The sequence below is a fragment of the Mangifera indica genome, chromosome 3, assembly GCF_011075055.1.
Source record: "Mangifera indica cultivar Alphonso chromosome 3, CATAS_Mindica_2.1, whole genome shotgun sequence".
In the NCBI taxonomy this organism is placed as follows: Eukaryota; Viridiplantae; Streptophyta; class Magnoliopsida; order Sapindales; family Anacardiaceae; genus Mangifera; species Mangifera indica.
The window spans coordinates 19,411,652-19,483,740 of record NC_058139.1 but is presented as its reverse complement, the minus strand read 5'-3'; the positions used below and the strand labels follow the sequence as shown (position 1 = coordinate 19,483,740).

Sequence of the window (72,089 nt, the reverse complement as noted above, 5' to 3'; positions counted from 1 at the left end):
GCATCTTTATCTTTTTCTCAATGACAGAGACGAAGATGCATGTCTGTCTCTTCGTCAATGGAGACGAAGATCGATCTTCGTTTGTCAGAGATGGTCACCGTCTCTTTATGTCATCTTCTTCTTTTGTTAGATGGTCGTCGTTGTCGGAGATTGTGACAAAAAAGAGAAGGAAAAAACCCTAAGGATATAGGGGGAAAGTCACTTTCAAAACTGGAAAAGTTGAGGTTGGGGTGAAATTATCAATTTTAAAAACCTAGGCGAAAAAATGAGACAAAATTATACATTTTTTTTAATATTATTGATAATATGACGGTTTTACTCTTAACCTTAACAAAAGTTGGATGACGGGTAAGTATTTAGATTTTTAAAATTTTATGGGTGCAAGTTAAGAGTTCACCAAACCATGGGTAGGAATAAGTCTTTTGACCCCTTTAAAAGGTTCGTTCATGCCATGCCAACTCCATTTTTCATGTATTCTAAATGGTAAATTCTGCATTTTCAGGATTCTATCATAAATCTTGTTGGTGAAACTAGCCATCACGTTACATCACATGAGTAATTTACGCTTTGCTTTTCTAAGATTTGGCCAAAGGACTTATTACCACCCAAAATTGTTGATTTCATAAGTTTTCATCTTCTAACTTTGAAAATCACATTTATCCACCCATGGACGATTAAAGTTAATGAAACCGTAGCCTCCTAAAATTTTCTCTCATTTTCCCTTCCTAAATCCTAAAAACTAATAGGTTTTTCCCTAGGCCAAAATTTAAAAAATCACATTTCCCCCTTAGGATTTATCTTCATATCCAACCACTCTCTTTAGTGTCATCATTGGTCATTTCTTTCTCCTGACAGTTTCTCTTTTTCTGACGATCTACCTCAACAAAACCATAACTCTTGTGGCATTGCATGACGCTCATCTAGGAAGAAGAAGACAACTCGTCTTCCCAAACAAATATGAGATAGACGATCTCATCTTCATCATTTAGGAAGACGATTTGTCTTCCTAGATGAGCATTGTATAGCGTCAAAGGGATTAGGGTTTCGTTGAGGCAAATTGTCGAAGAAAGAGAAACAATCAGAAGAGAGAGACGGTCGGTGATAGTGTTAGAGAAAATGGTCAGATATTGAAAATAAACCCTAAGGAGGAAATTTAATTTTTTAAAATTTAGCTTAAGGGGCAAATTATTAGTTTTTAAGGTTTAGGGGCAAAAAGAAGATAAAATTTTAGCTTATTTTTAATATTATATATAAAATAATAATTTTACCTTTAAAACGAATATATTTAACAATCTATAAATAGATAAATAAGATCTTTAAAGTAAAAAAGTATAAACTTAAAATATCAACAATTCTTTTGGTGGGAATAAGTCCTTTGCCCAACAATAAATTATATTTCAGTAACTCTTGGAATTCTCTCAATTTAAAATACTTTAATATCTCTTTACTTCTCTATATATCTAATCATATTCTATTTTTTATCCTTCCTAAATTTAAATCTTGAAGAGATTAAAATCTATCCAATTTAAAAAGACATCTAGAACTTTGCAAAATCTGTGCGAGATTAGTACAAAATCTTTGTTAGAGAAAAAAGAAAGAGACAGCTAATTCGCCATTTGGACCACAATTCTCATAATTGAAGCATAAAACATAGACTGGTTGATTCACAACCCATCTCCAAAAGTCCAATTCACACTTAATTTTCTAAATCTTCTTTTGGAATCGATTCATTTTTAGTATGTGGCCTCTTTGTCAATCTCATTTGAATGTCTCATTGCAAGAATAAAATAAGATTCTCCTTGTGATTTTGTAGTTTATATTAGGCTAAAAGACTTATTCCAACCAAAGGCTTAGTTTATTGTCAAAATGATATTCATTATCTTTTGAAAATTGAAATATTCGTTTGTTATCTAATTCTATTAAGATTTTTTATTAGTTAAAAAGGTAAAAATGTTATTTAACTAATAATATTAAAAAATAAAAAAATTTCTCCTTTTCTACCTTAGTTTTGAAAATTGATAATTCCTTTTCAAGCTTAATTTTAAAAACTTACCTTTTTCCCTTGAATTCTAAATCTAACCAAATCAAATAAAACAGAAAAAAATGCAATTCATTGTGATTTGGATTACGACTTGAACCTATTACAAATCATTAACTTTCAAATATTTTCTAAAATTAATAAATTATAATTGAATTATAATTACACAGGAAATAAAATGAAACATGATATACATACTGAAATTTTTCTTTACAATTAAAACAATGAATACCAAAATCTATCATTGCAAGACTATTGTAGTATGAATTTGACAAAAGAACCTTGACTGAGTCACTGATGTGAACTGTCATTTCTAATAATCAACAAATTAAATGATAAAATGATGAGTTAATGGTAAAAAATTGTAATTGAAAAGAAAAGAAAATAGAATTATAAGGTATTTTCAATTTTGGAAGAAAATGAATGCATCTCACCATTAACCGGATTTGGTTTTGTACATTTTATATAAAGTGATGTCATTTTGTGTTTTATAAAATAATGTCATTTTATCCATTGTAAAAAATAAAAAAATACGACATCGTGTAATATGATTATCTAATATAAAAAACATATAAAATACGTATTTTATATCTTTTAGAATCAAAGATATGATAAAATATGTTTAAAATAATAAAATATGATAAACATATATAATACACTAATATTAATAAAAATATTGACATCAAACAAACACCCAACTTTCATGAAGCCCGGGACTCCATGCGTTTAAGCCCACACTTTAGATGAGCCACTCATGGCCCACCCAATTTTTTTTGTCTTTTCTGTTATAAATATGATATAGGCCAGGAAAACTTATTCCTGCCCAAAGTATAATATAATTTTAAACTCATATCATCAACTTTTAAAAATTCAAAATCCCACTCATGAGCCAATTTTTATTAAATTTTTAGTTAAAATTAAGGGTAAAATTATCATTTAACAATAATATTTAAAAAATAAAAATTTATATCATTTTCTTTCTTTTGTTTAGAAAACTAATAATTTTATCCTAAAATTAAATTTTAAAAAGTGATATTTTCTCATACCTAGGGTTTTAAATTTCTCTGACGATTTTCTAATGATTGACGACCGCTTTCTCTCCCTCTTGGTGTTCTCTCTCTGTTCGAAGCTCTCTTCCTTCGACAAACAATATCTAGTTTCATTGAATCTAGACAATACATTTCATCTAGACCTTCATCATCCAAACAAATCGACTTTGTCTAGATGACAACAACACATCTAGACCAAGGCGTCATCTTCCTTCGTCTGGATGATGCCTTGGTCTGGATGCATCATTGTCGAAGCTGATTAGTCTGGACGACAAAAGTCCAAACGAAGAGTTTTGTCTAGATTCAATGAATCTAGACATTTTTCAAAGGGAGAGAAAGCGTTGAAAGGAGAAAGAGCAGTCGTCAATCACTAAAAAATTGCCGACAAAATTTGAAACCCTATGTAGGGGGAAAATGTTGGTTTCCAAAACTTAATTTTAAGGAAAAATTGTTAGATTTCCCAACTAAGGGAGAAAAATGATATAAACTTTTATTTTTTTAAATATTATTGTTAATGATGATTTTACTCATAACCTTAACTGAAAATTTTAATAGAAATTAACTTATGGGCAAAAAATTGGGTTTTTGAAAGTTAGAGGATATGAGTTTGGGATTTTACTATACCTTGTGTGGGAATAAGTCTTTTGGCCTTTCATTTATCTTTTTTTTAAGGCCAAAAGACTTATTCCCACCCAAGGGATAGTAAAATCTCAAACTCATATCTTCTAACTTTCAAAAATCTAAACATCCACCTATTGTCCAAAATCTATTAAACTTTTTTGTTTGAATCAAGGGTAAAATCATTATTTTATCAATAATATTAAAAAAATTATAATTTTCTCTCATTTTCCTCTCTAGGTTTTGAAAACTAATAAGTTCACCTCTGTTTAAACATTTCAAGTTTTAAAAAGTGACTATTTCTCCGTCACACCTAGGTTTTTTTCCTTCTCCCCTCTCTAGCCATCACTCTGTCACCTACGACTTCCTCTTCCCACCCTCACTGTCAAAATCTTTCGGCCAACCCACTACCTTGCAAGCCCATACAACGAAGAGAAGAGACTATTCGTCGTCTCTTCGTCTCGAAAGAGACAAAGATAATTCATCTTCATCTCTTCCAAGACAAAACAGATGGTCTCCCATTACGGTAGTCTAAACGATTTTGACACTGAGGGTGGGAAGAAGAAGACATTGATGACGGAGTGGTGGTTGCATAGGGGAGAAAAGAAAAACCTAGGTGTGGGGGGAAATAGTCACTTTTTAAAACTATAAATATTTAAGCAGATATGAAGTTGTTATTTTTTAAAACCTGAGAAAGGAAATAAAATAAAATAATAATTTTTTTAATATTACTGATAAAATAACAATTTTACCCTTAATTCTAATAGAAAAGTTTAACAGATTTTGAATGATAAATGAGTATTTAGATTTTTGAAAGTTAAATAATATAAATTTGAGATTTCACTATTCCTTTAGTAGGAATAAGTCTTTTGGTCTATTTTTCAATTAAAACTGAAATACAAATTCCTAGCATTGTAATGTCATCCGCTGAAATCAATGTCAGAGGTCGTTAGATAGAGTGGCCAAGCAATAAAGTGGAGCCCACCTGTTAGGTATGGTCTTGCAAGAAATCAACTTAAAAGAATAGTAGCTACCCTCTGGACCTGAGCATAGTTGACTGACTTAAAGTAGAGAAGCAACCAACTTAAGGGCTAATTTTTGAAGTCAACAGTCAAACATTTAACATTATTGATAGTTGTTTATAAGAAGATGTAAGCAGAGCGAGAGATAGTTGACTCTGAACAGACTTCCACAGCTTTTTGTTTGATTTCTGGAATGAATATGAGTTGCTTAATCCACAAGCCATTCTATTGGATTATCAATATGAATTTGGACGTGCAGGAAGTTTGTAACACATGGAACTGCCTTAGCTTCAAAAACCTACTGAAGAAATTTTCTTTTCATCATAATTTGGTTATCATATAATGCATGATTTCGGGTCAACTTTGTATGCAGCTCCATATGCAGTTTACTTCTAAAGTTTGTACTCTTAAGTGTAACTTTTTGACCATACATATACTTCCCTGAAAACAAAGTCAGACATTTCTGTTTGGGCCGAAAGATTTATTCCCACCCAAGGTTTGATTTGAAGATAAACTCACATTCGCAGAGTTTTAAAAACTCAAATACCTACTCATCTCAAAATTTTTGTTAAAATTTTCGGTTAAACATAAGAGTAAAACCATCATTTTAATAGTATTATTACGAAATGTATAATTTTATCTCATTCCCCTCCTAGATTTTAAAAACTAACAACTTCACCTACTTAAAGTTTTCAATTTTCGAAAAGTCACATTTTCCTCTCAAACCTAAGGTCTTTTTCCTTCACCTCTTCAATCACCATCTCCGTTTGTGGTGACCGCCTCTTCCCACCCTAAATCGTTGTCATCTTTCTCTTCTTCTGTCATCACTGTCAAATCCGAATGAAACGTTGTCTACAAAGGATGATGCTTCATCACCTAGACGTTGTCTTTTTGATGGAATTTTAGACAACATTCCTTTTGTCAAATCCAAGGACGTTGTCAGTTGACCGAATTAGTTTTCCAAACCCTAGGAGAAAAACAGTAACCTTTCAAAACTTAATCTTTGAGGAAAATTGTTAGTTTTTCAAACTAAAGGGGGAAAATGATTTTCTAGTGATTGACGATCGCTTTCTCTCCCTCTTGTTGTTGTCTTTCTGTTTGAAACTCTCTTCCTCTTATAGACAACGTCTAGATTCATTGAATCTAGACATAACACTTTGTCTGGACCTTAATCGTCCATACGAATTAGCTTCATCTAGATGATGACAACACATCTAGACCAAGGCGTCATCTTCCTTTGTTTGGATAATGCCTTGCTCTGGATATGTCGTTGTCGAAGCCAATTAGTTTGGACGACAAAGGTCAAGACAAAGAGTTTCATCTAGATTTGATGAATCTAGACGTTGTTTGTCAGAAGAAGAGAGCTTCAAATAGTGAGAAAGCGTTGAATGGAGAAAGAGCGATCGTCAATTACTAAAAAATTGCCGATGAAATTTGAAACCTAGGTAAGGGAAAATGTCAATTTTCAAAACTTAATTTTAAGGGGAAATTGTTAGATTTATCAACCAAGAGGGAAAACGATGTCAACTTTTATTTATTTTTAATATTATTGTTAAATAATGATTTTATCCTTAGCTCTAACTAAAACTTTTAATAGAAATTAGCTTATAGGCGGGAAATTGGGTTTTTGAAAGTTGGCGGGTGTGAGTTTGGAATTACACTACCTTGGGTGGGAATAAGTCTTTTGGTCTTTCATATATCATTTTTTTAAGGCCAAAAGACTTATTCTCACCAAAGGTATAGTAAAATCCCAAACTCATACCCTCTAACCTTCAAAAACCCAAACACTCACCCATTACCCAAAATTTGTTAAACTTTTTTGTTAGAGTTAAGGGTAAAATTGTTATTTTATATTAAAAAATTATAATTTTCTCTCATTTCTCTCACTGGGTTTTGAAAACTAACAACTTCACTTTTACCTAAACATTTGAAGTTTTAAAAAGGGACTATTTCCCTACCACACTTAGGTTTTTTTCTTCTCCCCTCTCCACCATCACTTTGTCACCTACGACTTTCTCTTTCCATTCTCACCATCGGAATCTTTCGACTGGTCGACCATGTTGCAAGCCCATGCAACGAAGAGAAGAAACTATTCATCGTCTCTTCGTCTCGAAAGAGACAAATATGATTCATCTCCATCTCCTCTGAGACAAAATAGATGGCCTCCCATCACGGTCGTCTAAACAATTTTGACAGTGAGGGTGGGAAGCGGAAGGCGTCGATGACAGAGTGGTGGTTGGAGAGGGGAGAAAAGAAAAACTTAGGTGTAGGGGGAAATAGTCACTTTTTAAAACTTAAAATGTTTAGGGAAAGGTGAAACTGTTAATTTTTAAAACTTGAGAAAGGAAATGAGATAAAATTATAATTTTTTTAATATTACTGGTAAAATAACGGTTTTACATTTGACTTTAATAGAAAAGTTTAACAGATTTTGAATGATAGATACGTGTTTGGATTTTTGAAAGTTAGATAGTATAAATTTGAAATTTCACTATACCTTTAGTAGGAATAAGTCTTTTGGTCTATTTTTCAATTAAAACTGAAATACAAATTCCTAGCATTGTAATGTAATCCGCTGAAATCAATGTCAGGGGTGGTTAGACAGAGTGGCCAAGCAATAAAGTTGAGCCCACCTGTTAGTATGGTCTTGCAAGAAATCAACTTAAAAGAATAGTAGCTACCCTCTGGACCTGAGCATAGTTGACTGACTTAAAGTAGAGAAGCAGCCAACTTAAGGGCTAATTTTTGAAGTCAACAGTCAAACATTTAACATTATTGATAATTGTTTATAAGAAGATGTAAGCAGAGCGAGAGATAGTTGACTCTGGACAGACTTCCACAGCTTTTTGTTTGACTTCTGGAATGAATATGAGTTGCTTAATCCACAAGCCATTCTATTGGATTATCATTATGAATTTGGACATGCAGGAAGTTTGTAACATATGGAACTGCCTTAGCGTCAAAAACCTACTGAAGAATTTTTCTTTTCTTCATAATTTGGTTATCATATAATGCATGATTTCGGGTCAACTTTGTATGCAGCCCCATATGCAGTTTACTTCTAAAGTTTGTAATCTTAAGTGTAACTTTTTGACCATACATATACTTCCCTGAAAACAAAGTCAGACATTTCTATTTGGGCTGAAAGATTTATTCCCTCCCAAGGTTTGATGTAAAGATAAACTCACACTCGCGGAGTTTTAGAAACTCAAACACCTATTCATCTCAAAACTTTTGTTAAAATTTTTGGTTAAACATAAAGGTAAAACCATCATTTTAATAGTATTATTACAAAATATATAATTTTATCTCATTCCCCCCTAGATTTTAAAAACTAACAACTTCACCACACTTAAAGTTTTCAATTTTTGAAAAGTCATAGTTTCCCCTCAAACCTAGGGTTTTTTCCTTCACCTCTTCAATCACCATCTCCGTTTGCAGTGATCGCCTCTTCCCACCCTAAATCGTTGTTGTCTTTCTCTTCTTTTGTCATCACTGTCAAATCTAGATGAAGCGTTGTCTGGATGACAAAGGATGATGCTTCATCACCTAGACGTTGTCTTTTCTATGGAATTTTAGACAATGTTCCTTTTGTCAAATCAAAGGACACCGTCAGTTGGCCGAATTAGTTTTCCAAACCCTAGAAGGAAAATAGTAACTTTTCAAAACTTAATTTTGGAAGAAAATTTTTGGTTTTTCAAACTAAGGGGGGGTGAATGATATAAATTTTTAAGGTTTTAAAATTAATAGTAAAATAACAGTTTTATCTTTACACTTAACTGGAAATTCTAACAGAAGTTTAGGGACATGTGAGTGTTTAGGTTTTTAAAACCCCACTGGTGTGAGTTTGTCTTTGCACCAAACCCTAGGTGGGAATAAGTCTTTTGGCCTTCTGTTTCCTTTGCGGCTTCTTTGGCTACCACTTTTGGAATTCATTTTTGTTAATATTCCCATTTTGAACATTTACTTCAAAACCGAAAACTCCAAATATATTGTGTTTTTAATAACGTAATACCATAAAATAAAAATCAAATTCCTTCATTGTATGAGAATAAGAGAGATATGGAAGAAGAAGATGTTTTGTGGCCTAATTGTATTGTAGCCTTTCATATTGGAGATAATTGGTGTCCACCGGCGCAAGAATCTCATCCAGAAAATGAAAATGGTGGATGTAATTATCATTTGAAACTTGATAAATGGATGAATCTACATGTGTGGTGGTAACCCTTTGGTCCTATCCAAAAGGATATTCAAAATATTGGAACTGAGCCTAACTTGATGATGGATTCAAGTTACAAAGAGACGGGGTGTATGTGGATGTACAGATAATGACAAACCAGAAAGTCAGCAGGCTAAACTCCACACAAAATAAATGAGATGGGTGTGGATAATGTGCAAACAAAGAGGCTAATAATTTATCTTTCTTTTCCAAGATTAACATTTATGAACCTCACTGCATCGCATGGTCCTCAATATTCAAATTTGTATATGTTTCTTTTTAATGAATGATATGTTTCTTTTGGATGAATATTTAATTCATACGCTCATATGTTTTATTTTTAATGAATGATATCTAGTTGTTTGAACCAATCAATTCAATTTAGTCTAACTTTAAGAGAATTGGAACACTTTAAGTGATAGTTCAACCAATAGGATTGACCGATCCAATATGGATTTTAAGTATGGACTGTTTGATTAATATCAAGAGAGTAGTTGCATTGTCTAATTTTATTGGGACCTAAACCATATAGCCTGGACCCTGTAGGTGGCATTTCTTTATTTTTGCTTGTCCCAATTGTATGTAGCTACATAATTTCAAAGGCTTGAGGTTAGTATTTCAACAAGAGGAACAAGAAAAAAAAAAAAAGGTAATTAATATGATAGCTAATAAAGTCATATGACAGTGACCTTTAAAAGGTTGTTTAAACCAACTCCATTAATTTTTAAAAAAATTGATTTTTTTTTATGTTCATGAAGACGATTCTAGTTTTAACCTAATTTAATTGGTTGAATTATCTGATTTAATTTGGTCTAACTTCAAAAATGATTTTCAAGCAGAAATAACAGTTTTGTTGATTGATAATAGTTCAACTGATCAGATTGACCCGTTCGATTTAACTTTTAAAACCATTCAATAGTCAATAGTCAAAAATAATGTACTGGTTAATTAAGGGGAAGAGAATAATTGCATTGTGTAATTTTATTGGGACATAAACCAAATAGGCTGGACCCTGGAGGTAGCATTTCTTTATTTTTGGTTGGGCTAAAGGATTTATTCCCACCCATAGATTAGTGTTTTTCCAAATTTTTACTCATTAACTTTAAAAATATCAAACACCTATTTATTTATTAATTTTTTCAGTTACTATCAAGGGTAAAATTGTTATTTAATAAAAATATTTTTAAAAACTAAAAATTTATCATATTTTTCCCTAGATTTAAAAACTAACATTTCCCCCTACCCAAGATTTGAAAAGTGACAAATTCCCCCCTTAAGGTTTCGGTCTCCTCCTCTCCAACAAATAATGACTTCTCGTCCATTGGCATTCTCTCTTCCGATCGGCTTTTCTCTCCCTCCCCGTCCCTTTGTCGCTCTCTCATGTCATCATCATCTCTGACAAAGATGAAATCGGCTTCATAAAAAACGAGATGAAACGTCTTTGTCTCAGATGAAGACATTTCGTGTTTGTGAACGACATTCATCCAGATCAGTGAATGATGTTCGATCGACTAAATGAACGAAGACCTTGGCTCATGAACGATGTTCATCCAAATCTAAAAACGTTCTAAACATGTCTTCATTGCTTTCTGAATAAGGGAGGGTGGTCGTAGAATGCCATTTGAACAAGGGGAGGGTTATAAAGAGATTGGAAGGGAGAGATAAATCAACCAAGAGGGAGAAGGCCGACGACCGGGAAGTCATTGTTTGCTAGAGAGGAGGTGATCAAAACCCTTGGGGCGAATTTGTCAGTTTTTAAACCTTGGGTGGGAGTGCGGTGGAAAAGTTAGATTTTTAAACCTAGGGGGGAAATGGATAAATTTTTTGGTTTTTTAAAATATTTTTATTAAATAATAATTTTATCACTAACAGTAACTGGAAAAATATTTAAGATTTTTAAAATTAATGAATAGGAAGTTGGGAAAACACTCAACTTTGGATGGGATTAAGTTCTTTGGCCTTTTTGGTTGTCCCAATTGTAGGCTCGCTACATGATTTTAAAGGTTGAGGTTTGTTTGTATTCCATCAGAAATTCTATTGGTGAAAGCTTGGAGAGTTTTCTCTTTGGCTTTAAGTTTAAATAGAAGCAAATGGGTCAATTTCTAACGCGTTGCTTTTTCCACAACCCTCTTTAAATGTCAGTCGTGCATTAGACTCATAACTGATTCATTCACTTTAACCCCAATTTCCAAAAGTCCGTTTCACACTTAATTGTCCAAAAGCTACCTCACATGAGTAATTTATGTTTTGCTGTTACCACTCGAAAGTTAAATTCACATGAGTAATTCACGCGTTGCTTTTTCCACAATCGCTCTCTAAATGTTAGTCGTACATAGACGCATAACTGATTCACTTCAAGCTTAATTGTCCAAAAGTCCATTTCACACTTAATTGTCCAAAAGTTACATTACATGAGTAATTTATGTATTGCTTTGCTAAGATTTGGCAAACAATTAATTATATTTCATATTTTTTACCACTCAAAAGTTAAATTCACACCACCCGCGTTGAATTCAGGTCTCCGAGACTTTTCTTTTTAGCTATAACTAGGAAGACAATTTAATTTACATAGACGCAAAAAACCACTCGCACATATTTGTGCGGCAATCCAGCCACTTCGGTTGGATTTTTTATGGTTTCTATGCTAGAAAACCATTGGAGAAGGAGAGAGTTTACTGGAGGTGGGGTTGACGATGTGCCGGAGAGAATCGTTGAGAAGAACAGTTCCCCGAAAGAGAGAATGAATTTTTGGGGTATAACTGTAATGTCTTTTAACTTTGAGAGGGGCAGTTGAACTTTGAATTTTTAGGGCATAAGCCATCCTATTGGATTATCAATATGGAGATACAGGAAGTTTCTGGCATATGAAACTGTCTTAGAATTTGACTGATATTTTATCTATTTGGTATAGTTGATTTAGTCCAAAAGAAATAATCTGATTCGGGTGGGCTTTCCCTTCACCGAAATCAAGAAAATTGTCTTTCATATGAGATAATTGAGTGTCCAGAAGCGTAAGACTAGGCACTTTAACCCCAGCACTAAACAATAAAAATGTCCTTATTTTAGCAGTACTGTGAAATTTTGCAGAAGAATCTCGTCCAGAAAATTAAAATGGTGGAAGTAATTATCATTTGAAACCTGATAAACAGATGAATCTACGTGTGTGTTAAGCTTTGGTCCTATCCAAAAAGAAATTTAAAATATGGCCAAAACCCAAGGGTTAGTGTATTCATAAACTCTCGCCCATTAAATTTCAAAAATCTAAATACACACTCATGAACTATTATAATTAATAAAATCCATTAGTTTTAGGGGTAAAATTATCATTTAACTATTGATACTAAAAAAAATGAAATTTTATCTCGTTTTTTCTCATAAACCCTAAAAACTAATAATTTCTCCCTATAATTAAACTTTGAAAAGTTGCATTCCCCCCTCTTAGGGCTTCAATTTTCTGACAAAACCTCTCCATTTTCTGTAACCAACACCCTCTGACCCTCTCTCTCCCTTCTTCCCAACTAGTCTTCACTAAAGAAGACGAGTCTTCATCAATTTCAGACAAATCGTGTTGAGAGAAAGCGACTTTCAAGTTGTCGGAGAGGAAGGGACATTGCCAAGAGGAATAGAGAGCGCTAGACAAGTCAACCATTCGTCAAAAAATATTCTCCTTAAAACCCTAGGAGGGGTAATGCAATTTTTCAAAGTTTAATAATGAGAGAAATTGTCAGTTTTTAGAGTTTATAAGAGAAAATGAGATAAATTTTTATGTTTTTAATGTCAATAATTAAATGATAATTTATCTCTAGAAGGATGAATTTTATTAACTTTAACAATTTGTAGATAGGTATTTAAGTTTTGAAATTTTGTTGATAGGAATTAGGTAATCACTAAACCTTGGGTAGGAATAAGTGTTTTGGCTTTAAAATATTGGAACTTTGCTAACTTGATAATATGGAACTACTAATGTAAATTGATTCAAATTACAAAGAGATAGGGTGTATGTGGATGCACAGATAATGATAGACTAGAAAGTCAACAGTTAACCTTGGGCTAAATTCTACCAAAATAAATGAGATGAGTTGTGTGCAATATTTTTAAAATCGGACTGATGATCAACTGATCAGATTGGCTAGTTTGATTTGACTTTTAAAACCATTAAATAGTGTAAACCTATGAGACTTAGTTCAAGAGTGGTTACATAAAATTATGGTCAACAGTTGAAAATAATGTACTGGTTAATTAACATGAAGAGAATATTGCATTGCAAAGGACTATTTTCCACCCAAGTTTTAGTCAAAATTCAAAAACACACTCATGACAGGTAAAAAACCCAAACACTCATCCATAGACTAATTTCTATTAAAATTTTGGGTTAAAGAGAATGGTAAAATCATTATTTTACCCTTAAACCATAAAACCTTAAAAATTTATAAAATTTCTCCTCTTTAGTTTGAAAATAACAATTTCCCCCCAGAATTAAGTTTTAGAAAATCCACTTTTCCCCCTAGGGTTTTGATTTTCCGACCAAACCTTCCCCTTCCCAACAATCAGCACTGTCCAACCTTCCCTCTCCCTTCTTCTAGACCACCCATCTTTCATCCAATGGTCGAAGGCACGGATCTCAGCCAACATCTTCCAATCTTTCGTGTGAATCGTCTCCCCTTCTTTTGTTCGATTCCTCTCTCTAGCATCGTCTAAGCATCTGTCGTAGTCGTCCCAACGTCTCTCATAGTTGTCTGATATCATCCCATCGTCATCATCGTAGAATGGAGCATCATGGCTAAGATCGACAAATCACATAACATCGCCCAAGTGTCATTTGAATGTGATAAATGGGTGGTTGTTCCAATGTTGAATGAAAGATGGGTGGTCACCTTTCCTTCTTCTTCAGTCGTTGATGAAAGATGGGTGGGGAAAGTCAACTTCGGTCGTTGGAGAAAAAAACCTTAAAAATTTCAAACCCTATGGGGCAAATGGTGACTTTTCAAAGTTGATGTATGAGGTGAAAATCAATTTTCAAAACTGTGGGAGGGAATGAGATATAATTATATAATTTTTAATATTATTGTTAAATTTATTATTTTACTCCTGCCTTTAACAAAAAATTCTAACGGAAGTTAGTCCATAAATGGGTATTTGGGTTTTTTATTTGTTGTGGGTGTGTTTTTGAATTTCAGCTAAAAGTTGATGGGAAATAGTCCTTTGCCCTTTTATTGGGACATAAACCAAATAGGCTGGACCATGGAGGCAATATTTCTTTATTTTTGGTTTGGCCAAAGGACTTATTCCTACCTAAAAATTAGTGTTGTCCCAAATTTTCATTCATAAACTTTAAAACTCCTAAACACCCACTTATCTGTTAATTTTTCCAATTATTATCAAGGGTAAAATTGTTATTTAATGAAAATATTTTTAAAAACTACCCATTTAACACATTTTCCCCCTAGGTTTAAAAACTAACATTTTCCCCCCACCTCCACCCAAGGTTTGAAAAGTGACAAAGTCTACCCCTAAGGTTTTGATCTCCTCCTTTCCAACAAACAACGATTTCCTGTTCATTGGTGTTCTCCCTTTCGATTGGCTTACCTCTCCCTCCCTGTCCCTTTGTCGCTCTCCCATGTCATCATTGTCTCCGATGAAGACAAAATCAACTTCGTCAGAGATGAGACAAAATGTCTTTGTTTCAAATGAAGACATTTCATTTTCGTGAACAACTTTCATCCATATCAATGAATGATGCGCAATTGACAAAATCCCATGAACAAAGACCCTGGTTGGTGAACAACGTTCATCCAGATCTAAAAAATGTTCTAGACACGTCTTCATTGCTTTCTAAATAGGGGAGGGTGGTTGTCGAATGCGATCTGAACAGGGGAGGGTTATGAAGAGATCAGAAGGGAGAGATAAGTTGACCAGGAGGGAGAATGCTGACGGTTGGGAAGTCGTTGTTTGCCAAAGAGGAGGTGATCAAAACCCTAGTGGAGAATTTGTCATTTTTCAAACCTTGAGTGGGGTTGGGGTGGAAAGGTTAGATTTTTTAACCTAGGGGGGAAAGGGATAAATTTTTTGGTTTATTAAAATATTTTCATTGAATAATAATTTTATTGCTAGCAGTAACTAAAAAAATTAATATATGGATGGGTATTTGAAATTTTTAAAATTAATGAATGGAAACTTAGGAAAACAACTTTGGGTGGGATTAAGTCCTTTGGCCTTTTTGGTTGTCCCAATTGTAGGGTAGCTACATGATTTTAAAGGTTGAGGTGTGTTGGTATTCCATCAGAAATTCTACTGGTGAAAGCTTGGAGAGTTTTCTCTTTGGCTTTAAGTTTACATTGAAGCAAATGGGTCAATTTCTAACGCGTTGCTTTTTCCACAATCCCTCTTTAAATGTCAGTCGTACATTAGACTCATAACTGATTCATTCACTTTAACCCCAATTTCCAAAAGTCCGTTCCACACTTAATTGTCCAACAGCTACCTCACATGAGTAATTTATGTTTTGCTTTTACCACTCGAAAGCTAAATTCACGCCACCGCGTTGAATTCAAGTCTCCGAGACTGTTCTCTTTAGCTTTAGCTAGGAAAACAATTTAATTTACATAGACGCAAAAAACCACTCGCACATATCCGTGCGACAATCTGGCCATTTTGGTTGGATTTTTTGTAGTATACATGCTGAAAAACCAATAGAGGGGGAAAGAGTTTACCAGTGGTGGGGTTGACAATGCATCAGAGAGGATCATCAAGAAGAACGATTATCAAAAAGACATAATGAATTTTTGAGATATAACTGCAATGTTTTTTTAACTTAAAAGGGCAGTTGAACTTTGAATTTTTGGGGTATAAGCCATCCTATTGGATTATCAATATGGAGAAACAGGAAGTTTGTGGCACATGAAACTGTCTTAGCATTTGATCAATCTTTTATCTATTTGATATGATTGGTTTAACCCTGAAGAGATAATCTGATTCACGTAGGCTTTCCTTTAAAAACAAAAAAATTGTCTTTCATATTGGAGATAATTGAGTGTCCAGTAGCGTAAGACTAGGCGCTTAAACCCCAGCACTAAACAATAAAAATGTCCTTATTTTAGCAGTACTGTGAAATTTCGCAGAAGAATCTCGTCCAGAAAATTAAAATGGTGGAAGTAATTATCATTTGAAACTTGATAAACAGATGAATCTACATGTGTGGTAAGCTTTGGTCCTATCCAAAAAGAAAATTAAAATATGGCCAAAACCCAAGGGTTAGTGTATTTATAAACTCTCTCTAGCGAATTTTAAAAAATCTAAATACACACTCATAAACTAATACAATTAACAAAATTTATTAGTTCTAGGGATAAAATCAACATTTAATTATTGATAAAAAAATAAAATTTTATCTTATTTTCTCTTCTAAACCCTAAAAACTAACAATTTCTCTCGATAATTAAACTTTAAAAAGTTGCATTCCCCCCCCCCCGGGGCTTCGATTTTCTAACAAAACCTCTCTCTTTCCGATTACCAGCACCCTTCAACCCTCTCTTTCCCTTCTTCCCAACTAGTCTTCGCCAAAGAATACAATTCTTGATCGATTTCAGACAAATCGTGTCGGGAGAAAGTGACTTTCAAGTTGTCGAAGAGGAAGGGACATTACTGAGAGGAATAGAGAGCGCTAGAAAAGTCAACTGTTCGTCAAAAAATATTCTCCTAAAAATTGAAACCCTAAGAGGGGTAATGCAATTTTTTAAAATTTAATAATAAGAGAAATTATTAATTTTTAGGGTTTATGAAAGAAAATAAAATAAATTTTTATGTTTTTAGTATCAATGATTAAATGACAATTTACTTTTATAACTGATAAATTTTGTTAACTTTAACAACTCATAAGTGGGTATTTAAGTTTTTAAAATTTCATGAATAGGAACGGGGAATCACTAAACCTTGGGTAGGAATACATCCTTTGGCTTTAAAATATTGGAACTTAGCTAACTTGATGAGATAGAACAACCAGAGTAAATTGATTCAAATTACAAAGAGATGGGTCGTATGTGGGTGCACAGATAATGACAAACTAGAAAGTCAACAGTCAACCTTGGGCTAAATTCTGCCAAAACAAATGAGATGAGTTGTGTATGGATAATATTATATATTTGTTTTCCATTTTCATATTTCAGTTGACCGCTGGCAATGTTTAAATAAACATTTATGAACCTCACAGCACCACGTGACATGCCTCAGAATTAATCATATTTCAATCTTCAATGGTTCTCAATATTTAAATTTCCAATGTGTTTGTTTTAAATGAATTATTTCTTTTTCAATTTGATACAATAGTACAATATTTTTTAATCAAACTAGATATTGACTTAGTCAAAAGAGTAGTTCGATGATTTCAAGGATTAATAAAATTAATAAAATATTAAAACTTTAAAAATGACAGTTTAAATTTGAATTTTTATCATATTTATGAAATCTCTACTTATTTAATATAATAATTATGAAAAAAAACAAGCGGCTTGGTCCAACTAACGGTTAGACCCATTAATTGGCGGACAAAACGATGAAAAAATATTTAAAACAAATTTACATAATTTATTATTAAATATATAATCTAAATTATTTTAATATCAAAATAAACTTAGCTATATGATAAACATACTCAAAATTTATAAATAAGATTGTTAGGTTTAAGACTTCGTAATAAATTTTAAAATTTTTTTATTTTTTTATATTAATCAGATCAAATCTAATTTTTTATTTAATTTAATAGATTGAATCATCTAATTCAATCCAATTTAACTCTAAAAATAGTTTTAAAACAAATCAAAACTATTTTTTATTGATGGGTGGGTGATGGTCCAACAGATTTAAGAATAGTTATATAAAGTTATGGTCAACAGTGGAAAATAATGCAGTGGTTGGGACATAAACCATATAGGCTGGACCATGAAGGGAACATTTCTTTATTTTTGGTTGTCCCAATCGTAGCCACATGATTTTAAAGCTTGAGGTTTGTATTTGATTGAACAGGGCATTGAAAAAAAAAAGGTTAATTAATAAAATTGATACTAAAGTCATATGACAATGACCTTACGGAGTGTTTGGTTGGAGATTTAAATATTATTGATATTCTATCTTTTATTATTTATATTATTTAATTTAATTTATAAATAATGTTGTTTTTTAATAATAAAAAATAACATAAAAGGTAATATAAAAATATTTTAAAATAAAATAAAACTTTTCGTTTTTCTAATTTGAAACTACATCAACTAGAGGGAGAGAAACCACTAAAGGGAGAGGTCACCGGTGATGGCACGAGAAATTGAAGAGTAGATCCTAAAGGGAAAAATATAATTTTTTAAAATTTAACTAAAAAAAATTGTTATTTTTTAAGATGTACAGGAGAAAAAGATAAAATTTTATAAATAAAATCATGATTTTACCCTTAAAACTATCCGACTTAATAACTCATAAGTGAGTAATAGGGTTTTTCAAAATTAAAGGATAAGAACTTATAAATACAGCAATAACAACACCATATATATATATATATATATATATATCCAGAAATTCTGCTGGTGAAAGCAAGCAACCGTCCAGTTACATGACATGAGTAATTTTTACTCAGATAAATTCCATACAATCAAAAGTCAAATTCACACTACGTAACCACAGCGTCGAATCCAAGTCCTGGAGACTTTTCTCTTTGGCTTTAACTAGGAAGAGAAAGACAGTTTACATAGATAGAACCAAATGGGTCAATTTCTAAATCATCAAAACGCGTTGCCTTTTCCACAATCCCTCTGTAAATGTTACTGGGTGCAGCATTTACTGGTTGATAGACGACAGGAAGCAGAAGACTTGGACTCATAACTCATTGATTCACTTTAAACCTAATTTCCAAAAGTCCCGTTCACACTTAATTTTCCAAATCTTATTCTGCAATCAAATCGTTCTTAATCATCTTTTCCTATGAATACCAATTGATTGTCTTCATGATTACCAAAAGATTTTCATTTCAATTATGGCAGGCCAGGCAGATTTACCTTTATGTAAAAGCTTGTCTGTCTGATTAATAAAGAGGTGCTTTTCATACTGATCTAAATAGATAAGAATGATGTAAATAGCTAGATATTATTATTATTATTATATAATTTATTTAATGAGTTACAGGAATAAAAAATAATGTCACAACATCTTTCTTACTCTTCGGTTCATCATGTTTATAATTAGGCCAAAAGACTTATTCCCACCCAAGGTTCAGTGAATACCTATACTCTCACTCGTTAAATTTTAAAAACTTAAATTTTTACCAATTAATGATTAAAATTAATAAAATCTGTTAGTTGAAATGTATCATTGTTATTTAACATTCAATACTAAAAAAGTAAAATTTCATCTCATTTTCCCTCCTAAATTTTAATAACTAAGAATTTTTCCCAACCTTAAGTTTTGAAAACTCCACTTTTCCCCCTTAAGGTTTTTTTTTCCATCTTTCTTCGGCAACCTTCTTTGTCATCGACCAACTTCGGCTTCCCACCCATCTTCTTCTCCAGGGCTCTCTTTCCTTCCTGGTGCTCTCCTTGAAGAATGATGGCTGAAGAATTGTTGAATCGAAGCATGGGTCATGCGCTTCGTTGAACCATGCTTTGATTTATCGATGGTTGCTATCGTTTGTCTTTGTTGATTCCGAAGCCATGGAAGTCCGTTTGTCTTCATCTAGGCTCTCAATAATATTTAGTCGTTTGAGAGACGAATTAATCAGATTTGTGAGATGAAACAAAAGACGAATCAACCGGATTCGTTTTCTCAACAAATTGTCTTTACCGATCCATCTTTCTGACAAAGAGAGTGAGGGCCCTTTGTCCATTAATATCGACTGAAATTACAGGAAGCCTAATTTTTTAAGTCAAGATTCAAACATTAAAAATTCTTGTTGGATTTCCCAGTTCAAAAATCAAGACAACCTACTTGATCAGGCGTAGACATGCAGGAAATTTGTGGCTTATGGAACTGCCTTACCTTCAACGAAACCTTATCAAGAGTCTTTCTTCTCTGGTGAATGAGAGAAGAGAAGATCAAATAATGCATAGTTTCTTGTCAAATTTGTATGCTCCGAATGAAGTTCAGTTTCTTAATTGTATCTTTTTGACTATACATATATTTCCACTTTTGGAATTCATTTTGCCTAGCATTCCAATTTTAAAGGTTAATGTAATACCTTTAGACAAATTTCACATCAGCAAAGTACGAGAGAGATGTTGGGTCTGTCTATATTCTATTTGTGCATCTCACATCAATTAGAATGAGAAGATTTAACTGATTAAATAGTATGTGAACTCTTTAAACTATCAAAACAAATTTTGAGTTGTAAAACCCAAAAGTAAAATCATGATGGAATGTATATTTAGAATGAACAATATCTTAATAACAAGTCGGGCTGTTGGACCAAGGATATTACAAATAGTATTAGAACAGTTTTACGTGTCCTCTTGAACGATAGTGGGGTAAACTTTAGCGAGGACAATAAATTCTATAAGGAGGGTGTATATGATACCCTTAGGTAAATTTCACCTCGATAAAACACGAGAGAGATGTTGGGTTTGTCTGTACTTCGTTTGTGCATTCCATATCGGTTAGAGGTGAGAAAATTTGATTGGTTAAATAGTCTGTAAGCTTTTTAAATTGTCAAGACGTATTTTGGGTTACAAAGTTCAAAAGTAAAACTATGATAGATTATGTATCTAAAATAAACAATATCTTGACAGTGAGACAACTATTAGACTAAGGATGTTATAGTTAAAAATTGAAAACTCCAAATAAATCAGCACACATAGTTTTATTTTATTTTAATAGGGACCATTGAATTTGAAGCATGATGATGCAACTAAAACATATCATATTAGAAATGAGTTTCTATTGTTAATAGATTACAAGGAATAAAATTGTCCTTGTTTTAGTAGGATTGTGAAATTTATAACAACTCAAAATAAGAATCTCATCAAGATAATTATAATGGTGGAAGTAATTATCAGTTGAAATTGATTAAGAGATAATCTACATATGTTAATATTGTTGTGGCAACTTTGTGTCTTATCTGGAAAGAAATTCAAAATATTGGAACTTGGCCTTAACTTTTTTTTTTTTGTAATCAGAGAACCGTCTAGTCTAGTTGGACGGGTAAAACTCGAAGATACAATTATCAAACTTACAACCACTGCATCAGATAAATTAAGGTTTAATAAGTGTGACTTAAGCTTGAACCCAAATGTTCTCTCTGAAAGTTCAAATGTTCTACTAGTTTGACATAACTTGATGAGATCCAACATTTATTGCAAATGGATAAGAAGATCTGTTTTGGGTGCATGAATTTAAATTAACAATAATACTATGTGCATAACTTTCGTATACAACATTGTGTACAAGCTATGATGTGTTATCATATGATTGTGTGTTGTTTTATCTTTAATTTTTAACTATATAATCACATAATAATACGTTATTGTTTATGCATAAAGTTATTTACAAAAGTTGTGCACATGACCATACTCTTAAATTAATTCTCTTTTCTTAATTATGTTCATTATTAATGAAAACATATTATAAATAAAACAGATTTTATTCCATAATCATCTTTCGATCTTTAATGGTCCTCTATATTCAAATTTGCATTGGAAGAATGATTTCTATCGTTGGAAATAATGTATTTGTTGGTTAACATCAAGAAAATAACACCATTATTGAAACCAAAATATTATAAAAAGGCCGAAAGACTTGTTCCCATCCAAGGTATAATGAAAATCCAAAGTGACCCCCTCCAATTTTTGAAAACCCAAACACCCACCTATTAGTAAAATTCTGTTAAAAAACTCAGTTAAAGTTAAGAATAAAATAGTCATTTAAGAAAAAATTTAAAAAAAACACAAAATTCATTATTTTCCCCCTAAGTTTTAACAATTAACAACTTCATCCTTATCAAAGTTTTCAAACTTTGAAAAGTAGCATTCCCCTCCCCCCAAAACTTAGGGTTTTCTTCCTCGCCACTCTAGCCACCATCTCCGATGAACAACTACCTATCTTTCTTCCTCTCAGTGATGCCTCATGGTCCGAAGCCCTTGAATGACATATGGATCAAAAAATCCAAATAAAGGAGCCTATCATCTGGACGACAAAAGCATCATCCATATGACAACGCCTTTGTTTTAATCGTCGTTGTCTAGGATGATGACTCGTCTAGAAGATGTTTGTCTTCCGAACGAAGTGCTCCTTCATCTAGATTTTTTTATCTAGACGAAGGATGTCTAGATTTTTCAATCTAGACAAAGGATGTTTAGATTTTGTCTAGGAGGAGAGGGCTTCAAACTGAGAGGCATTACCAGGGGAAGAGGCATTGTTGAGAGGAAGAAAGACCAATAGTCATTAGCCGAAGATAGTGGCTGGAATGGGGAGGAAGAAAACCTAATTTTGGAGGGGGAATGCTACTTTTCAAAGTTTAAAAACTTTAGGCAAGGTGAAGTTATCGGTTTTTTAAACTTAAGGGAGAAAATAAATGAATTTTATGATTTTTAAATTTTTTATTAAATGATAATTTTACTATTAATTTTGATTGAACTTTTTAATTAAATTTTTCTCTTAAGTAGATATTTAAATTTTTAAAAGTTAAAAGGGGTCACCAGGTTTTTGCCATACCTTGGGTGGAACAACTCTTTTGGGGGCTATAAAAAATTGACTGGTGCTTTAATCACAAAAATAAAACTAAAACGTGGAGAACCCGGTAAAACTGTTAACCATGGGATAAAAAAATGTTTATAAATAAAAAGTAATATTATCCTAATCTATTTTGAGTATTTATATACTTATGTATATTATCATTTAATTAAATATTATTTTATTTTTAATTTAAAATTATTTAATTATATAATAATACATATAAGTGTATATCACTTGTATACTTAAAATAAATACACATAGATTTATTAATAAATAAACTAATACAAACATCCAAATAAGATGACAAAAATTAAAAATTTAACTAAGTAGATTCATAACACTAGAATCATATATCATATATCAAAAACTAAATTTTTTATATTATGTATATAGTATGATTTGATACACTTTTTTAAAAAATAAAATAATAAAAAATTATAATTAATATTTTTTTTACATACACCTATAAATAATTATTTTATCTAAAAATATTTATTAATTTATATCGCTAATATATATATTGTATTAATTTAACACATGTTTTTCACCGACATCATATATATATATATATATATATATACACAATAATTTACATAGATAAGTGTGAATAGATTAGAATACATTAAGTAAAACTCAGAGATTCTAACTACGAGTGAAAACAGAGAGGGTTGTTGTAGCAGTTAAATACGGAACCAACCAGCCAGAATTTATCTCCTCCGTATCCCTCGGAACTTCACCTTTTGTCCCTTTGAATCTCGTAAAGTAAAAGAAAAACTCTTTTTCGTGCTCTTTTTCCACTCGATCAGACTCATAATACTCTTCTTCCATCGCATCAAAGGTATGTTACATTATATTTTTGAGGGATTTTCATCTTCATCTTCAGCCACAGATTTCTTTATCTGTGAATATATTTTTAATACGTTTGAGACCTATCTTCTTTTGTATTGATAGTTGGGTGTAAATTATATTGAGTCGACTCATCTCTTTGGAGTTAAATCGATCAAACCAAACAGGGAAACTGTCAATATTGTTTGAGTAAGCTCTGTACATGTTTGATGTGTTTGCTTGTGAACAGAGAGCTTCTTAATACCTGTATTTTGTTTTTGAAGATTGTTTTTTTTTTTTTTTAATTTATAAAAGAATATATATTTAAGAATAAAGATCCGAAAACAACCTAAGCCCGTTCTTTTTCAAGGGCAAGGGCAAACAAACCAAAAAACTTTGGTCGGCGAAAAAACAAGATTGTCTTTTACCACACGATTCTTTATCATATAAAAAACAGCCTTGCCTGGTTGCCTTCTCTGCCATGCCTGTTCATTTGAGGCAGGTAGAAACTCTGTATTTTATTGATGGCTAATTCGTTACGCTATCCTCTTGTAAATATTTGGGATTTTTTTCTCTGATTACTATCTTGTCAAAATTGTATTAATATTTTTTAATGTTATTTTAAGCATCGGTTTGTTTTAGTATTATTTATTGAGACATTTAATTTAACTTTTCTACAGTCATCATCTACTTAAACATTATTTAAAAATGATCCTGTAACTTGAAAAAGATAGGCTCACACGGCTGTGGAAAAACTGGCATTTTTTGTTCTGGCTTGCCAATGATGTTTCTCTTTCTTGATTGGTACAATAATTTAAGTTGGGTGAATCAAAGTCACCCATTGACTCTTCTCATGTCTATGGAGTCGCATTCTATGGCTATATAAGAACACACCCACATAGCATAAGCAAGCCAGTTCTTTTTTTTTTTTTTTTTTACAGGGAAAATTTTTGCAACAAGGAGCAAAAGCTTGTGAGAAGATCTTGACATGGCGGGGGAACAGTTGCAAGTGCTTAATGCACTTGATATTGCCAAGACACAGTGGTATCACTTCACTGCAATTGTGATCGCTGGCATGGGGTTTTTTACTGATGCTTATGATCTCTTTTGCATTTCCCTTGTCACAAAATTGCTTGGCCGCATATATTACTATAAGGAAGACTCGTCAACGCCCGGCTCTCTCCCTGAAAATGTTTCTTCAGCCGTTACTGGTGTTGCCTTCTGTGGTACTCTTACGGGCCAGCTTTTCTTTGGTTGGCTTGGTGACAAAATGGGCAGAAAGCGTGTCTATGGCATGACCCTTATGCTCATGGTCGTTTGTTCAGTCGCTTCTGGTCTCTCCTTTGGTAGTAGTCCAAAAGGAGTTATGGCTACACTTTGCTTCTTTCGATTTTGGTTGGGATTTGGCATTGGTGGTGACTATCCATTGTCTGCAACAATTATGTCTGAGTATGCCAACAAAAAGACTCGCGGTGCTTTCATTGCTGCTGTTTTTGCCATGCAGGGTTTTGGGATCTTGGCTGGTGGAATGGTTGCTATAATTGTTTCAGCTGCTTTTAAGGCCAAATACCCTGCCCCAACTTATGCTGCTGATCATATTCGATCAACTGGTCCTGAAGCTGATTATGTTTGGCGTATAATTCTGATGTTTGGTGCTGTTCCAGCTTTGCTTACTTACTACTGGCGTATGAAGATGCCTGAGACTGCTCGTTACACTGCCTTGGTAGCTAAAAATGCAAAACAGGCTGCAGCTGATATGTCAAAAGTTCTTCAAGTTGAACTTGACGCAGAACAGGAGAAAGTTGAGCAAATTTCTAAAGAGAAAGAATTTGGTTTGTTCAGCTCTCAGTTTGTTAAACGCCATGGACTCCACTTGCTTGGAACAACGACCACATGGTTCTTGTTGGACATTGCCTTCTACAGTCAAAATCTATTTCAAAAAGACATTTTCAGTGCCATTGGCTGGATTCCTAAGGCTAGTACCATGAGTGCTCTTGAAGAAGTTCATAAAATTGCTAGAGCACAAACCCTCATAGCTCTTTGCAGCACTGTGCCTGGTTATTGGTTCACTGTGGCGCTCATTGATAAGATTGGAAGATTTGCAATTCAATTGATGGGCTTCTTCTTCATGACAGTCTTCATGTTTGCCCTTGCCATTCCTTATCATCACTGGACTCTACCAGAAAATAGAATTGGGTTTGTTGTGATGTATTCATTCACCTTCTTCTTCGCAAATTTCGGTCCGAATGCCACCACATTTGTTGTTCCTGCAGAGATATTTCCAGCCAGGTTAAGGTCAACCTGCCATGGAATATCAGCTGCATCTGGAAAAGCAGGTGCCATAGTGGGTTCATTTGGGTTCTTATACATAGCAAACAGTGGAGTTAAAAAAGCCCTGATAATTCTTGCAGTGGTTAATCTTTTAGGCATGGTTTTTACCTTCTTGGTTCCTGAATCTAAAGGAAAATCATTGGAAGAAATGTCAGGTGAAGCTGAAGCAGAAAATGAGACAGGAAGAACTACTCAAGTTTAATTCATCAGGCCTTGTAATACAAAATCCTAGTATAATTTTCCAGCCTCCTGGAAATCTCTTTGGGAGGATTGCCTCACAATACTCTAAAACTTTTGTGCTTTTTCATATTAAAGTTGAATTAGTAAAATAGCGTATAAATTTTAGTTTTATGGTTTCTTGTCCATTGTGGTTCTTTCTTTATCATGCCAGGCAATTGAAAGGGCACATAAATTAGAAGACTTTGATTTGTAAATTAATGTTTGTTTCTTCAGTTTGTCCAACAGCTTTAATTTCAAGGACAATCATGTTAGCAACTTGGCATCAAATAATGTTACCAAGATGGTGATCTTATAACCTACAAAGTTCGATTCAAATTAAGTTGAACTTGAGTTTGTCAAGCTCTTTTCAAAGTTATTTAAGTTGAGCTTGCTTGAGGGGAGTGGAGCTTGAGTTCTGCTATAATGTTGAGTCGAACCAAGCAAAGCATAATTAAAATAATGTCATTTTAATATATATTAGTCAAAACAATATTATTATTTTAGTTAATTTGTATAAAAAAATTTTAAGCTTATGAGTTTAACGAGTTAAACATTCTTTAGACTCGATCTTGAACTTAAACTAAAAAAAATTTAATTTTTATATTCAAAACTTAATTTATTTTGAATTTATTTAAATCAAATTTATTTTTTAAACTTAAATAAATTCAGTTTGGATCTACTCCCATGACTTATGGAGTGTTAAGGCCTTGCATTTCCAAGCCAAACTTCCATAAAGAAGTGATGTTATGGTAGCATATGACAGATTGTTTTCCTTAGAAAATGCATATGAAGGGTGACCTACATGATAAGACGTGCCACCAACTCTGGAATTTCCAAGAAATTTCGCATGCAAAGACAATTTTGATGAGCAAGTGGGGTCTAGCTCTTAAGATAAATTAGGAAAGTTAGTGAATAGGGTGTTACGGAATAATAAAATTATGTTTATTTATTTTATATATATATATAAATAAATATTTATATATATTATTATATAATTAAATAATTTTAAATTAAAGATAAAATAATATTTAATTATATAATAATATATATATAAATATATATTTATTTATATATTTAAAATTAATACGTATAGTATTAACTTTCTGAAAACGGCTGAATCACGGAACTCTTGCTCTTGTGTGATGATACAAGTAAGATAGAATTGGTCAAAAGGAGTGATCTCAATTTGAGTAGATACAACTGCCATATTTAGACCATGTCTACCTACGCCTGATGGCTAATATAATAGACAAAACTTGTGTATAAATTAAATTTGTACTACCTAAATTTGGGCTAAACGTGACACAAGCGGACAAGCTCAATGGTATGAAAGAAAAAAAAAAATTATAGTTGGCCAAAAGACTATGTCCCATCCAAAGTATAATGAAATCTCGACTACCACCCTCAAACTTTTAAAAATTTGAACACCCACCTACAACCAAATTTTTAGTTAAAATTAAGGGTGGAACCATTATTTACTAAAAAATTAAAGTTTTATTATATTTTTCTCTCCTATATTTAAAAACTTACTTTTTCCCCCTAACCTAAAGTTTGAAAAGTGATCAAAACCCTCCTAGGGTTTATTCCTCTCCCTCCGATGCCAATTTCTCCTTTCCAGTTGTCGGTCATCCTCTCTTCTCCCTTTATCTCTCCTTCGGTTTCTCTTCCTTGTCTTTTCCGTCATCTTTGTCTGGAGATGAAGACAAAACTCAGACAAAAATGTGTCATCTTCGTCTCAATGAAGATGACACGTTTTTGTCTAATTTCATCTCATCTCTGATAAAAAACGGTCAGAGAGGCAAAGGAGAGAGACCGGAGGAGAGATAAGGGCGTAAGAGAGGACAATCAATAGGCGGGGAAGGAGAAATCAGTGTCAGAGGAAGAGGAACAAATCCTAAGGGGATTTTGGTCACTTTTCAAACTTTGGGTTAGGGGAAAATGTAAGCTTTAAACATGAGGGAGGCAAATGTGATAAAACTTTAATTTTTTTAATAAATACCCCTAACTTTAACTGAAATTTTTAACAAAAATTTAGTTGTAGGTGGGTGTTTGGGTTTTTTAAATTTAGAGGGTGGGAGTTTGGGATTTCACTATACCTTGGGTGGAAAATAGTCTTTTGGCCTTTATAGTTCTATGGAGCCAAATTGCCTGTTGCCACCCAAGATTTGATCAAATGACATTGTCTACCTTTAAAGTTTTAAAAAGTCAAATTTCCACCCATCATACACTTCTATGAGTGAATCTAATTGGTTTCCTAGAAATAATTGTTTTATCTTTTTATTGAGATTACAAAATTGTCACTAATTCTTAATATAAATGTTAAATTACAAATACATCTTACTACTCAAAAATTTTACCACTTGCACTCATAAAAAATATCAAAACTTTAACTTACTTTAAAATGTTTTATTTTGGTTATTTATTTGAGGTTGTAATTGTTATTTTTTAAATCATTAAAGGGTATTATTAAATTTTAAGATTCTTAAAAACACCCATAAACTTTTTTGAATTTCTAAAAAAAATCCCAAATTCTCATTAACACCCATATATTTAAAAGAAATTTAGTTCACCCATCAAACTTGGAAAATAAAAATAATGGAGAAAATAAAAATAAAAAGAATAAATAGGAAAATAAAAAATAAAAAAAAAGAAAGATTAAATATAAAAATACGTGCAAAATGACCTTTTAATCCTTTCACTTAATAGAGACTTCTTTAAATCAAAACTCAGGAGTGGTGACTTCATTCTCATGAATAAGATACAAGTATGATGGGCTAACAAGAATAGGCTTTAGAATGGGATCCAGATTCAAGTCCAATAAGGAAAATATAAAAGCCCTGGGCCATGTAGAGTTTTCCTAATTTCCTTGTAGATGCAACTAGCTAGGGTTTTGGATAGTCTGGTTTAAAACAGTTTAAAAACTTTTTCAAATCAAACTGAAAAATAACAAAATTATATATACAAATAATATACATAACTTTATACATAAACAATAACATATCACCATATGATTAAATATCATTTTATCTCTAATTCAAAACTATCTAATCGCATGACAACATGTTACTGTGTGTGTATAAAATTGTGTACATAGTAATACTTGTAAAAAAATAGTTTAAAAAATTCCTAACTAAACCAAATTATTTTACGCTTTAAACTAAACTAAACTAAACTAAATTGAAAAATACAGTTTTATCATGTTCGGATTACAATTTTTACATATTAAAAATCATTCACTTTCTATCGTACTTAATAAATAACAATTGAATTATAGTTATATAGGTCATAAAATAAACATTTAAAATGTATATATATACACAATAAATATATAAGAAAAATGACAAGATAAATATAAAAAACAAGTTATGTAATGTCGAGGTTATATCAATTTATATTGTTTTCGAGGCTTAGGCAAATATTTTTCAAAACCCAATACATGATAATATGTTATAATAATTTGTAATATGACGTTTATATATTTGATTTATTGTATTTTGTTTCGTTATTTGGGAGTATAACTATCATTTTTTAAACTATCAAAGGGAATATTAAAATTTCAAAGACACCCTGAATTTTTTTAAATTTGCACAAAACCCCTTAAAATTTTTGTTTGCACAATTACAATTTACCTTCAAACATACATCTATATGACATTGATACTTTTTTCTATGCTTGTATTAGTAAAGTTTTTTATAATTGTTAAATGAAAATAATATGAATTCGAGATACAAAAAATTATTTAATAAATATTTTGAGATAATGTTATTTAATTTGAGAGCTTTTTTGTCTTTTCAACAATTTAAACAAAAAAACTTAATATTTGGGTGGAAAAATGGTTTTTTCAAACTTTAAGAATGAAAATATATCATTTCATCAAACCTTGAGTGGGAAATGCTAGCGCTTGCCCCATTGATAGCATCAACAAATACATCAGTCCATCTTTATTCATCCATAATTGGTGACATTGTCCTAAATGGCCAATAACAGATACACTACAAAGATGGTGTCTATTGTCATCCAATTTAGAAGGACTCTAGTAAAAACCAACAGTTAATGATGTCATAGTAGACACAGGTAACCATTCTAAATGTTGTTGAAATGAAATTAACATTACGAAAACACAAATATTGTAAAACAAAAAGTTAAGAATGTCACGTATATAAACACTTATGTTGTCATGAAGCTATTGTCCTAGGGTCAATAGCAACGTTCAGAAGTAATATCTACTTTTCGGGTCGACAAGGAAGACATCACATGAATGTACCAATTGAAGAATGTTGCCTAAAGATCCTAAAGATAATGATCATTTGACTTCGTCATCGTAGTGACATGCTTCTTCTATAGCTTTACTAGGTTCGTGTAAGGGCTTTGCAAAAATCGTTTTTTTATTTATTTTGACATTTGAATTTGTGTCATGTGTAGAAGGCCATTAGTAATCTGTGTGACATTTAGATCATCCATCTGATCTGGTATGACCAAAGCAACATTAACCCCTTGCTACAGGTGATCATCTTGAGATGGTATGTTGATCACAAAATTGATATCAATATCCGATTAGAAATATATTAGTAGTTAGATTCCCCTTCAAGAAATTGACAAAATAAAACGACAATAAAAAAGATGAGTATTTCTCTTTGATTTAGTTAGCCCCAACATCGATATGTAACACTGGATGTTGTACTGATAACTAAATCTCAACCCAAGTACCATTGAAAACTTGTAAGGCTAAAGTAGAAATCAACTCCATTCACCAAAGCCAAATCCCTTAAGTAAGGCTCCCCCTGTTTATATGTCAAAGGAGGATAACACTAAATCTTTGCTCCTCATCATCTAAGAAAACACCAAAGCATGTGTTATGGAATAGCTTTTTCTGCATGTCGGTGAGCTTCCCACGAATGTTTTCCATTGCATCCTTGTACTCGCAAACTGTTAATTGGACACTAGAGTGATATGATGGATGAAACCTTTTAGCCTCTAACTCTAGGCACACTATAAAAGAGGTGTTTTTCCTTTTCAATCCAAATGTTGATTTTTGGAGAAATAAAATAGGAATTTCATTCATCAAATTCTAGCTAAGATTATCAAAAATATAAAAAAAAAATCATTAAAAATTGAAAAAAAAATCATATCTTGACTTGAGAGTCCAAAAATCACGCGTAATGTAGTTACCTCTCTAGACTTTGGCACTTAGTATAATAATTTAAAAAAAAAAAAAAAAGCCCAAAATCACATTGTCACCCAAGATTTCATGCTCACCTGACTTGATCACGCCTAGTTGAAAATATCAATGAACCTCTTAACGTTACCACCTATTAAAATATGAAAGTTATCACCCTTGTTATAAAATAGGCCAAAGGACTATATGCCACCCAAGTTTAGGTGTGTTCTTAAAGTCACACCTATGAAATAATTACTGTTAAATTTTTTTGTTAGAGAATAAGATAAAATTATTATTTTACTAATAATATTAAAAAAATATCAAATTTATTATATTTTCTCTCCTAAGTTTTAAAAGTTAACAACTTCACCCATACTTAAAGTTTTCTAACTTTAAAAGGTTATATTTTCCCGCAAATTTTTTCTTCAACTCTCCGACACTGACGACTCCCCTCTTCACTTTAAACCGTTGGTCGACACACATAAAAAAAATCTAGAATGGACCTCTTTGTTAGAGACAAAGAGATCTGACGACGAAGACGAAGAGATTCGGAATCTCTTTATCGAATTCGAAGAGATCAAGAGATGAGGAGATTCAAATCTCTTCATCGACGAAGATAACTAGAGATGAAGAGATCCAAATCTCTTCATTGACGAAAAGATCTGAAATTTCTTCGCCTAGATCTCTTCATCGATGAAGAGATCTATAATCTCTTCGATTCATTAATGAAGAGAGTTCATTGACGTCTTTTCCAAATCGTCAAAGAAAGTGGTTGGGGGGAAAGAAAAAAATTATAAGATTTTGGAGAGAAAATATGACTTTTCAAAATTAAAAAACTTTAAAAGGGTGAAATGTTAGTTTTTAAAACTTAATAGAGAAAATATAAGAAATTTGATATTTTTTTAATATTATTAATAAAATAATAATTTTTCTCCTACTTCTAATAAAAAATTTTAATCCTAATTAGTTAACGGATAAGATTTCAAGTTTTTTAAACATGTGTGACTTTGAGAATGTAACTAAACTTGGGGTGAAATAGTCCTTTGGCCTATAAAATATCAGTCAATTAACCTCTGCTAAAATATCATTTAACCCCTTTATTTCGCCCAGTAACTTTGCTTAGTAACATTTCGTTTAATTTAACCCCCTTGTAAAAAAAAGCCTGTCAAAAATTTACATTTTTTCTCAATCACCATAATTTTGTCGGTGGGCGTAATTTACCCATAGGCAAGATCGCATTTACTGCACAAGTGACACTTACCAACAAGATTTTGATGATTCCATGCCGAATATACCAATTTTTACTTAAAAAAAAAAAAAATACAATAACCAAAATTCCTAGACACATAAGTAAAGGGAAAACTCAAAGTAAACCATATATATTTCAACAATCACAGAAAAAACTAAAAAAAAGAAAACAATAAACAGTTTACACTAACATTTAAACCTATTTTGTCATTTTGATAAAAAAAAGAATCTTCGACACGGAGTTATTTTTGGCCGGAAATTCTTTGTCTTCATCGGGTTTTTAGTTTTAATATGGGTCAACTTCAATCAAACTCTTTTTTATATATTGAGTCAAATTCATTGTATCCCATTCTAATGATTATGTCCACATAATCACTAAAGTGTTCGACTAATTTAATACACTATTTTAATATGGTTATTTTAATTAATTACCCTAAAAAAATGTATTGAAGTTTCTGATATAAGAGCATTTACAGGTAATACTGTCAATTGCCAGCGCAATACGTTGTTAACCAGTTTTTTAATATGACCTAAAATTTCATTCTGTTTTTTATTGAGCAGCTCTCACCTTTCATACCCAACTGGAAGAACAGTTTTCTGTCCAGAGAACTTCACATTTAAAACTAGAGTTCACATTCACTCTTTAACAAAATTTACAGCAAATGGGCTGTGGAAAATCGAAACATGATGTAGCTACAGGGAACACAATTTCCATGAAGAAATCAAATGGTGGTAATCAATCCAGGAAGACCAAGGACATTGAAACCGTCCTGGAAAATGGAAACCAAACATAGTGAAGCTTCAGAAAGACTGATATCTGAAGAATCACCAAACCATTACTTTTCTTCAAGAAAAGAAGAAGAAGCTGTTGATGGAATTGCTTCTGAGCAGAAGTCTGATTATGAATCTGCACGCCTTGAAGCTGTCAAGGAGAGTTTGTTCGATGACAATGGTAAAGTTAACAATGCACTGGAAGCCACAAGCTTGGTTGAACAATCAAATGGAGAAACCAAAAGTGGTTTGTTTCCCACACAGAAATAATTTTTTCTAGTCTTCAACTTGTGTCTTTCATGCATGGTAGGCAAATAAGATGTGATATCATATATTAAAAATCTAATCGTTTATATCATATTGTATGATACGTCTTTTAAAAAATAAAATAATAAAAAATAATAATTGATATATTATCATTCTGAAAAATATCACAAACACCTTTAAAAATTTTAAATTTTTCATATATACCTCTACTAAACTATTACATCATTAATTTCTCTAAAAAAATGTATTGATTCATATCGATAATATGTATTATATCGTATAATATGTTTATTGTATCATATTAATTGATATACTTTAAAATACGTATCATATATCGTATGAAGCCGATAATATAACTTTCGGGTTCCTTTCTAATTTTATAAGTGGTTTTAGCCCATAGAATGTTTAACCATCTGCAAATATTTGTGTGGCAGAAGGTGCAGTTGTGAAAGAAGAAAGCTTACCTAAGGAAGCAGAACTTTCAACTCCTCCTACCGATATTGTAGGAGCCTTGTAGCTTAGCTATTTAAATTGCACCTCATTAACTACTTTTATTGTTTCCTATGAGGGTTTTGTGTGTGCAGGAACAATTGGAGCCTTCACCAACCAAGGAGATCTGAAGGAACAGTTATGGCAGATGAAATTTGTAGTGAGCCACTTATGTTTTTGAAGATTTACACTTCGCTAGTTACTGAATAGTTCTAAGTCACTCTATAAAAGAAACCTTATTCTTATTTCTGATCCAGAGTAACTCATTTGCACCTTGAGCAACAAATAAGGGTGAATTCGAATTGAACTAAACTTTGTTAACGAAAAGTTGATTCAAATAAGATATTTCATTTTTTCGATGACTAGATAAAATTGAGCTGGCTCAAATTCAACCTTATTCAAGCCGAACACTGAGCAAAGCCTACGTCAACATGGCTTGATTCCACCTCTAGCAACAAACAACAAAGAAAAGCTGCCTCATCATTTCATTGAAATTTCTTGTTCTTATCAAACTCTTTTGGATGTGCATGAATTTCGTTGAAACCTAAGAAGAATGAGATGACAAGAACAAGCCAGTGAATCATATTAACATGGATGATAATGTGCACAATTCAATAGCTATATGCACAGATTCCTTCCCAACTCAAGCTTGGAGCAACAGATATATCAACTAAACTTTTTGAAAGGGCTCAAAGAAGAAAAGACAGAACCTTGTTTGGCAGAACTTTCATGGCTGACTTCTCTGCTATAACGCAAGTGAAATCACGCACTGCCCCAAACGAGAAAAAAGAATCTAGATATTCTTACTTGAATAACCGACTCCATTTACAATTTCAGGATATATTTAAAAATCCCCCAATCATTTTATGTCCCCGTCCCATCCATGAAGAAAAATGTTTTATATTTATTAATGATCATAAATTTGAATTATAAATCTAAATTATAAATTTAAATTATAATTTTGAATTAAACTTAATTTATATAATTTTTTATTTAAATCAAACTTATATTATTTTTAATTTTAGTATCATAAATTCAAATTAAATTATTTTTTATTTAAATTAAATTCAAACTAAACATATTTAAATTCATTTCGATTCGTATTCACCTTATCACAAAGATTTTGAAAAGTTCGTTACAGGCAAAAGGTGCCGTACGGTCGAAGCCCATGCCCACCCAGCAGACGACCAAAGAACTAACTCCACGGGGGGAAATAAATTTCCCACTATAAATGGCGGGAAATCTCCATTTCATACCCAAGCCCACCAAAGACCGCACATCTTACTCTCTCAAATCGAACGGCTCTAAACGCTACCGGACAATTTTATTTCTCTCACTTTTTTTTTTTTTGTTTGGACTCCTCCTCTAAAATTAATTAGGTCGATCGATCCTTTTCTTTCTCTCGCTCTCTCTCTCAAGAAAGAAACCCTCAACCCCGAGTAAAAGAAACAAATGGCGAGACCCTCGAAGCCACGAGACTCATCCGATGAAGCCATGTCGAACGGCTCTACATCGTCGGAAGACGAGCAAATCAATGATCAAATCAACGAAGACGATGAGGAGGAGCTCGAAGCCGTGACACGATCCGTCGGCTCTGACGAAGACAATTCCCCTGCGTCGGATGAAGACGCTGTTGCTGAGGGTGAAGACGGTGAAGAGGTGATTTTACAATTTTGCCCTTTGTTGTTTTTGAAAATTTTAAGTGTTCATTTTTTTGTGGCGGATCGAAGATGTTTGTACGTGTATTTGTTAGGGCTTTTTATGTATTTTTTACGGAAATTTACAATAAAAGAGGCTGTTTAGCGCAATTTGACTCAGATTAATAAAGATAGTGTATCCTTTGATGTTTGAATTTATTACATAAGCAGTTGCTCACTAAGTTCTTGTAATGCATGATACATTTTAAAGTAGTGCTATTCTGATCACTTTATCTACTGAGTCAGTAAGGGTTTTTGTATTCTATGGTGGTAAGTAATGAAAAGGGCAACGTTTTTTTCTTTTGTATTCTGAATTGTACAAGTTTAGGAGTTGGGGTTTTTGTTTTTAACTGATTAACCTGTAATTGCTTACTTAAAGTAAGTATAGAAGTCAACTTCATCAAGGTTGTTTTGTGTAGGGTAGTTTGGACATGAAATTGTTGGTTGTCTTATAAAAATTTATGGAGAAACCAAGTTTCATTTAACTGACAGTTTTTTTCTTCTACTTTTTCCCTTAAGTTTCAAATATCATAAAGTCTGGTTTTAATTTTCTCATTTATTTTTGTTTGCTTTTACCAACAGGATGAAAATGGTGGAAAGGATGCAGAAATCAGGAAGCGGGAGAAGGCAAGACTAAAAGAAATGCAAAACTTAAAGAAACAAAAGATTCAGGAAATGTTGGATGCGCAAAATGCTGCTATAGATGCTGATATGGTGTGTCATTGTTTCATACATTAGGATTCATATTCTGTATGCTTTGGAGTGCTGAAAATATTGATTAAGTTTATATTGTCTGTATTGATGGCAGAACAATAGAGGGCAGGGCAGATTAAAGTATTTATTACAGCAAACAGAGTTGTTTGCGCATTTTGCCAAAGGCTCCCAATCTGCACCTCAAAAGAAAGTGAAAGGAAGGTATATGTTATGCGTGATTAAAGAATTCTACCGTATCCTCTATCTTGATTTGTTCATACCATATTTTTTTGTAGTACATCCCTTCAGGATTTCTCTGTCTGCAGTTTACCTACTAACTGTCCTAAATTAAAGAAATTATTTGGAACTCTTCTGGATGATAAGTTAAACATTGACAAATTCTTAAAGGTTTTTCATTAAGATGAGCAGATATGTGAGTCATTACATCTTAGACTAAGGTTTTTAGATTTAAAAATGCATAAAATCTAAGAAATTTAGATTCTTGACTTTTAAGGTGAATGGTTTTTTTTTGTTTTCTGAGGCACACTTTCTGGTTCATATGGCTCCTTTAAACTATGATGTGTAGGTGTTTTCCTTTTCTTCATGCATAAACTACTGACCGAACTCCATAAAATGAATGATGTTTTACTTAATTGTGTTGTGCATTCAAATTTCAATCTATGTTCAACAATCCCAATTTTTGCTTATAAATTTAGGGGTCGACATGCATCAAAGATAACTGAAGAGGAAGAAGATGAAGAATATTTGAAGGAAGAAGAAGATGGTTTATCAGGAACCACACGACTGGTTACACAACCTTCCTGTAAGTGCTCTCTCTTTATGCATGTTAGTGAATGATTTTAATATGGCGTTAAAAGGTGATTATCTTATAAATATTATCTTTTTATTTATTTTTTTATCATTGCATGCCTTTTCACTTTTGTATGTTGTTTTAGTTACCTTTTATTAGTATTTCTAAAATTGCATGTTTATGATTGGTTACGTTATGCTGGAATTGCTTATGGACACATGATGTTGTGTACTTGCGGGCATTTATTATAAAATACTAAAAAAATTTCTAGCAAGAGAAAAAATGGCTGTTGGGGTTTTGTACTCAATTCAATTGAATGTCGTAGGATCATAGAGTACGGATTGAGTTGGGGGACATGAATTTTCTTGTTGATTGATCAAGATGTTCTGTATCCGTTTTATGTGTTGATTACCATAATCTGTTCAGCAGGTGTCACTGTTTAGCATGGCTTCTTTTGAATCATACCCAGATTTTTTTTTTGGGGAGAAATTAAGAAATTTTACAAAAGAAAACACGAGGGGCTTCTTCTGTTTAGTGAACCTACGCTGGATGGTTGATATTTTTTTCAGTCAAGGTGCAATTGAATTTGGAATGTTGATTTCTTTTTTATATGTATTCTCATTCTACAGGTATTCAAGGAAAGATGAGGGATTACCAGCTGGCTGGATTAAACTGGCTCATTAGGTTGTATGAGAATGGTATAAATGGGATCCTTGCTGATGAAATGGTATGCATGAAAAGTGTAGATTCTTAAATTCATCCTTTTTAACTTATACTGTGTGAGTTGAGTTCAGTACTTTGAGCTTAATCTGTGACATTATTTTGTCATGTTATAAATGATCTCCATTTCCAGGGTCTTGGAAAAACTTTGCAAACCATATCCTTGTTGGGCTACCTTCATGAGTTCAGAGGAATCACCGGTCCTCATATGGTAGTTGCTCCAAAATCTACCCTTGGTAACTGGATGAATGAAATTCGGCGTTTCTGCCCAATTTTGCGGGCTGTTAAGTTTCTTGGAAATCCAGATGAAAGGGTAAATCTCTAAGAGTATGCTTTGGTGGAATTTTTTATGCCCTCTTGTAGTTGTTTTATTACATTATATGTCTTTCCCACATTTTTGCAGAGACATATACGTGAGGAGTTACTGGTTGCTAGAAAGTTTGATGTCTGTGTCACAAGTTTTGAGATGGCCATCAAAGAGAAGTCTGCCTTGCGTCGCTTCAGCTGGCGCTATATAATCATTGATGAAGCCCATCGAATCAAGAATGAAAATTCTCTCCTTTCTAAAACAATGAGACTGTATAATACCAACTACCGTCTTCTTATCACGGGTACCCCACTTCAGGTATTGATGATGCTTTATTTTTTTCATTTATAGTTTATTGCCTAGTTTCCCTATATTAATTATGCATGCACTTGATTTAGGGAGAGATCATTATCTTCATTTACCCAAATACCTGTGATAACTTACAATTCATTTGTTCTTTAAAAAGTTCGTCAAAGTTCTTTCAGTACTTTTATTATAGTGTCAAGCCACTTTTATGTGATTTTAATTAATTTGCTATGCTTAATGATGCGCAGAACAATCTTCATGAACTATGGTCCCTTCTTAACTTCTTACTTCCTGAAATCTTTAGTTCAGCTGAAACTTTTGATGAATGGTTCCAAATTTCTGGGGAAAATGACCAGCAGGAAGTTGTCCAACAACTTCACAAGGTAGTTGCTCACCTTATTATCAATGGTTGTAAGTGCATTTTATTCCATTCAACACATTAGTTTTGTGTCATTTGTACTTTTAAGGTCCTCCGGCCATTTCTTCTGCGAAGATTGAAGTCAGATGTTGAGAAAGGTCTACCTCCAAAAAAGGAAACAATACTGAAAGTTGGCATGTCCCAGATGCAAAAACAGTACTACAGAGCATTGCTACAGAAAGATCTTGAAGTTGTGAATGCAGGTGGAGAACGTAAACGTCTTCTGAACATTGCAATGCAGCTGCGTAAATGCTGTAATCATCCATATCTGTTCCAAGGGGCTGAACCTGGTCCTCCTTACACTACAGGGGAGCATCTCATAACAAATGCTGGTAACCTTAATGTTCTGTCTTGTAATGAGTTCATTAGTTGATGAGTTAGGTCAAATCTGTCAGCATTTAATTAATTCTAATTTTCAGGTAAAATGGTTCTTCTGGATAAGTTGCTACCGAAGCTAAAAGAGCGTGATTCAAGGGTCTTAATATTTTCTCAGGTCAGTTCTATATCAACTAATGAATGGTTGCAGTGGCAAGAGAGGTTATTTTAAAAAAAGTCTGAATTATATTTTTTAGTTGGTTATTTGTCCTTGTGTATGCCCATTTATTCTTTTCCAGTGTCGTTTAATATAATTCTTATGAGTTGTATTTTTTTTTGTTGGTTTGATTTCACAATTCAGATGACAAGGCTGCTGGACATTCTTGAAGACTATTTAATGTTTCGTGGGTACCTATATTGTCGGATTGATGGCAATACTGGTGGAGAAGATCGAGATGCTTCTATTGAGGCCTTCAATAAGCCAGGAAGTGAGAAATTTGTTTTCTTGCTGTCAACTAGAGCTGGAGGCCTTGGTATTAATCTTGCCACTGCAGATGTGGTCATCCTTTATGATAGTGACTGGTGAGTTTCTTTCAATTTGTTGTTAGTGTTGGTTCTTTGTTGGTTTTGGTTTAAGGATGCTAGTGGATAATTGCAGGAACCCTCAAGTTGATCTGCAAGCACAGGATCGTGCTCACAGGATTGGCCAAAAGAAAGAAGTTCAAGTGTTCCGATTTTGTACAGAGGTTTGAATTAGTTTTTATGTGCTATGGTAGAAGCTAAGCTGTTACTATGAACTCTCATTTGGATCGCATATGAACAGTATACTATTGAGGAAAAAGTGATTGAGAGGGCATATAAAAAACTTGCACTTGATGCTCTGGTGATTCAACAAGGAAGATTAGCAGAGCAGAAAAGTAAGTGGTTTCTGCATTACAAGTTCTTATGAGATGATAACTGTTGCATCGGTGCAGAATCTGATGCCTGCCATTTTTCTTTTGGGATCTTTAGCTGTCAATAAAGATGAGCTGCTTCAGATGGTGAGATTTGGTGCTGAAATGGTTTTCAGCTCCAAGGATAGCACAATTACTGATGAGGATATCGACAGAATTATTGCAAAAGGAGAAGAAGCAACAGCTGAATTGGATGCAAAGATGAAAAAATTTACTGAAGATGCAATTAAATTTAAAATGGACGAGAGTATGTAACTTGTTTCTAATGATTTTCTCCTTTTTGTTTTCATTGCTTGTTTAATTCTTGAAGTGTTCTTGTGGTACAGCTGCTGAATTGTATGATTTTGATGACGAGAAGGTAAAGGTCTTATGTCATACTTTTTGTTGTCTGTTTCTGCTTGTATTAGTGTTGCTTTTGTCACTTTCTAGTGATTTATTGCCTGCTACGGGCTTATTTCTTGCTTTTCTGTTGATGAAGGATGAGAACAAGCTTGACTTCAAGAAAATCGTTAGTGAAAACTGGATTGAGCCTCCAAAAAGAGAGCGGAAGCGCAAGTAATTGTTTTTTTTTTTTTAAATTTTTGTGCTAGGGTTGTATATGTTGTATTCAATCATTATTTTATATATTCTGATTTTTTTTCTCCTGTCCATTGATCAGTTACTCTGAATCTGAGTACTTTAAACAAACAATGCGCCAAGGTGGACCTGCAAAACCAAAAGAGCCACGAATTCCTAGGATGCCCCAACTGTAAGTGATATGATGAAACTGTTTATTTTTTAAAAATGGATTCCACTGTGTTCACCAGTTTCATGTAATTAATTTGTATCTTTGCCTATTGTTTCCAGGCATGATTTTCAATTTTTCAACACTCAAAGGTTGAGTGAACTGTATGAAAAAGAAGTACGCTACCTTATGGTGGGTATCATTTGAGTTAGTCAAGTTATCTATGGTACTTTGTGCATCTATACAGTGTGTTTTGATCTTTGTGCATACTTCTATTTCTTCAATTTCAGCAAACTCATCAGAAGAATCAGTTGAAAGACACAATTGATGTAGATGAGCCTGAAGGTATGCATCCTTTTCTTTTTTTTCACTATGAATAAATTGCTTATTTTGATTTTATCTTTATACCTAGTACTGACTGAGTTGTGTTTAGAAGGGGGAGATCCATTGACTGCAGAGGAATTGGAAGAAAAGGAACGATTATTAGAAGAAGTGAGTAGAATTAATGTTGTTGAATACATTTATAATATTGTACTTTTAAGAACTTGTCTGCTGGTTTGTGTAGGGATTTTCTTCCTGGAGTAGAAGAGATTTCAATACTTTCATTAGGGCATGTGAGAAGTATGGACGAAATGACATAAAAAGTATAGTGTTAGAAATGGAAGGAAAGACTGAGGAAGAAGTTGAAAGATATGCTAAAGTTTTTAAAGAACGATATAAGGAGTTAAATGGTAAGTACGGTCCCACACGATTATATTTTTATGTAAAATTTCAATCATTCGATTGAGATTTATGATTGAACTGCTTAGTCTGTGTTAATATTTTATTGATGAGGTGTGGTTATTAAATTTTAGCAATTTTAGTTGAGTTCAGCATGAGTCCGGTAAGAAATTGAATGGAAGGTTGTTCAGACCTCAGGAGTCCTTCCTGGCAATTAGATCTATCTACCCCTGCAAGGCATAATTGTTACTGAACACTTAAATTTTACCTTTTGCTTTAACATGGTTCTGATTTAAAAAGTCAGAGAACTTATCAATTTTTCTTTCAGGAATCTGACTATTTCTTAAATTGGAAAATTTTCTAGTTTTATTGTTGTGGGATGTTATTAACCCTTATTTTGTTTATGATGGATGATATGATATTAGTTCTTTAATAAAGCCATATGGCAGTTGTCTCAGGTTAACTTAGTTCTCTCTTATTTTGTGATGATGCTGCAGATTATGATAGGATCATTAAGAACATTGAAAGGGGAGAGGCCAGAATTTCTCGGAAAGATGAGATCATGAAAGCCATTGGGAAGAAATTAGATCGCTATAAAAATCCATGGCTTGAACTAAAGATTCAGTATGGTCAGAACAAAGGAAAGTTGTACAATGAAGAATGTGACCGTTTCATGGTATTCAATCTGTTAATTGTAGATGCTGTTGCTGTGATAGTGATTCCTAACAATGTTTATTGGACCATATCTTCCAGTGACATTGATGTCTTCTATTTTAAACACAGATCTGCATGGTTCACAAGCTTGGATATGGAAACTGGGATGAGCTCAAGGCAGCATTCCGTACATCACCGTTATTTCGATTTGACTGGTTTGTGAAGTCTCGTACGACCCAAGAACTTGCTAGAAGATGTGATACCCTCATTCGGTTGGTAGAGAAGGAAAACCAAGAATATGATGAGAGGGAGAGACAGGCCAGGAAAGAAAAGAAACTTGCCAAGGTCCTGCCCACCACCTGTCATTGATGCATTGTTTTATTTTGTGGTTTTAAGTTCCTGTGAGATCTCTTGTTTGCATATTTGATGTGTGAAGCTCATATATGCTAACACCAGGTTCTTGATACAAAAAATAGAAAGAAAATAGTGACAAAATCTCATGTTGTGAATCTGATGATCTTTTCATTTCATGATTTAGAACATGACACCATCAAAGCGTGCTGCGGGAAGGCAGCAGCCAAATGAGAGCCCAAGTTCCCAAAAGAAGCGGAAGCAGTTATCAATGGATGACTACCTTAGCTCAGTATGTGGTGACATTTCTTGTATAAAAACTAATCAATTTTCAGAATATGAAGTTGCTAATTATTGAAAATACATGTTATGATCTTTGTTGCAGGGGAAGAGGAGGAAATGATATTTGATATAGGAGGTGAACCTTTGATAAATTACAAGCAGTGCGCTGTATTCTGGTGATAACCCTTATTATTATTATTTTATATTTGGCATTAGGGTTCAATAGAATTCATAACCGCAGTGTAGTATTTAGATTATGTTAGGTTGATGGGTAGTTGTTGTATAAATGAGAATAATATATACGGATGACCTTCGTAAGCCAAATTTTATTCCTGCGGATTGAATGAAAATTATTTGTAGTCTCTAAATCTTCTGTTGTTCTTTTTGGGTTTCTGTAGAGTTGTCTACTCTTGAAACAAGATAATAATAACGACCTTAAACTGTAAGTTCAGGTTTCTTCAAACAATAATAAAACTGTACATCTATTTTTAGTATACAAATAAATTTAACACTTAATCATATGATAAAACATATTTTTTTTTCCAATTTGTATTGGCGTCCTACCTTTCAAGGAACCTTTCAATTTTTATCATCTCGGCGTGGTTTGTGCACTTTGGGGGTGGTTTGTGCACTTTGGGGGAGCAATTGAATGAAGAAATGGTATGGAGTTACAAAAGTAAATTGAAACGTTTTTTGTACAAGCCAGCCGAAAGCATATGACAGACTCAGAAATCCGTACACAGGACAAGTTGTAACACCAATTTAGACATTCACACCAAAACCACCAAGTCTCCCCACTTACAGACAATAATATGTGGGCAAAAATTTGGACATCTTCCCACATTTCCTGTAACATCAACTTGAGAAAAAAAGCTCTAAATACATAAATTAACATGCTCCATACATCATTCCCTGTAATTCTCAGATGAAATCACAGTAACTCCTATTTCCAATTCCCTCTTTAACTGTCTCTCCTTCAACTGCACAATTGAAGCAATCAGTTTCGCATTCAAAACTAGTGTGACATAGCATAGCATAGCATAGGACAAGCAACAACAGTCAAAGTTGGATACACGTATCAACCCCTCCAATTCTGTGGGTGGAAATGGAAACCCAGATGGCGTATTTGCAAGTTTTCCTTTTCATGACCCTGAGAAATGATATACCATTTCTTCCCTACAAGACCGACTTTCTGTTGCTATTACTCATTTGTACCATCAAAGCTCCCCATTGCATTAGCCCGCTTTTTCTCCCTCCAGTTCTCACCCCATACTTTTGCCTCTGCCACAGCTCGCTCTCTATCTAAATCACGGTTCCTTGGAGTTTCCCTTGCTCTCCCAGTGCTTCCAGGGCTGTCTCTCTGAGATTCCTGTTGCCCTAAATCCTCCACAACCCATTTTCTCCCCGATCCACCACCAGCCTCATTTCTGCCCAAGTCTACACCGTTACTCAATTCCCTAACATGCTCCCTCTTCCTGTAATCAGGAGAATTTTTATGGGTGGAAGGTGAACCGTGCCTCCGAACATGTCCATGCTCATCTGGGCTATCTAGCCCATCTCCCATATTCCTTCTGTCATCCCTATTTCTAGGAGTAGATGGACCAACTCTGATACTCAGATTGCTGGCTGAATTTGGGTCATAGGTTTGGGACGCTAAATATGTAAGTGCAGTCACCACATCACCAATAAGAGGTCTTGTAGCAGCTTGCTCCTGCAAACACATGGCTGCAACTGCAAGAGCTTGGTAAAGTCCTCGCATTGGGTAACGACCTTGCAATAGAGGGTCAGCCATCTTGGGAAACTTCCTGCGATCCTTGAAGAGTGGTCGTGCCTACAAGTCCATACCTCACAAATAAAGAAGAAAGAAAAAAAAAAGAGAGAAACCTTGTCTCATGTTTATTTAGTGACACATCAAAGAAACAAAACCATGATATTCCAAGATATCCCCTGCACTAAAATCAAAGTATTGTTTTCATTCTTACCCATGCAACAAGATTATGCTCCCCATGAGCCCGTGTATTATCAATAGCCTTGCGCCCTGTGATCAACTCAAGAAACACAACTCCAAAACTGTACACATCAGACTTTAAAGTGAGTTGGCCAGTCATAGCATATTCTGGTGCACAATAACCATATGTACCCATCACTCGAGTGGATACATGGGTTTTGTCACCAACAGGGCCCAACTTAGCAAGCCCAAAATCAGATAACTTGGGGTGATAGCCCTCATCAAGTAGAATATTTGATGATTTTAAATCCCTATATATAACAGGTGGGTTCGCTTTATCATGTAGGTATTCTAACCCCTTCGCTGCACCAGCCGCAATCTTCATCCGTGTATTCCAGTCCAATGGCTCTTTGTTTGGTGGGAGATCTGAAAACAGATTATGAATAAGGAATCAAGATGGTTTGCAAAAATACAAAAGTATAATCCAAACTTTGGATCTGCACTAGGAATTAAGTGAGACAGGTTACATGTTAGTCATTCAAGAAAGTACTGCTAAAATGAAGTATAAATAGATAGTGCAAAAACATATTTGAAAAACATCAGAAGTTGGGATTTGTGAAGAAACAACAATTGAAGAATCAATTTCATTAGAAAAGACTTACAAATGAGCATAATTCAATATAGAATATACAAGTAGTTGCATCAATAGCCATCCAGATGCATGCTTGCTCGTGGTTATTTGTCCATTTTTCATTTCCATTCTCATAATAACAACAGTGTTTCACGACATATCAACATTCACTTAAATATTTAGTCTACAATGATGAACACAAAAGGGCTATTGGAAGGTTATCCATGAGATTCAGTTGCAGCATGTTCTGATTTACCAAGATGCATACAGATAGTAGCTGACCTCTGCAACACAATGAACCATAATAACCTTCAATGAATCATGAGTAGTTGTGAGCATTTGCATGTTCATCACATCCATCTTACAATCTTAGATATTCTTTTATTAATTTTGCTGAGAAGATCAATAAACCTTTTTTTGGATTAAAATTAATGTAGACACCACATGCTAATTGAAAAAACACGGATCAAAGACAATTATCAAGGTTGTTCATTTCAATTGTTTCTAGTTTCTACAGCAACCAAAGCAAAAAAGAGATCTCATTGTCTCAAGTGAATTTATTCCTACAAATTCAATTAAATCGATTAGGGCTCTACATATACAGCATCGCCAAATGGTAGATGAAAGTGTACCACAAGACTTCTAGAAAAATAATGTGTCCTCCTGTACTTATAGACACTTTAAATATGTTATTGATAAAATCATGTTGTCACAAATGAATAATATTGCTATTGCAAGCATCTTTGAAAATCATTAAACCAATACATCCAATTAGGAAAGTATCATGAAAGGACTTAAGTAGTCATCCCAAACATGCAGTTAATTGTTAATATTTTCATGCCAAAAATTAAATTTCCTGTAATATAAAATGGCATCATAAAGGCACTAGGTACAAGATGTTTCTTACTGCAGTGAGTATAGCTAACCATGTAAATGATCTTCCAATGATCCCAAGGGCATGAATTCATAAACAAGTAGTCGTTGGTCCCCATCCGCACAATAACCAATCAAATTGACAAGGTTAGAGTGGTGTAAGAGGCTAAGCATGAGAACTTCCACCAGAAATTCTCTATTTCCTTGAAGACCATTTCGGTCAAGCTGTTTGACAGCAACTACCTGTAATATAGCCATTCAACGCAACTAAAAATCATCAAAGAGATGGAACTTACTAAGGGAAACTCATGACAAGAAGGCAACTAGGAAAATGGAAAAATATTTTTAAAGGTAAAAACTCAATCAATAACTGTATCTGAAAAACAATCACATATGACAACAAGGCACCTAGCTCATGACAAAAGTTATATATTAAGGACATCCAATCCAACGTTACCTGTCCTGTGCTTTCCAAGCGGCCCTTGTAAACACGTCCAAAACCGCCTTCACCCAATAGACATTCTGGTCTAAAGTTCTTAGTGGCAGCAGCAAGCTCTCTAAAGGCAAATGTTTGTGCCGCAATATGTGCAGTTGGTTCCTTAGGAACTACTAGTTCCTTCTTAGTGTCAGCACCACTCCGATATTTTGACTTGTCTATGTTAGGAAGTGAAGAAGAAAGAAAATATCAAATTTTAGCTAAGCAAATGACACCATGTTAAATTTAAGTTACACAAAACATACACATAAATCACATAACAAGGAACACTTCTTACACAACCTAAAAAAGAATGTAACATAATATGCTATTGTCATATTACCAAAATTTGACAAGAATATCAAATTTTCTAATAAAAACAATAATTTAAATGCATAGCATAACATTAAACACTGCATTTTTACATCTTTTTTTATAAGTGCATCAAACATTCTCAGTGGGGTTGCTTGTACTTTTGTTGTGTACAACATAGCCCCTTTAATTTTCAAAATTTCCACTTTATATACACTTATTAGCATTCATTCTGCAGTAATCTTGAACAATGATAGATGAACAGATATGATAATCATTAGAAAACTAGATAATTGAAGCTCCAAAAACTAAGAGTAGATCTCCAACATAAATTTTCAGCACCACTCGATTAGCTTGAAAATAAACAGTATCAAAAAAATTAAAATCCACACAGTAGTAAGTTATTTAAAATCAAATCCAAACTACTAAAGCTTGAACACCCAAAATTCCGCCAACACAATATATGCATCAGATCACGGAAAAAATAGTTTCTACCAGCAAAATATAACCCAAACAGTGATTCAAAACAACAAAAACACAAAATTGAAGATGCACAGGAACCAATCCAAAACCAAAAGAACCCAAAAACAGTATACTATCAAAACAAACCAGAAAGTAACAAAATCCAACCTGAACTAGCTCTATTAACAGGATGAGGCTGAGAAATTGAGCCATCTTTAGTTGACTCCTTGTTCAGTTCCTTCACTACACCACTAGCAGCTTCCTCGTTACTGGATGATCCCAAACAAGAAAAACACCCACCCATATCAAATCCAAACAAATCAATTAAAACTTTAACAAAGCTTCAAACTTTGATTACAACCAAAAAATTATTTTAACTATCACTCACTCCCCAGCATCTTCTCTTTACGAAACAAAATAAAAAAACTAAAAACCCATCTCAAGAATTGCCCATCAGATCACTCTCTCCCCAAAGCTGTTATCTTTCTGTGATCTCGAGTGCCCATTTAAGACAAAGATCGAGACCCAAAAAGCAGATCAACAAATCGAAGAAAATCTATTTTGTTGTTATGTGGTGTGGAAGCAGAGAAGGTAATGAAAAGAAAAAGGAAAAAAAAAAAGAAAATAAATAAATTCTTAATAACAAATTATACCTTATTAAATTAAAGGATTAAAAATTAATTATCTTTTAAATTATGGAATAAAACACTTATCGCCTTTTGTATATTAACCTATTTACCTTTTTTACCCTTTATATTCAAAAAATTTACCATCGTAATAATATCATCACGGTAGGGGTGTGGGTCCCACCCAAGAGATCTGCTTCTTCCACATTTGTGATGGACATTCTTTAACACATGCTAAATAGTATAAAAAAGGAAGGGGCGTGACTCCCTATTTCTTGTCTCCATGATGGGATTCCAACCGTCCGATTAGATGATGATCATGGAAAACTTCAAAAGTCGTGACGTCATGATTTTGATCCAACCGTCATCTTTCAAACTCACATACTTACTCACTCTTTAATTTAAACTGATAAATAATATTTTTCGATTTTTTTATTTTTTATTTTTTAAATCAGCGGCACTGGGCTTTTAAAAGAAAATTATATCCATAGATAAAATTATAGTTATCACAGGGGTACTAATTAAAATAAATTTTTTATATATATAAAATATTTTTTTATAGTGCAAATATAATTATTTTTTAATTCGATTTTATTTTTTAAAAAATATAAATTTTAAAATTTAAGATTAGCTGAATAGATTGGCCGACGAGCCATGGTCAATCAACCATAACCCACCAATCAATTTTTTAAAAAAATTTGGGTAATTGGATGCTCGACTTTCCATTATCAAAGTTATAGAAAAATTTCATATTTTTATCTTATTTTATTTCATATCTTAATTTTGATTGAGTGAGTTTAAGTTTGATTCGCTGAATCTTGGTTGGGTAAGTATAAAATCTAAGACTATTTTAGGTATTTTATATTTTAGGCTATATATATAATTAAAAAAAAAAGTGGTTATATATATATATATATATATATATATATATACAAGAGAGAAAAATAGACTATTTTAGTTAATATCTCGTCATCATATCTTACTTACGATATACAATATATATTTTATAATACAGTATGATGTAAATAAAAAATGATATATATCATAAGATGTATCAAACTAATATAATAAAATAAATGTATCATATGATACAATACATATTATTGACACAGATTAATATGTTTTTTAAAAGGAAATATTATATAATAACAGTATTTATAAGAAATTTTAAATTTTAAAAAATTTTTGTAATATACTTTAGAATACCGGCATGCTAATAAATTTTTTTATTATTTTATTTTTAAAAAAATTATATCATATAATTCGATATATAATACAAAAAATTAAACTTTTTAATATGTAATAATTCAACTATCATAAGTGGATTCCAACTTGCAAGCAGCTCTATTTTTGTTTCTATACAAATGACAATTTGTACTTGCCCCATGTGCAGTAGATCACAAGCAAATTTGATTTGAGCATGAGCATGAGCATGAGCATGAGACTCTCATAATTTCTCAATTTTGTACTTTGTGAATTACTTCAGAGCTAAGTATCACAATAATTCACATTTAGTCATGAATAATTGCCTCTACATAAAATGACTGGAAACTGAAATAGTTCTCCATATTAGCCCTACTCATACGACACTCTTAAGCACACTGGCTCTTGAAGGCCCCAAGAAAGGGTATAAAAACAACCTAAGTCCTCTTGAAGATCTATCATCTTTAGTGTTGTGATAAGTTCAAGAGGGGATCATGAAGACTTCAATAGCAACCTGGTGGCAAGAGAAAGACTATACAAGATCTATACTCATATGAGTGGTTTTGTTACGTCAAATTTGATGCTCGTAAATAATTATTCATTTTTTTAAACTTTAAAACTTACAAGTTAAATAATTTTGTTGATGATATTGTGACGAGATTGTCTAATTAGTATAAAGGAACTAGTATCCTAGTCATATGGTTAGTTCTAATGGGACTATATTTGGGTGTCATGTTTAGTCAAAATAAATTTGTGGTAAGTATACTCAAACAATAAATGAGCAGGAATAACTGGGTTGAAATAAGGTATTTCTCTTGAGTTAGGGTTCACTTTCATCCACTGCCTATCATTACAAGATTCACTCGGTACAAATTTATAACCTTTGGAGTTAGTTACAACTTAATTATCTTCTCATCCCTTTGTTTAAGTTTAGAGGCTTAACTAGAAGTTCGTAGAGTAAAATCATCTCTTTAAGATCAAAACAATTACATTGAACAGATAAATTTTGAGTTTAGTGATTAATCTTATAATTATTAAATCAAATAAATCAACAGTATTATCTTGATATATCACAGGGAACTTGAATCCAAACTTTTCACATTTGAGCGAAACTCTTTTACCACCTAAGTTACTCCTTGGAGGCATAATGACTATCTTCTTGATGATGACTTATTTTAAGCTAGCTACCAATTTGATGATTTGGTGATTCACTAGCCAACATTGTTAGGCAGAGGGGTGTGTACGGTCCAATTTTGTATAATTTGAGAGTTTTTTAAAATCAAACTAAAAAAAAAATAGTTTGATTTAGATTATGGTTTAAACATATTAAAATCATTCACTTTTAAATATATGTTATTCAATAAAATTAATTGAATTATAGTTTTTTTAAAACATAATATAAATATGTAAAATAAATATGAATTATATACATGTACAGAAAATGATAAAATAAATATTAAAAAACAAGTTGTACACTTAATTGTTTATTAAAAAATTCTGTTAAATATAGTAATATTTATGTATTTTAAAAAAATACGATTTACGTTTTGGTTTATTTAAAAATCGTTCAAACCGCAACTTAAATTGAAAATTGTTTTTAAAAAATTTATCAATTAAAATCAAACTATTTTACAAACTAAATTGTAATTTTTTAACGGTTTAGTCTGATTTTATAATTTGAATCAAATTACGTATACCACACATGCACATTTTTCTAAGCAGCAACAACTTTAACAAAAAATAGTACTAAAGTTAATTAGTTTGTGAACAATAACCGTCTTGGTGATAAGCAGCAAAAGATATCATTAGTGTGGTGGCCAAGAATAAATATATCCTTACGACAGATGAAAAACCTAAATATCCACCCAAGTTTTAGTTCGTTGTCATATATCCAAGAATTTTCTATTAAGGTTAAAAGATAAAATTATTATTTTATCAATAATATTAAAATAATTAAAATTATAATTAATTAAAATAATTGAAATCTAGCACTTCCTTTGACAAACTACAACCCTCTCCTAATAAAGGGGAATGGCAGACAAAGACTTCGTCGTCATCTAAGTCTAGACGACGAGCATCGTCCAATGAAGTTTGAGGTGAAGTTGCTAATGATTGCTAATGGGTGAAAAGGTAAAGAAAAAAAAAACCTAGAGATTTGGAGGGGAAAAATTACTTTTCAAAATTAAGATCTGGGATAAAATGTTAATTTTTAAAATCTAAAAAAAAAAATATATATATATTTTTTAATATTATTGTTAAATGATAGTTTTATTATTATATTTAATAGTAATTTAAACGAAAGTTTAGATATAAGTGAGTTTTTGAGTTTTTTATCTGTCGTAAATATGTTTTTGATATTGAACTAAAATTTGAATAAAAAATAATCTTTTGGCCATGTTTGCTAGTTTGTGATAAGGTGCACTTAAATTAGGCCAAAGTACATATTCTCACCTTTAAAATTAAAAGAAAATTAAAAAAAAAGCCTGATATTTTCAGTTAATAAATTTCATTACATTTTAAGATAAAAATAAAGAAAAGACAAAATGCAACTATTAACGAAAAAGACAAAAATTCTCTTGTTTAAAAAAAAAAATGAAGCCAATTGATAGAAAAATTAGGCTTGAATTAGGATAAAGTTTTTTATTTTTGAACCTAAATTTTGAAAAAGCTAAACTCATAAACATGTGAGGAAGAATGAACGACAATTTTATGCATTCTTCTTCACCATTCTCATAATTTTTTTTATTGTTCATGTCAATCTGGTGGCTGATCGAAAGAAGCATCACCATTAAATCCTATTTATTTTTTAATAAAATTTTTATTTTTCATTTTGGTTCTTGCCCAATTGAAATGTTTTTTTTTTTGGGATTTTGATTTGATATTTATGACAAAAAAATGAGCGTATGATTGATTTTGAATTTTAGGGTTTGTGATAGTTAGGTTTTAGTGTTTGATTGATTTGGTGTTTAGAACCAAATCTTCTTCTTTGATTTCTTCAAACTATGCAGCAAATGATGAAGGATTCATTTACATATCTCAAACACAGTCGAGAATAAGGTTTGAGTAGAGAAGAATATACTAGTTGTGAAGGTTAAAAAGATGACCGAGAATAAGAAAAATCATAAGAATGGTGAAGAAAGCATGAGAGGAAAGAGAAGTGTTTGGTTGTCGAGAAATTTTGAAGGAAAATGAGAAAGTAAATTTTAACCGAGATTGAGATTGAGATTGAAAGAAATACCTATCGAGATTCTTTTTTTTTTTTTGGTTTTTAGGTTAAGATGAAGAGGAAAGTTTGTGGGGGAGAGGAGATGGAGGTCACTGTAGATGGTGGAGCCTAGGTTCTCTATCAATGCTAACAAGTATAATTATGATTAAAAAATTAAAATAAAAAGTGTTATTATATCAAATTTCATTTTTCACCTTTGAAAATAGGAAAAATCATTTGGCATTACCCTATGAACAATGATAAATATGGAAGGATCAAATATTTAAGTTGATGAACCATGGAAATGCATGCAGATGCAATACTCTCAAGCCTTGCCAATGAGTAGAAAAGCATGATATTCACGTGGTTCATGTTGAGCTTAAACAAGGACAAACCAACCTGTACTGTAATATCAACAATGCTGCTAATTAAGATTTACATGGGATCTAGTGTAGTACTTGCTCTGTCTCATTGTTTGTCTCCAACGTGCATTGCATTAACATTACACTAACTGCGATTTAGTCTAGATAATACTTTATTATTAAAATTAAAAAAATATTTTAAAAAATATTTAATTTAAACAAATTTTATTATCAAAATTAAAAATTTATTTTAAAGATATATTATTTTAAAGATTATTGAATATAAATTATTATTATTATTATATTTGATAAAATTTAATAAAAATAGATAAATAAAAATAATTATTTTGTTTGATTATAAGTAATAAAAAAATGTTAATATATTATTTTACTTAAATATCTTTAAGAATAATTATTTTAAAATATTTTTATGTTATTTGTTATATTTATTAAAAATGAGATTATTTTTATTTTAAAAATTAATAAAAAAATGATATGTTATTATAACAAAATCAAGACTATTTTGATAATTTTTAATATTTAAAGTAAAAGTAATAATCAAATTAGTTATAATATTATTTGTTGTATCATGATTAATAATAAAAGATTACTAAAATATTTTATTACTTATAAATCAAATAAAGTAATGTAAGTAATAAAAGATAAATTATCAAAATAATTCTTAATCCCTTTCAGCGAAATGCCCCCTAATGATTGATCATTTAGAATATTACTAAGTATAAATAATTACTACATTTAATAAAATTTAACAGATATAAATAATTATTATGTTTGTTTAGAGATAATAAAAATATATTAATAATTATTTTATTTAAATACTTTTAGATATAATTATTTTAAAATATTTTTTATATTATTTATTATGTTAATTACAAATAAAATTAATTTTTATAAAAATAATAAATAAATAATAATTATAATAAAATAAAAATTTTTTAATAATCATTTATATTATTATTATTATTATTACAAAATTATTAAAAAATTTATTATTAATAAATTAAATTAAATAATATAAATAATAAAAAATAAACTAAAGGGCACTTAATTTTCTTCTCAGTTTCGTCTGTCGGATTCCATGCACACCACACAATCTCCCAGAAGAATCATTCCGTACGTAATCACTTTAACTGCTGACATTTTGACTCGAAACGTTTCAAAATTCACGGCCAAATCAGCTGTCGATCTTCCAATTCTGAATTCTAGAAGCAAAAACTGTTTTTATATGGTGCTTCTCTGTCCATCGCTTTCAATGAACTTGCGTCTCCAACACTGCAAACTTGTCTTTAATTCTGGGTATTAGATTTACAGGGTCAAAGTGGACGGTTCGTGGACCGCCGTTTATCTTATTCTTGTTTAACACGTGGAGCATTACTGTGGAACTTTCTCATGCTACCAATCATGTTCACGCCGTCCGATCGAACATTAACCAATCATCACTGTAACGGATCAGTAAGAATCTAAAATGGTTAACTTATCTGCTTCGGATAAGTGACACGTCGTTTGCCTGATCTGATGGATCATTTAGTATTGTCTGATTGGCGCAATAAAAAATTAGAGATTCGGCTCGATGGGAGGCTGCCCCATGGCTGTTGGTCGTTGTGGTTTGCCGAGTGACAGCTTGAGGCCGTATCAGAACATGATCATGGACACGGCCAGCATTTTGTGGGTTTAATATTTTGGCCCGATAACTCACCTTGGGCTAAAATATATGGGCTTCTTAGATTAAGTTGGCCCAGGCCATATTGACAAAAATATATGTAGTATGTTAAATAGACAACTTATATTTTACCCGTTGCTATATTTGCTATGCAATTAAAATGCCATCGGCGCTATGATTAGACCCTCCCATTGTCATAAAGGTTTTAACTTTTTGAAGCCAGTGACCTTACTCACTGCCAACTCGATCTGGATCCATTAGATCTCAATCAAATATGTCATCTCTCGCCCTATCTTAGTTGGATCTTGTCATTTTTACCAACTTTGAGATGTTTCGTTATTTGCACGAGTCTCAAGCATGTCCAAATTCGTGTGGCTACCCCTTAATTGTTTCTCGACAACCAGAAACGAGAAAGGTTAAGAAAGGAAAGAGGAAAAAGGAAAAATATAAAATAGATAAGATAAAATGAATTTGTTTGAATTATTAAATGTGTAAATAATATTAACCATGTTCAATTCATTAATTGATAGATATTATAGGAAGCTTCTTTGAATTCGTTAATTGATAGATATCATATGGTATAAAGCTTGCCTCATTAAACATTCATTTATGCACCTCATCTCATCATCACCTAAGTGTCACAAAATTTTATTCCACGTGGTAGTGTTGCCCTTAGATTTGATCTCAATTGCACCAATTAAATATAAAGGGGAAAAAAAGAGAGGAAATTTGACCATTCTATATAGGCCAAAGGACTATTTCCCATTTAAATTTTAATGCAAAAATAAATACATATTTATGGGGTTTTAAAAACCCAAACACTCATCCATGGATAATTATTATTAAAATTTTTTATTAGAGGTAAGGGTAAAATCGTTATTTTATCACTAAATCCTAAACCCCTAAAAATTTAAATCATTCCCCTCTTAATTTGGAAAACTAACAATTTTTCTTTAAGATTAAATTTTGAAAAAAATCAATTTCCCCTCCTAGGGTTTCAAAATCCCTCTACCATTTTTTAGTGACCGACTCTAGTTCTTCCTTTGTTGTTGACGATGGATGAAAACACCCTACCTACACCGACAATGAAGGTTTCGTCTGGACGACAAAGTCTTCATTGTTCAGAAGATGAATTAGATAACAAATTGTCTGATTTGTCTTAATGACAATGAAGATGAGGTCTTCATCATTGTCCAGATCCAAATCGTTTGGATCTGGACGATGACGAAGACCTTGTCTTCATCGTCGTCAGGATGATCAAATGATTCGTCTTTTGGACAATAAATCAGCTGCCTTCATCACCAGAGGAGATAGGGTGCTGAAGCATCATCACTGGTGGTCGAAGAGGGAAAGAAAATAAACCCTAGGTTTTATGAGGGAATATATTACTTTTGAAAGTTAGAAAACTTTAGGTAAAAGTGAAATTGTTAGTTTTTGAAACTTAAGAGGGAAAATTTAATAAATTATATATTTTTTTAAATAAAATGATGATTTTATTTTTACCTTTAATAGAATTTTAACAGTAGTTAGCACATAAGTGGATGTTTGTGTTTTTTAAACTCCGTAAATGTGTATTTGAATTCGCAATAAAACTTGGATGGAAAATAGTCCTTTGGCCTTCTATATATTCTTGTTCTAGTGTCAATGGCTTAGTTGAATTCCTTTGGCACTTCAATGTACTAGCTCGATCAGGAGAAACTATACAAATTCATGCATCTCGGTTTTTGGGAAGGCAAGAAATATCTTTTTCTGAGGATAAAAAAGGAATAAATTCCATCACAATCTTAGACAAGATGAATATTAGCCTATTTACCTAGCTTTTTATACTGTGGAATAATATATATAATATTGTGCCACTAAAAATGCAAGTATGTCACTTGATTTTCACCACCTTTTTCTTTGTTGGGCATCTAATAATTAGGCCGTGTGTAGATGAAAATGTCACTGGGATTGCCTACAAAATACATATTAAGCCTCTTTAAAGAGAAGTTGTTGATATTTTTTTGTCAATTAAGTGCCTTTGTTGCTGTTATTTAAAAGGGTAAGATTGACGACTTAGAATTATGTATAAATTATAAACAAAAAAATATGTATACATAATATTATTCTATAAAAATAGATCTCTCAAGTACATAAGTAATTGTCTATATATTTTGAATTTTCGGAAAACATAATTGTACATGGCTTTCATTAGATGGTTGACTTATTGATATGATGAATAAGATTTCTTATTAGGCCAAAAGACTTATTTCCACCCAGGGATAGTATAATTCCACATTCATACTAGTAAACTTTCAAAAATCTAAAATCTCACCTCTGACCCAATTTTTATAAGAATTTTTAGTTAGGGTTAAAAGTAAAATCATTATTTTAATAATAATATTAAAAAATACATATAATTAATTAAAATTTTTTCTTAGGTTTTAAAAACTAATAACTTCATCTTTGCTTAAAGTTTTCTAGTTTTGAAAAGTCATATTTTTCCTCTTAAGTCTAAGGTTTTTTTTTTCATCTCTCTGATGACTAACAACCTCCTCTTTTAATCTTAAACCATCATCGTCAACCTACCACACTTTTTCGAACGTCATGCTTGTTGTGCAGGGGAAATATAAAACACAATTTTTATACTATTGAATATAATAAATAATTAAGACAAAAAATAAAAAAAAAGAAACACACAAATTTATAAGGTTTGGTAAATGTACCTACGTCCTCAGCGTTGCTAACTACTTTCATTATCTTCAAAGAATAGTTACAAATGAAAATTAAACTATTAGAAATCTCTAATAATAGGATTCTCTCAATATAGTTGTGTTTAACTAAAACTGTTTTTGGGATAATTTTGAATCAAAATCAAGACCTCAATTTATAGCCTTTGGTAAAATACAAAGAGAATAAATTAACCAATGTGGAACCTAAAGACCCAATTTTTTAACAATCTCCACCTTGGCAATTTAGCAAGTCCCACCAAATTTCCCTTATATTTTATTCTTTAGCGACGACTTCAAATATGCTTTTGGCACTATTTAAGCTTGTAGAATGTTGATCAATTTCAAACAATGATTGAACTTGATCGTTGTTACCACCTTGGTCATCATATCTATAAGGTTCTCAGCAATCCCAATTTTTAGGAGTTATATATTCTCTTCTTCAATAATCTCCCTTACAAAATGATGTTTAATGTCAATATGCTTAGTCTATGCATGGAATACTGGATTCTTTGTCAAATGAATTGCACTTTGACTATCAGAATACACATTGACATGCTTCTGAACTATTCCTAAATCTTCTAGCAATCCTTGTAACCAAATAGCTTCCTTCACAACTTCTGTAATTGCCATATACTCTGTCTCTATATTAGACAAAGCAATTGTAGACTACAAAATAGACTTCCAACTAACTGGTGTTTTTGCAAGAGTAAAGACATAACCAGTAGTTAATCGATGTTTATCCAAATCACCAGCATAATTAGAGTCAATATATCGAGTCACATCTTGACCAAGTACATCATCCTGCTCAAATATTAAACCAACATCTACAGTCTTTAGTAAATACCGTATAATCCATTTCACAGCTTGCTAATGTTCCTTACCAAGATCATGCATATACCTGCTTACCATTCCAACTTCATGTGAAATATCGAGCCTTGTATACACCATTGGATGCATTAAGCTAACGACCTCATTAGAATACAAAACTCGTGACATATATCTTCACTTTTTATCTGTACATGAAGATAATGATGCACTGATCTTGAAATGAGGAGCAAGTGGAGTATTTACAGGTTTTGACTTCTCAAAAATACCAAAACGGTGTAGTACCTTCTTCAAATATTCTTTTTGAGTCAAACTAACCTTGCTTCTTCTTTTATCTCTACTAATCTCTATACCTAAAATCTTCTTAGCTTCTCTCAAATCTTTCATTTCAAATTCTTGATTGAGTTGTGTCTTCAATTTCTAAATTTCTTCTTGATTTTTTGAAGCTATCAGCATATCATAAACATAAAATTATCATACTTGCTTCTTGTATACCTATGCTTCATCATGAATCGATCAAATTGCTTGTACCATTGTCTTGGTGACTGTTTCAATCTATAAAGCGATCTATTTAGTTTGCAAACCCAATTCTCTTTATCAGTAACCTTAAATTCTTCAAGTTGAGTCATGTAGATTTCCTCTTCCAAATTACCATGTAGAAACATAGTTTTCATATCAAGTTGAACTAGTTTGAGGTTCAATTGTACTACCAAGACCAACAAAATTTAATAAAGAAATGTTTAATAACTGGAGAAAATACCTCATTGAAATCAATCCCTATCTTTTGAGCGTAGCCTTTTGCTACCAACCTTGCCTTGTAGCGAACATCTTCTTTATTAGGAAATCCATATTTTCTTGCATACACCCATTTACACCCAATCTTGTTCTTCGGTAATTGAACTAACTGTCAAGTTTCATTTTTCTGAAGGGATTGTAATTCATCATCCATGGCTTTCTTCCACTTTTTAGCTTCTAAACTTCTGACTATTTCTTTATAGGTGAAAGGAATATCATAATCTATAATTGGAAGTGCATAGGCCATCATATCAACAAGTCGAGTAGGTTTACGTATTTCTCATTTTGGCCTATGTGATGAAATTGATTTTTATTGCTGCTGAGGTTCTTGGGTTAAAACCTCTCTATCTTTACTCTCTTCCTCTACTTTGGAGTATCACTATCATTTTCAACAACTCTGGTTGGGTTTATTATTGTGATTGTCTCAAACTCCACCTATTATAGAGTACACTGCACCTGTTGTTGAGTATCATTAGTCCTTTTTGTTCCCTTTTTTAACATGACATATTCATCAAAGGTAACATCCCTATTGTGAATGATTTTCTTTAAATTTGGACACCAAAGATGATATCCTTTCACTCCAGAATTAATCCACATAAAAATTGCTTTCTTAACTCTCGGATCAAATTTAGACTCTTTTGTATGATAATAGATAGTCGAATCAAACACACGTAAGAAATCATAATCATTAGCAGGTTTTCCAGACCATACCTCAAGGGGTGTTTTCCCCTCAATTGCAGTGGATAGTAAATAATTAATGAGATGACATGCATATGTAATTGCCTCAGTCCAAAAAATTTTGCCCAACCTAGCATTGGACAATATACATCCAACCTTCTCTAGCAAGGTTCGATTCATGTGTTCTACCACCCCATTCTATTGTGGTGTTCATTTGATTGAGAAATGGCGTACAATGCCTTTAGCCTAAAGTAACAAAGTAATGCCTACCTCCCAAGAAAGTTGTCTTAGTAGGTCCCTATACAGTAGAGTGAACATAATCCAAAATACCTTCAGTATTATGAATTGCAGTACTAAATTTTACTTTTGTCTATTTTTCCAAGACATAGTGCTTATAAAAATAGGTCTTTACTCCTTTCAGTAAGTCTTGTTTCACCAAACTAAATAAAGTTTTTTTCCCTTGCATGTCTTAAACATATATGTCAAAGTCTAGTTATTTCATCATCTACATATTTTTCAGATACTACAATTGTTGATTCAAAAACTATATCACTATTATAATAATACAAGTTATTTTTTCTTGTACTTTTCATCACTACAAGGGTACCAAAGACAACTTTCAAGACTTTATCTCGCATTGACACATTAAAGCCTTTGGATTCTAAAACTCCCAAAGAAATAAGATTTTTCTTCAACTGTGGTACATGTCAAATGTCTATTAGAACTCTAGTTAATCTATCATTATTCTTTAAACGAATTAAACCTATCTCTCCAGTTTTGCAAGGACTATCATTACCCATGAAAATAACTCCACCATTTAGTTTTTCATAATTGAAAAACCATTCCTTGTGTGGATACATATGGTAAGTGCAATCCGAATTTAGAAGCTATTTATCATGCTAAGATGTCGATGGTAGACTTACTAGGGCAAAGTTTGACTCATTTTCTTTAATTTCAGCTACACATGCATCTAAAGCAACTTTGGTCTTACCTTTATCTTCCTTTGTAACTTCAGATAATCTTTTTTCCAATGTCCCTTCTCTCAGCAAAAAACACATTCATCTTTACTAAGTCTTTTCTTTAACTGAGATCTACCCCTTCTTTCTTGCTTACGACTTTGACTTCGTCCTCTTACAATAAGGGCTTCAATAATTGTCTCTCTATTCTCTTGTTGATCTTTCTTTTGAATTTCATTATTATTCAAAGCAGCACATATTTCATCATAAGTCACTTTCTCTTTTCCATGAAGTAATGTAATGCTTAGATGATCCAATTCTTCAGGAAGAGATCTTAGTAGAAGCATTATCTTATCTTCATCTTTGAATGTTTCATCCAAGTTTAGTAAATCAGCTATTAACTGGTTAAAAGTATCAATATAATCACTTATATTTGTACTAGGTTTCAATTGAAGATGAAACAGTCTCTTCTTCAAATAAAGTTTATTCTCATTGCTCTTCTTCATATACTTGTTTTCTAATGTCTTCCATATCTTACTTGTAGACGTTTCTTTCATGAATGAATATTTCTGCTCTCTACAAAGACACATACAGATTGTACCACAAGCTTAGCGGTTGACCCTCGTCCATTCTTTGTTATCCATTTTCTCTGGTTTTTCCTCATCCAGAGCTATATCAAGATTTTCTTGACATAGGGCATCCATCACTTCACATTGCCATAAGCCAAAATTGTTTAGCCATCAAATTTTTTCACATCAATTTTTACGGTGTCACAATTGTCTTTATTGATGTTAATGCAATTTTCTACTGATTACGATTTACTTGGTAGATAGTTTTTCAAAAAACCAAGTCTTAGAAATTTATATTCAATAGCTAAAAAAAATTACTATAACCTAGGATAGTAATAAGTGTCAAAAAATGATAATATATGCACTAGAAAAATACCCAGGAAAGATTGGTGGGGACAAAGCCTTCTTAAAAACCAACCTCTTTAGACAACATTTTCCTAGACATGCATATAACCATATAGATAGCTACTCATTGTCCTAAACCTAGGCTCTGATACCATTTGTTGTATAGCAGAAATATAAAACGCAATTCTTATACTATTGAATATAATAAATAATTAAGACAGAAAATAAAAGAAAGAGAACACAAGAATTTACGAGGTTTGATAAATATACCTACGTTCTCGAGGTCGTTGACTACTTTCACTATCTTCAAAGAATAGTTACAAAGGAAAAATAAATTATTAGAGATCTCTAATAATAGGATTCTCTTAATACAATTGTGTTTGACTACAATTGTTTTTGAAATGATTTTAAATCAAAACCAAGGCTTCAATTTATAGTCTTTGGTAAAATACAAAGAGAATAAATTAACCAATGTGGGACCTAAAGAGCCAATTTTTCACAGTGGTCTAACAAGCTGTCTAGATTTGATGAATTTAGACAAAGAGTTTCATCTAGACATGTCGTTGTCCAGACAAAATCAATTAGACAATGTCATTGTCATCCAGATAAAACATCTCTTCGTCGCTTGTTGACAAAAAAGCAATAAATTGTATTTTCAAATTGTGTATGTAAATAAATTCCTTCGATAAAATTCAGCTATCCAACTCTAGATTACATAGTATACAAATAAAGAGAGGGGACAAAAGAAGCAATAGATTATAGAAAAACCTTAAGAGAAGTGTTGAATCCTGCTTAACTATCCAACTCTAGCAAGAACCTGTATGTTTTTCCGTGTTTCATTTCCAATTTTCACCTACATTCTCTTGCTTAGCCAAATCCTATAGCAATGACAATCAAAGTTCATAGATTGGCATGTACCATCTGCCCTGCTCGTGTGTATTGCTCTACCTTTCTGAAAAAGTTCTACACTATCAATTAGTCCCTGTTGAAATTGGAATTTCTTTTGTGAGTTGTAATTAAAGCCATGTGTCAGTTATAATAGAAAAAACAGAAGCAACTACCTTAATTTCGCGTTTCTTTCACTTTCTCTAACTTCCCAGAATCGAGAATACTTTGAGATCTACTTGGCCAATTGAAATCTCAAAATCAATAATTATTGCAAGATCTTCTTGGAGAAGTGCTTCTTCTTCACAGTTTCAAAGATATTTTATCAACCAAAGTTGCAATATCAGAAAAGGTTCTTCACCCTTTTTCACTTGTTTTTGTTCATAATTTTTAGAAAAGCTTCTCTGTACAAGCTGCATTTTGTTGAACCATTAGCTTCTTTGCATTTCAATGAATCTATCTTTAACCATCAGATTCCTTTCTTTGTATGTGGCTTCTTGAAACTGACATAACTTTAATCCCCCAGAGCACCAGTTTCTTTAACAACATAGTTTTCTATTATTTTTTGTTCACGTTTTCATGGAAAATATTTAAGTTGTTTTGTTCAAGTTCAACCTTCAATTAATGGTCAAATGTATGGATGGATGTACATTCTGTTCATAAAATGTCTCTTTCTATCTTGAATAATTTCACTGTTGAATTTATTGCTTCATGGCCCAATGATGGGACTGTCACATCCCTTGATCTAAGTCTAACTACTGATTTCAATGCATTTTGCCAGATTTAGTGAAACAGGCAATATACTTTTAACATAATAGTAAGATATCTATTCATATCAAGAAATGTTCATATTTCTTTTTGGATGAATCTGACAAAATTAGTTTCATTATTTCAAGTGTGGACTTAGTTTAATCAATGAATTTACTTTTTTATTTTGCTAGATATGGACTGGAGAACCATACGTAACACGCTAAATTTTGTCCACAGAAGAAGAACTGACTTCTTCACAATCTCCTCAATGGTGAATTGAATCCTGGTTTAGATTCTGATATTCGTCAGATAATTAATGATGTGTGACAGAAACATTACTATTCAAGTAGCTAGAGCCAAATTTATTCGAGATGTTTTGGAAGTGAGGAGATTCGATCAAATGGCAATCGACAAAATTGCAAGTGAATTAGATGTATTCCTTTCCTTGTTCAACAACAACCACATGCGAGGTTTCCTTTTCCCACTTATATTTTTTATCATAAACTGTAGATATATGGACCCTCCTGTGGCTTACTCTTAATGGTTTTGATTGTGTATCCATACCATGATGAGCCTTGAGTGGCAGATAGGTAAACACTTTCTTATAGCATTTTTTTCAATCTTATCAGTATAATAAAGTTGTATCTAAGTTATATTTGGCTAATTATGTAGAAACTGTCAAGCAAAAGCAACCTAAGTAGACAGTGGCAGGGGGAATTCATAAGTTAAGTTTGCATGCCTCGGTGGGGTAGAGAAATAGGATTACTCTGTCATTATACTGTTGTTTTTGTTAGAAATAGTGGTACATTTGATTGATTCTTATTCTTTTAGTAGTCTAAATCATGATCTGAGCTTTTACCAGGCTTAAGATCAACAGTTGCATATGACTGATTCTTAATATACTAATTCATTTACTAGGAAATGAATTTCTGCTTTGTTTATGTGTTTGAGCTTCCCCCTTTATACACTCCTAGGCTTGAGAAGTGAGACAATTTCTTTAGTAATGTCGCATAGTTTGGCCTTGAGTGTCATTGAACACCTGTGAAGCATTGGTAAGTCGAAGATTTACAGATGGACTTGGTAATTGCTTTTCTTCTGTAAATGAACTATGTTACCCAATATAGTAGCTCTATCACTATAGACCAGAAGGCAAAACTTATGAAAAACTTCAACCTGCAAGGCAAAACTTATGAATAAAGATCCTATTTGGCCTTCTGGGTATCACCCAAAACTGCCTTCAGAAAGCCCAATCAGAGTAGACAAATTTTGACAAGTTGTTGGCCTTTTCTTGTGCTAGTTCTAAACCAGCAACCTTCTCTCACAGCAACTCTGTCTTTTTCATCGTGGCCTGTCCACCAATATTTCTTCCTCCTTAGAATAGAAGACAAATTTTTCTATGCAGCTTTTTGATTCGACAATGATGTTGCTAACTTTCCTTCTAATACACTCTTCTTTCTTATCAAACTAGCCATTTTTGTCTCAAATAATTGATATATACTTGAAGGATTAGATAATGCTTCTGATTTACTGTCGTTTTTTGGCTATATTACATCATAACTATTTGTAAAGTTTCCAACTCCTTGGATATTTAATTTTCCATCATTATGATAACAAAGAATAGGCATAATTTACTATATCTAATGACTTCCTCATCCTACAACTAGAATTAATTATTAAATTCAAGGACTAACCACAACATTGTTGGTAATCTATGAAATAAGAAAACCATAATCAGTTTATTAGGCATTCATGTGACGCACAGAAGTAAAATTTTATCAACTGATGAAGTTGCAGAAAGATATTGATGGATGAAAGTAGCATTCATATCGATATGAAGATATGATTTGCACATTTGATAAGTTTAAAAAGAGGATACTGGTATATCCCCCTTTGTCATAGTTATCAGTATCTTATTATTCGATACAATATAAATGAAAAATGATACGTATCATGAGATTTATCATAATTAGTACGATATGTATGTATTGTACGATACTATACATATTATCAATACAGATCGATACACCTTTTAGAGAAAGTGATATAGTATAGGTGTTAGTGATATTTCCCAAAATTTGAAAAATTTGTATCAAATTTCAATAATTCATTTGAAATTATGGAGTTTTGGGAACTGAAATTTCATTAATGGGTTAAATTGTCACTTTTCAAAATTTTAGGAAAAAATTATAAATTTTCAAAATTCAGGGGTAAAATGTAATAAAATTTGGTCAACTAAATTTCACCAACTAAATTTTTTGATGGCAACTTCTAGATTATCCAAAACCCATATATTTTGGCTTTCAGAAATCAGATTGATCGAATTTCTTCCAATCAATCGAATTGTACTATGAATTTTCTAATAGCTAATGTCATATAGATGTCATGGAAGTGCCACATCACATCCAGTTGATCATATCACATTCGATCGACTGAATTTTACGTTTTTCTGAAAAATTAAAATGACTAATTTTGCATACGACAGTAACTTTCCTCATTTTCCCCTATATAAAACCAATCAAATCCACTTGGGAACAACTATTGCATCAAAAAGAACTTTCATATATTTGAGAGAGAATCATTTTTGAGTCATTCACTTGCAAATCTTCTTCTCTAATTAAAACCCTTGCTTATATATTTTCTTGAATTTTTGTATTAAGCTAAAACTTTGATATATACTCATTGAGAGAGCTTTTAAGCTTTATCTTCTTATTAATTCATATTATAAAAGAGTGAGATTCACTCTTAGTGAGACTAGAGATTTCTAGAGAGAGAAAATAGATTCTAGCACTTGTACATATCAATAACACCTTGAAAGCTATTTATATTATGAAGTAAAGCTTGGTTGGGGTTTTGTCAATCAAGGATTAGTGAAATACTCTAAGGGACATAACTTGAAGGAGTGGACGTAGGTCAAGTTGCGTTGAATCACTATATATCGCTTGTTTGATTTTTTCATCTCTTAAACTTATATTTTGTATTGTATATTGTTTTGATTGCGTTAATTATTTGGAATATGCCTTGATATTTTCACAAATTAAGTTAATTAAAAATAATCATCATTCATTAAGTTACTTAAATTGGTTTAATTATTTAATTTGTTAAAAATTATTTTAAATTGTCTAATTCACCCACTTCCTCTTAAGCCATTCAATCTTTTAGAATGGTCTTATTAGAGTTGTAATTTAAAAGTTTTAATTCAACATTAGTCTATTATTCTATAGGTTTAGGTTTTATTTCTCCCTCATTAATTATAGGATATTTCTAGCCCTTAACAACATAGATCCATACTTTTTTGTCAATAAATTTCAAAAAAACTTTCATTCTATCATTCTAATATGGATAGTTGGTTTTATCTAATATAAATGATTGAGTGGTTTAACCACTTTCTCGGAACATACCTGTTCGAAGAATAGACGAGACAAGTTAAAAAACAAATAAAAAATCAAACAAACATAAAGATACTATCTAAAACCAACCCTAAGAGGATCTGTTAAATATAAATGATTCAAAACTCGCTCTAACAACAATTTGAGGTTAAATCTAATGCATGCTGGTTATACACATAATTTGTGAACATAGTTATAGTATAACTAAAATGAGTTTGAATTAAAAATTCCCTTCCACATAAAATATTAAGTACATAGTGAAGGCAAATGAACAACAAAAAAGTAAAAAGAACAGAAAGTTTTTACAAAGTTTGACTTCAAACATTACATGCATCTATGGAACTAGTCAAATCATTTTAAATCCACTAAACTCAAATAAATGTCACTTACACATAGGAATTTAGCTCAAAATAAAGTAAACTCACAAGCTTACACAACTAGCTCCTAACTCTCATGATAGTTTCCTTAAATAGATATTAAAATTTGCGAGCATCCTACTCGTCTTCCAAGCATCTCACTTAAGATATTGTTCAAACTCTCATTGAACTTTCACATCAAAATCCCTTTCAGCTATTGAGGTTAAAATCTCTTCAATCCTTGAACCCGGAATGCGTCCCACAATTTGTATTAAAAGTCAAACAACCTACCAAAGAAAGCAAAAATATTGGAAAATCCTTGCATATGAAAAGCAGAAAACTTCAGGGTATTTTGAAAGAAAGCTTGACCATATTTATGATCAATTCCAATATTTAAGATATTAACCTTCTCACTCACTGAATAGTGTAATTACGTCAAATCAAGAAAAATAGATCAATATCATATAATACAACATATATATGCATATAATATTGCATATAATATTGTAGAAAAACAAACTAAGAAATTGGGTCACAAATTTTCATGGTTTGTCAAATATATTCACAAGCTAAAACTCATAGAGCAATAAAAATGATGTGTTTCCACTCTAATTTTACAATATTGATTACTAGAACGGAGCAATGCAACACTTCCATTGAGCCAAAGGAGACGACATAAAGTTGAATGGAAATAATTATACATATTGATGCACGTGCTAGACACCTCAAAAAATCAATTAAGTTCGGATAGTTCATTGAATAATCTATCATCTTTAGTAGAGATGCTTATCAATGAACAAAGAACATCACGGCCGATCGATCATTTATCCAAATCAACCTAAACAAGATTTGAAGAATAAATTGACAGTTACAGAATGCGCCATGTGAAAATAACTACACATTACACAAGATTTTGTTCGATTGACGAATAATGATAATAATAAAATTATCTGTATTCACTTTTAGTATATAAAAATGTATACACTTATATATATTATCATGTAATTAAATAATTTTGAATTAAAAATAAAATAATAATAAATTATATGATAACATATATAAGTGTATATCTATTTGTATATCTAAAATAGATACAAATAGTATTGCTCATTAGGATAATCATAAGGACAATAATTTAGAGAGAATTTTTTTCCTACTTTAATTTGGGGAATTTGGGATGGAGAGGAATTCCATGTGTTTCGTATCTAGAAAAGCAATATTAAAGCTGAAGAGTATAATTTATGCTCCTCAGCATTTTGTTTTCTACTTATCTTTATTAGAGAAAAAGAATAACAAGAAAGAGACAGAGATGGGATGGGATGTGCTACGTTGCAATTTGTACAGGGCCTGTACCTCACAAACTCTTAATCTTAATACGTGTGTGATGCCAGGATCCGTCCTCGCCCTCTTCTTTTATCTTTGATCACACAGTTGACGTTCTCTTCCCAGCACTTGCCTCTCACTTTCCCACCCTATCTTCTTCCCTCTCTCTATCAAAGTTATCTATTCATGTCAAACATTTTCTATTTGCATACATGAGTACTGTGCACACCATACATAATGTCATATACATTAATACATATCACATTCATCATATATAAGAGCAATAACGCCAAATTCAGGCTTCATCAGAAAAGACAATAATAATTAAATTGATATTTGCGTGACGCAAGACTTATATTTATTAAGACAATAAAATTACATGCATACAATTTTGAATATCTAATTTGATACTTAGATAATATGTTATCATATAATTAGATATTTTTGAATTGAAGATAAATTAACACTCAATCATATGATAATACATTAACTAAATATTTAATTAAGGGAAATTGAAATTTTTTTTTAACCGTGTATACATCTATAGCACCCATCTCAAAGCCTAAACAAAAATACTACAATAGTATTTTATTTTTCCAAAATACCCCTTTGATGTAACTCCTGCATGTAGAAAGAAATAATATTTTTCTTCAGCCTTCTAATGAGGAAGAAATCTCTATAGCATGAGAAAAACACTTCTTCAATAGAGATTACATGTGACCGAATAATAAAACCTGTGAGAAAGTCATTATAAAGGATTCAAATTGGACACAAGGGAGGAGAGACGAAAATTGGTAGATTTATTTAGATAATTAACATTTGTTGGAAAGATTTCCCAGCAAAATCATCCACATTCAGGTCAGTCTTGATTTAAACTCATATGTTATGTGTTTTCTTTATAAATAATTGAAAATCAACTAATGTGTGGTAGATTCATATTTATGACTTCATATGAAATTAAATTTTGTTATGATTTTATGTTGTTAGATTGTTTAATATTGTTATTTCATGTTGTTTTCATTGTTTAAAGTTGTTACAATGTTGTTTAATGTTGTATTGATGGTTAAAAAATACAAAAATTCTAGTCTGAAAAATTTCTAGATGAAGAACGGGTTGGTGACACCAACCTTTTCGTGGGAGGGCTTGGCTTCATCAACACCCGATCTGATATTTTTCGCACTTTCTTCCATTCCACTCAATTTCATATTATTTAATATTGTTATTTCATCCAATTTTTATTGTTTAAAGTTGTTATAATATTGTTTAATATTGTATTGATAATTATAAAATACAAAAATTTATTTTTGAAAAATTTTCAGACCAAAAATGGGTTGGCCCTGCATTGTTTTTTCTCCTTCCATTCCACTTAATTTCATGTTGTTTAATACTGTTATTTCATGTTATTTTAATTATTTAATATTGTATTGCTTCGTTAATGTAATTAATGAAAGATTAATTAAAGACAATCATTGTCAATCAAAGATCAATCAAATAAACTAGATTATCATTATTAAAATAACATGGTTGACATCAACTAATATAACATTCGAATAAAACTATTGTCTGTATTTTTTTATTTGCTGGATACTTAAATAAATTTATTATTTAACGAAATAATATTTATTTTAATAAAAAAATATTTATTCTAATAAAATAATATTTACTCTAACCAAATAAAAATATATATATTTATTTATATATTACAGTTCATACGGCAAATCGATGTTGAATAACTAAAAGAAATATTTATTAATTAAAAAATTATATTTATTTTAACAAAAAATATTTCTAACAAAAAATATATATTTATTTAAATAAAGGTATAGACTTTATTTAAACAAAAAATTTAATTTGGGGGTTGGCATAAAGCCAAAATAAAGGGGTTGGCAGGGTTGGCGTCAACCCCTTCAGTTGGCTTGAAGGGGTTGGCGCCAACCCCTTTAAGCCAACTAAAGGGGTTGACGTCAACCCCTTAAAGCTGACTATGCCAACCCTTTAAATTTACATAAAGGGTTGGCCCTCCCAAAATAACCTTCCCAACCAAATCAGTTTCCTGATATATATTTTTTTTAAATTACAACAATTGACTAATTAATAATATTGTTAAAATTATAATATTTAACAATATTTTGATTTATTTAATTGAATTTCGATAGAATTTAATTGAATTGATTTACGTGGAATTCAAATTGAATTAATTTTGATACGATATAATACATTTATGCTTTTGTTTTATAAGAAAACCTCACTTGTTGTCCTACCATTATTTCGTCTCTGCAATTCTAACAAGTTTCGTCGGTTGATTGCTCACTAAATTTTTTTCATACAAATCTGTGCTAAATATAGATCTTTCTTTTATAGTACGTTTAAAATAGATGTGCTAAATATGAATATATATATATATATATATATATATATATATATATATATATATATATATATATATATATATATATATATATATATGCTAAAGATGAAATTTTACTTCACGTGAATACTATTGCACAAATCATTGCATTATCTCTCCTCTGCAAGTCAAGTTATTCCTTGCAAGCTTCTGAAAATTTTAAAATTATTCCCTGCAAGTTTACGTGAGCATTTTTGTTTTGATTCTTGGGATATATATATATATGTATATATGTATATATATATATATATGTATATATATATATATGTATATATATATATATATATATATATATATATATACACATATGTATATTAATGTATTCTTTGCATATTCAACACTACAGTGTATTAAAAGCAAGTAATATTATAAATTTTGTTTTGGTTTTTCAAAGTTGAAGATAAAGGTAATTTAGACATCCTATCATATAAAGTGGTCAAAATGTTTAGAGTGTAAAAAGTATAGTGTAAATGTATACATGGGCCCAAATAAGGGTAAAAATTTCAATTTTTCTATCATTAAATACTTAAAATAAGTACACATAAAATTGTTTATATTAAGAATGATTCACATATATGAAAGATGATAAGATAATTCATGCTGCATGCATGCAATATTCGTACGTAATGGTGGTGGGTATGTGTTACGGTCAAAGTAACCCTAGAATCTGGCTCTTGGCCTCCCGTTTGGTCCAATTATAATTGTCTTATAATTTTCCTTTTTTGTAAGGCAATTATAATTTTTTTGATGATGAATAATTTCTATAGATATATATATGTTGTAGGTTCATGAGACGTGACCACATGTATAAGCTGAAAATTACGAATCAATGAAGAATATAAATCTATACAGGATACGCATATCTTGACGTATGTTACAATCAGAATACCCAAGATTCCAACTGGTGACGAAAAGCTAGAAAAAAAGGTGAATTAGCTTTTTCATTTATTGGATTTTTCTAGAGGTGGCATCTTTCTCAAGCTTTTTTTTTTTTTTTTTTTAATTTTTAAATAAAATATAATTATATAAAATATAATTACTGAAGAAAAAGTAGAAAATATATTAATTTGTTAATCGAACGCTTACTTTTTTATTGATAAAATAATATGCATATTTTTTATTGTATTTCAAATTATATTCACAACATTCAATGGTTTGCCTTTCATATAGGGTGATATAGTAAACAAGAATAGTATTAGTATGAAAGCACAAATAAAAAGAAAATTATATATTTTGTGATTTTTTTTAATAAATATTATAAAACTGTTTCCGAAATTCCCTGGGAAACCTATGAAATGACGATTCTAAGAGAAGTTCTAATTATATGGGAAATTTAAGATGAATCTAAGAGGAGTTCTAATTTTATGGGAAATTTAAGAGATATTTGAGAGAGAGAGTTGAGAAACATCTATACAATGC

At 31.7% G+C, this 72,089-nt stretch overlaps 3 protein-coding genes across 4 annotated transcripts; 2 read left to right on the top strand and 1 right to left on the bottom strand.

The window, feature by feature from the left end:
• The first annotated feature begins 23,345 nt into the window (after nucleotides 1-23,345).
• Nucleotides 23,346-26,223, top strand: LOC123211799 (low affinity inorganic phosphate transporter 1-like). The gene is made up of 2 exons (XM_044630705.1): nucleotides 23,346-23,485; nucleotides 24,414-26,223. The coding sequence occupies exon 2, from the start codon at nucleotides 24,461-24,463 to the stop codon at nucleotides 26,003-26,005; it is 1,545 nt and encodes a 514-aa protein (XP_044486640.1). The 5' UTR covers nucleotides 23,346-23,485; nucleotides 24,414-24,460; the 3' UTR covers nucleotides 26,006-26,223.
• Nucleotides 26,224-35,299: 9,076 nt separating this feature from the next.
• Nucleotides 35,300-43,274, top strand: LOC123210333 (ISWI chromatin-remodeling complex ATPase CHR11). Of its 2 annotated transcripts, none has more exons than XM_044628619.1 (25): nucleotides 35,300-35,614; nucleotides 36,235-36,366; nucleotides 36,461-36,567; nucleotides 37,062-37,168; nucleotides 37,786-37,883; nucleotides 38,010-38,189; nucleotides 38,280-38,501; nucleotides 38,738-38,872; nucleotides 38,957-39,239; nucleotides 39,327-39,400; nucleotides 39,584-39,804; nucleotides 39,881-39,968; nucleotides 40,046-40,139; nucleotides 40,234-40,422; nucleotides 40,502-40,533; nucleotides 40,654-40,730; nucleotides 40,834-40,923; nucleotides 41,022-41,091; nucleotides 41,190-41,244; nucleotides 41,336-41,391; nucleotides 41,465-41,630; nucleotides 42,117-42,295; nucleotides 42,403-42,618; nucleotides 42,812-42,916; nucleotides 43,010-43,274. In XM_044628619.1, the coding sequence occupies exons 1-25, from the start codon at nucleotides 35,408-35,410 to the stop codon at nucleotides 43,025-43,027; spliced, it is 3,201 nt and encodes a 1,066-aa protein (XP_044484554.1). In that variant the 5' UTR covers nucleotides 35,300-35,407; the 3' UTR covers nucleotides 43,028-43,274. The 2 variants fall into 2 exon arrangements, with proteins under 2 accessions (XP_044484554.1, XP_044484553.1); XM_044628618.1 differs by having other exon boundaries at nucleotides 35,301-35,614; nucleotides 41,333-41,391.
• Nucleotides 43,275-43,551: 277 nt separating this feature from the next.
• Nucleotides 43,552-48,209, bottom strand: LOC123210335 (serine/threonine-protein kinase PBL27-like). The gene is made up of 5 exons (XM_044628620.1): nucleotides 47,776-48,209; nucleotides 46,816-47,012; nucleotides 46,412-46,601; nucleotides 44,889-45,280; nucleotides 43,552-44,737 (listed from the first exon to the last, which is right to left on the bottom strand). Exons 1-5 carry the CDS (start codon nucleotides 47,909-47,911, stop codon nucleotides 44,108-44,110), a joined length of 1,545 nt encoding a protein of 514 aa, XP_044484555.1. The 5' UTR covers nucleotides 47,912-48,209; the 3' UTR covers nucleotides 43,552-44,107.
• Nucleotides 48,210-72,089: the final 23,880 nt, after the last annotated feature.

Coding starts and splice junctions, on each gene's coding strand:
- LOC123211799 (XM_044630705.1), top strand. CDS start 24,461: ATGGCGGGGGAACAGTTGCAAGTGCTTAATGCACTTGATATTGCCAAG.
- LOC123210333 (XM_044628618.1), top strand. CDS start 35,408: ATGGCGAGACCCTCGAAGCCACGAGACTCATCCGATGAAGCCATGTCG. Junction 38,873..38,956: donor TTGTCCAACAACTTCACAAG/GTAGTTGCTCAC, acceptor TGTACTTTTAAG/GTCCTCCGGCCATTTCTTCT. Junction 40,140..40,233: donor AAGATTAGCAGAGCAGAAAA/GTAAGTGGTTTC, acceptor TGGGATCTTTAG/CTGTCAATAAAGATGAGCTG.
- LOC123210335 (XM_044628620.1), bottom strand. CDS start 47,911: ATGGGTGGGTGTTTTTCTTGTTTGGGATCATCCAGTAACGAGGAAGCT. Junction 45,281..46,411: donor ATTGGAAGATCATTTACATG/GTTAGCTATACT, acceptor ATCTGTTTTCAG/ATCTCCCACCAAACAAAGAG. Junction 44,738..44,888: donor AGCATAATCTTGTTGCATGG/GTAAGAATGAAA, acceptor ATGGACTTGTAG/GCACGACCACTCTTCAAGGA.